General features: G+C 32.6%; 5 protein-coding genes across 5 annotated transcripts; 3 read left to right on the forward strand and 2 right to left on the reverse strand.

Annotated features, from left to right (window-relative positions):
- The first annotated feature begins 2,227 nt into the window (after positions 1-2,227).
- On the forward strand, positions 2,228-12,917 carry LOC127733517 (thrombospondin-1-like). The gene is made up of 8 exons (XM_052242870.1): positions 2,228-2,270; positions 6,677-6,736; positions 8,498-8,605; positions 9,719-9,769; positions 10,102-10,281; positions 11,086-11,282; positions 11,943-12,090; positions 12,649-12,917. The coding sequence occupies exons 1-8, from the start codon at positions 2,228-2,230 to the stop codon at positions 12,726-12,728; spliced, it is 867 nt and encodes a 288-aa protein (XP_052098830.1). The 3' UTR covers positions 12,729-12,917.
- A 9,713-nt stretch (positions 12,918-22,630) lies between these two features.
- LOC127733518 (uncharacterized) lies at positions 22,631-24,988 on the forward strand. The gene is made up of 3 exons (XM_052242871.1): positions 22,631-22,916; positions 24,525-24,578; positions 24,975-24,988. Exons 1-3 carry the CDS (start codon positions 22,631-22,633, stop codon positions 24,986-24,988), a joined length of 354 nt encoding a protein of 117 aa, XP_052098831.1.
- A 3,660-nt stretch (positions 24,989-28,648) lies between these two features.
- Positions 28,649-32,324, reverse strand: LOC127734793 (coadhesin-like). The gene is made up of 5 exons (XM_052244804.1): positions 32,276-32,324; positions 31,888-31,953; positions 30,198-30,394; positions 29,239-29,386; positions 28,649-28,835 (listed from the first exon to the last, which is right to left on the reverse strand). Exons 2-5 carry the CDS (start codon positions 31,949-31,951, stop codon positions 28,768-28,770), a joined length of 477 nt encoding a protein of 158 aa, XP_052100764.1. The 5' UTR covers positions 31,952-31,953; positions 32,276-32,324; the 3' UTR covers positions 28,649-28,767.
- Positions 32,325-40,128: 7,804 nt separating this feature from the next.
- Positions 40,129-49,406, forward strand: LOC127734788 (uncharacterized). The gene is made up of 3 exons (XM_052244797.1): positions 40,129-40,219; positions 45,480-45,873; positions 48,164-49,406. Exons 1-3 carry the CDS (start codon positions 40,202-40,204, stop codon positions 48,916-48,918), a joined length of 1,167 nt encoding a protein of 388 aa, XP_052100757.1. The 5' UTR covers positions 40,129-40,201; the 3' UTR covers positions 48,919-49,406.
- Positions 49,407-56,163: 6,757 nt separating this feature from the next.
- On the reverse strand, positions 56,164-67,737 carry LOC127734785 (neuronal acetylcholine receptor subunit alpha-10-like). The gene is made up of 6 exons (XM_052244792.1): positions 67,655-67,737; positions 66,865-67,001; positions 60,620-60,664; positions 59,839-59,948; positions 58,215-58,762; positions 56,164-57,028 (listed from the first exon to the last, which is right to left on the reverse strand). Exons 1-6 carry the CDS (start codon positions 67,719-67,721, stop codon positions 56,310-56,312), a joined length of 1,626 nt encoding a protein of 541 aa, XP_052100752.1. The 5' UTR covers positions 67,722-67,737; the 3' UTR covers positions 56,164-56,309.
- Between the last annotated feature and the right edge of the window lie 4,352 nt (positions 67,738-72,089).

Raw genomic sequence — 72,089 nt, forward strand, 5'->3', positions numbered from 1 at the left:
GAACCCTAAAATGACACTAAAATTATTCTTCTTTATTTTCACTTTAAAATTAGGAGATATGGCATGATTGCCAATGAGACAAATATCCACCAGGGACCAAATGAAGTAGATGTTAGCAACTATAGGTCATCGTACGGCATTCAACAATGAGCAAAAATCCATACCATAAAGCAAGCTATAAAAGGCCCCGACATGACAAACTGTTTGTTCTGGAGCAAACTACACACACATTTTTATCAGAACCAGAAGTGGTTAAGTACAAACATTATATATACATATATACATGTACCACTTAGTTCACAACTCCCCATTAACAAATAATTTCTTGAATTTCTATAGATTTTCTCAATATGAACAAAAGAAGATATGCGATTTCAGTTAATGAAGTTAACTGCAACCTAAATCAAATGACACTAGAAGGCAATAAATAGTCTTCAACAGTAGACATATGTAATCTATACAATATGGCTGGCTCTAAATCGTTCCGATTCTATAAAAGTGGATAAATTAAACAGAAACAATCAAAGATATAGGTATTTACTGAAGTATTTTTGTATTGGTTTTAAACCATGGTCAAAAGAAGCAAGTTATTTTACAGTCTCTACAAGGAACGAAGAGGTAGTGCCAACTTACCCTGAATTTATTTCAATGCAGGGTCATTTTCAAAATGTCTTTCAATCTTTGTCCAAATTCATAGTAAAACAGCTTTATGTGTGTTGTAAAAACACAATGGCTTATTTCTTAACAAATTGCTAAATTGTAAGTCCCGGAAGATAGCCCAAAACAGCTATTTAGACAGGTTTAAGCAAGTTTTTATTATTTATCTTTTTTTCTTTTAAACCAAGAGTTCCAAGTGGTGAAGTTGAAATCATCCTTTTGAAAATTTAACGGACGCCAACACAAGTTGGTTGACCGTTAGGAAATATCTGTTTCACAGGTGTCGACGAATATGATCTGGTTGTCGTAATCTTTTCCTCATGTGACATACCCAATTAGACTTGTCACCCGGTTTGTACTTACACAAGAAACACGACTGGTGCCACAAGTGGAGCAGGATCTGCTTAGCCTTCCGGTGCACATGAGATCACCCCCGGTTTTTTTATGGGGTTCGCGTTGCTCATTCTTTAGTTTTCTATGTTGTGTTTTATAGACTGTTGTTCTTTTTTTTTTTTGGTCAGTTTTACTTTTTTTCAAAGGGATTGTCAGTTCGTTTTCGATTTATGACTTTAATTACTAGTATTTCTTTAGTTTCTTTTGCCTTCTTTAAAACTTAATTCCGTCCAGATTAAATCCAATTATACCCAAAGCATTTTGGTCTAATTGTTGCAACTGTATTCGAATATGTAGATAAAATATGGGATAACTATTCAGATTATTTGAAAGATAGACTAGATAAACAAATAAAGTGGGAGGCAACGCATATAGTTACAGTTGCCACGAAGCTAACTAGTATGATTTTACTTGAACGGAATGTGGGCGGGAGACATTAAAGACACGTCGGCAAAAAACATTCACAAAACGGTTTATTGTTGTTTATCATTGTCGTTTATCCAGCCTATTTTTTAGATCTGTTCACCGATAAAAATACATAGTTCTCGAAATGCGAATAAGATGGCACAAACGACTTTTCACTTGAATAGCTTTATCTCATCTACCATAAAACTGGAGTATAATCTCTCGGACAATACCAAATACAATATTTATTTCAGTCTTATAAAAACATTAACGAAAAACAAATCTATTGTTCCATCATATAATTATATTGGTAGTAGGATTGGTCAGATTTTACATACGAAACTTTGCACTGAAAGTAGTTTTCTGAAAGATTATTTATTTAAAAAGAACCCGAAAGATATCCTTATATTGTCATTGTACAAAAGTGGAATCGTCGAAACAAATATCTTCTTGTTTATATGTCCATTGTACCCAAGGCTGCGAAATCAATTATTTGACAACCTTGTTCTGAACTAACATATAAATAGCTTGCTATTTGGTAATCCTTATATACCTCATAATGAAAATTGTAACAACTTTTTGATTGTACAAGACTTTATTGTCAAGTCGAAAAGATTTGTAAACTTAATTTAAAGAAACCAATTTGCTCGTGTGTTATGCATAGTATTGTGCTTTCTTTGTAATTTTTAATAAACAGTGTATTTCTAGGTCATCTCATTCGTTATGTCAGATTCCCACCAAGCCCTATAATGTAAAAACAAGTTGACGCGGTATGATTGCCAATGAGACAACTATCCATCAGAGTTTAAATACAAGTAAGTGGATATAAACAATACTATAGGTCACCGTGCGGCCTTCAACAATGAGAAAACCCAAACCGTACAGCGGCCATAAAAGGCCCAGATATGAAAAAAAAATGTGAAAAATTAACGGCCTAATTTATAACAAAAAAGTTACCGATGAAAATATAAGCTCTTTAAATTTTTTTTGTTTTTTTTTCATTTACTTTTCAAATATCAATCGTTTGTTGATTATTATTGTAAAATTAATTTGTAATGCGAAAGGAACTTCTATAAGTGGTTATCCATTTGTTTTCCAATCCCTTGAGTGAATTGTATTTTTTTCACATAAACAAGTATTTCTAAAAAACATTATTGTAAACACCAAATTAATAACCTTTCATAATAAGTTTATCCAAAGGATCAATAAGTATTCAAATTGTACGGGCTATATACTGTGGATTTATTTATTTTCGTGTGTACTAATTTTCGTGGATTGAGGAAAAGTTTTATTTTAGTGGATATTTGATTTCACATTGTTTTGCCAAAGTTTACCTACAAGCCTATAGAAAATTTGTACTTCGTTGAACATTTAAATTCAGGGATCACTTTTACCCACGAAATCTACAAAAATTGGTATTTTCCTATTAATAATGAGTCCACAGTACACATCATCACCGTAAAAATAAGGATATGATATCTTGATTTTAATAAAAAAAAAAAAAATGCAAATACAGACTAAATTCCATAATAAATCTGTGTATCTGTGAAAGAATTTAGATAAGGTTTTAAATAATAAATGTTAACGAAATAGCGGACTTTATTATTTATGATCAATGAAATAGATAAAAACGTGATCTCAGGTGCTCCGGAAAGGTAGACGCAGCTCCGCATGTGGCTTCCGTCGTGTTGCTCGTATTTTATAACAATACAGGACGAGCGGCTCTTTGTTCATATTCAATGCGAGAAAAGATTAATTTGGTATCAATAGGTATCTTTTTTTGCATCATACCGACCGTTATTTTAACGTGTTAACTTAGATGACAAGAAAACACTTTACTAGAAATCACCCTTCTCTTCATCGTTTGACCAGGCCGATCATTAATTTAAATCTGTCCAGGGTATGCGCAAGCCTGACTAGTTATGTTAAAAAAAAGAGAGTGACATTACGAGTCTGGCACAGCAAACAATTGTAAAAGCAGGGGGTTTCTATGGCAAGCCGTTCTCGTCAAAACTATGTTTAAACCCTTTTTTCGAGAAAAAAAATACACACTGAGAATTAAAAAAGCCACACTGAGATTTAAAACCCTAAATTAACACATTGAGAAATCGAAATTACACACTGAGATTTAAAAAAAAGAAAAAGACACACTGAGAATTTAAACTTACACACTGAGATTTTAAAAAGACACACTGAGATGAAATAAGTTGAAAAACACACACTGAGAATTGTTAATTACACACTGAGATTTCAAAAAAAACACACTGAGATTAATATGCACGTTACTAATGAATATTCAAGAGATGAATAATTCAACAGATTAATATCTTGGTCTCCCGAACTCTCGTCATTATTATGAAATGTGGTTCCTTCAACCAACATTCGTAATAAATTTCAAGACTTAACATTGTTTTTTGCTAACTCATATTCATAAGTTTGTTGCCTATAATTCAGATTATTACTAACAGTGTATCGGGATTTTTTGCTTAAACCTGTTTAAGCATGGGTCCCTTTTCAAAAATCTTACAACTGCTACTGTGATTTCGCAAGGTAATCTCTTATATTTTTGTTACGTTTATTTGCTATAACAGGCACTTGGGTAAAATTTCACTGCATTGTTTGTCTTTTTGCAGATTGTTCCAATGTTTTCTTATAATTTTAATAAAGTTTTTCACCATTTGGTTATATTTTGTAATGAGAGTAAGTGGGTATTTTTCTTGTTCTGTTGGTCTTTAATAACGTAGTTTTTCGAAACGTTGTATTTCTAATGTTTTTTATAAAATATTTGACGCCAAATTGAAGGACTCACGAGTTCTGTCCCCTAATTGTTTTAAGCTTGATTCAGATTAAGAAGTATGCTCATTAGATATGTGCGCATAAAAAGTGCGCACAAATCTCAGTGTGTAATTTTAAAATCTCAGTGTGTAATTTCAAATTTTCAGTGTGTGTTTTTCAGTTTATTTCATCTCAGTGTGTCTTTTTGAAATCTCCGTGTGTGATTTTCAATTCTCAGTGTGTATTTTTCATTTTATGTAATCTCAGTTGGTCTTTATGAAATCTTAGTGTGTAATTTTTAATTCTCAGTGTGTGTTTTTAGGTTATTTTATCTACGTGTGTTTTTTGTTGTTTTTTTTTTTAATTCTCAGTGTGTAAATTTTTCGAAAAATGGTTTACACATAGTTTTGACGAGAACGGCTTGCCATATGTTTCTCTTATTTTAAACAAGAGATTTATCGAATGCATGTGAGGAAACATTATTTGTAATAAAGGAATGAATCAAAATTGTGCATTGCTGGAATCCCTCTGGTGTCCCATATTTCCTTTTTGTTTACTTTCATGTTGACGTTCACAGAAAAGGTTTGAGTATTACCATGCTGAACATTGGCCATGGTCATTGCAGACTTTTATAACATGAATGTAAGCACGTGAAATAAATGCACTCTCCATAGAAATACTCACCATACTCCAGTAAATGAGGAATAAACTATAAAAGAATACCGAAAAAATAATTTAAAAGACCAGGATACTGTTACTCTAGTAGATAGCGATTGTTGTCAGCCTATCAAAATTACGGATTCTAATGAAACGTACATGTAATGTAATTATTTATAGATATAACTGTTTTTTCAAATGATATTGACACACAAATGCATATTTACTGTAAATACAAATTCTTCGGTTATTGGATATTATAATTCCGTTATTAAATTATTACTTTTAAATTAAATAAAATTCATAATGATCTGCGGTATTTTGATTATTTATTAAATATTCAAATATCATTTTTCGATTAGAATATTAAAGTTGCGTAAAAAAATATTTTGGTTTCGAATAATGTAATTATTTCATTAAAATACGATTAAACGTCCGAAGTATGTTAACTAATAAAGAAGATTACAACTTATGAACTAACTAAAACTCTCCGTCTTCCAGTCCAAGAACACAAGAGGTATGTATTATAAAGCTTATTTGTCTTTTTATTTCAAACATATTGAGGCAAACAGTTGATACAAAAGGACCATTGGTCCAAAGGAACAGAACGGTTGGTATACATTAATGTCATTAATTTTACACATTAAAACGAGGTACATGTACTGGTCAGTGGTTTTTCTAAAGTTCAAACCCAAGGAATTGAACAGTGAGTACAGGTTTACACTTAACTTTTCTTATTTGCATTGATATTTACTTTAACTTTAATGTTTTATTTAAATTGCGCTTCTATGTTTCGTTTTCACCTACTGCTATAATTGTATATCACTAAAGACTAACATCAGAAGAAACAGTTTTTCAACGTCAACATCAGCTAACAACATTTCACTACCTTTTAACAAATTTTCTTATACAAAGTCCAAACATTGGCCAATGTGACATCCAGATCTATTCATTATTCTTCCAGTGTATTATTTATACTTTGTCACAAGCTTCAGAAAAAGGACTAAACACGAGTCTCGTATAGTTACATGCTGTACCAATAAATCAAATATAAGCCGATGAAATACAATTTTTATTTTCATCTTGCAATTTAAAAAAAAAACTTTTAATATATTATAAGGTTTCTCCTCTTCAACTGCTTTATTTGGAAACAGAAGGCGATATTGCATATACATAGACCATGAAGAGGACTCGATGTATAATTTTATCTCTTTTGTTGATAGAAGCTTTTGTATTTGTTGATAATAGCTTTTGCATTTGTTGATAATTATAGTTTATGCATTTAATTATATTTATTTCTTTTGACTTAAGTGGGTTATATACTTGCTTATTATAGATTTAAAAGGAGAGCATGAGGACAGCTGTGGTTTTGGTGGCCTTCCTTGGCGTTTGTCTTGGACAAGGTTAGCTAATTAACGAATTAACGACGATTTAAGGAAAAATATATTGAAAGAGAGGCAAAAGATACATAAGAGACATTCAAACTCACAAGTCGAAAATAAACAACGCCATGGCACAAAAAAATAAAAAGATCACAAAGACAAACAACAGTATACAAAATACAAGATAGAAAACTAAAGACTGAGCAACACCAACCCCATCGAAAACCGGGGTGATCTAAGGTGCTACGGAAGGGTAAGCAAATCCTGCTCTACATGTATCAAGCTTTTGTAAAAGAATTATGTCAAATGCATTGTTTTTGACATTACTTATAGCGATGTGTCATGCTTAATATGCTAAACAAAAAATAAGACATTAACATGTTAAACTATCATAACTCTTTTCGTAGGTCGGGATAATCAAGGCACAGAATTCTTGTTTGGTTTTATGGATAATTTAATATTTAGTGGTAAGTAAATTGCACTTCTTACAAAATATAACACTGTAAAATTATATGATATAGTGAATATAGTTTAGAAAAATAAGAAAGGACAATTATGATACGTATGTATATTCTTGTAAAAAAAATCAGAAAGAATAAAAATAAATATTGTTGCTAAATAATATTCGTCACTTTTTCACTTTTTACAAAATGACATTTTAATTCAAATGCATCAAGTATTTTTATATTTTGAAAGGGACAAACGGAAATGACCTCGAGTTGTTTGTAACAACATCGTCAAACACACCTGTAGATGTAACTGTTACCGCACCTCTTTACTCACCCGGAACAACTCTTGGATCAACTTCTGTCAGCAGAGGAAATATACAAAAAATAAGTCTATCTTACAATCTGAGAGGATCTGGTGTAGAACTAAGCAACAAAGGGATTTTAATTGAGGCTACAGAAGAAATAACAGTTTTTGGAGTTAACAAAGAAACATACTCTACCGATGGTTTCGTTGCTTTTCCCACGGATACACTAGGAACAGAATACATACTGATCACATGGTCCTCTGATGGACAGTTTATGATCACTGGTGTAACAGATGGCACCACTGTAACTATTACACTTCCGACATTTATTTCTTCTACCTTATCGGTCACTTACAATGGGAACACATACTCCAACGGCGAATCGTTCACAGTTACCCTTGATCGCTACCAGACATTTCACTGCTACCAAAACGATGGTGACTTCACAGGAACAAGGATCGAATCTTCGAATCCTGTAACAGTTTTTAGTGGTGCAAAAAAAGTAGGAGTCACTGATACCATGACAGGTGCGAGTTCTGACCATCTTGTGGAACAGATGATGCCAGTGGATACTTGGGGCAAAGACTTCGTCACCATAAGTACACCAGATAGAACTGTAGGTGATTACTTCAGAATAGTGGCAAGTGAAGATTCCACTACTGTTTCATTGGCCGGTTCAACACATGGAACCATAAATGCATATGAATACATTGAACTGAATGTCGACACAGGGGATTATAAAACCATCACATCTGATAAAGCAGTGATGATTGTTATGTTCGGAAAAACCGTTAGTTCCCAGAATGGAGATGCACCAAATGGCGGTGATCCACAGATGACGGTAATACCACCTCTTCCTCAATTTCCGTCAGACTATACATTTAGCACGGTAGAAACTCCTACTGGCGATTTTACAAATTACGCCCTGGTTGTCATAGATACGTCAAAAACTTCAGATTTGATGGTAGATAATGTTGCGGCTAGTACGAGTTGGACTTCTATTTCCGGATCAGCAAATTTGGTAGCTGCAACGTTCGATATCACACCCGGTTCTCATTCAATCTTCAACAACGATCCAACTGCAACATTCATGTCCATAGCATTTGGCAATGCTCAGACTAACTCATATGCTTACGCATGTGGATTCAGACTTGCAACTATTAATGGGGTGAGATTTATCTATAAAATCAACTTTGTGACGTTGTTTAAATGACTAGTTAAATTATTGTTTGTTTTTCATTTTTATTAATTCCTCATATCATTTTGCATTTTAGAGCAATTCGGTTTGTATACTATTAAATAGCTCTTTATAACCTTAACAAGAACTAGCTACAATGAAGGTCATACTCATTTGTAATAGTGATCAAGTTGTATGTCTTACATATGCGTTACTTTTCTTTTGTGTACTGCTTACCTGATATGATATATGTTCTTGAGTTTTGTTTGTCTCTTCCAGTTTACATTTATTAAAAAGTAGTTTATTTTATAATTAAGCCATGTAGCACCACATCAACAGTGGCCGGTGATATAGTTGATAACGATTGTGATGGATGGCTTGACGAGGAAACTGACAACGGCATAGGTAAGTCATATATCTATTCAGATAATTAGGGTCGAGGAAACTAATAACGGCATAGGTAAGTCATATATCTATTCAGATAATTATGGTCGAGGAAACTAATTACGGCATAGGTTAGACATGAATTTAAACAGATGATTGGCGAGGAAACTGACCGCTGCATAAGAAGGTCATACATCTACACAGATAAGTATGCTAGATGGCTGTTACGTCCAGTGCCAATTATATGCATATTCAGAACGTGATTCGTCTAAACTCGGCCAATTTCGTTCCTCTATCTAACGGATAGAATGAGAGTAGCGGATTCACCCGAAGATTGCCGATTGATGAATTATATGGACCCTGCTTTGTACTGAACCGACATCAGGTGCGTCGGCAGGGTAAACGTCGATTGCTATACATACATCACACGTCATACTAAACAAATCATACATCTACATAAGTAATGATTGACGAGGAAACTAACGGTATAGATAAGTCATAAATCTACAAAGAAGCTAGCATAAAAAAGAACATTGTCAAGAGTTTACGAAAAAAGTGTGGATTAAGTAAAAATTTGACTGCAAATCTTAACTCAATGAGTGACCCAAAAGATCTATTTGTTCTCAACATCATAAAATTTGTAAAAAAATATAAGAATGCAGTATGATAGCAAAAAATGTGTAATATTTTCTATACTCGTATTTTCAAATTATTGTTTTGTAATGAATAACATTTTTATTGTATTTGATAAATATTTTGGGTTTTCTTTTGCTGGCAATTTACTTATTCTTATTGTATTGAGATGAAACAATTTTTGAGATTATTATTATGTCTTGAAAAGTAGGAAACGAAGGGATATGTATTTGCTGCAAACATGAGTATCCTTTTGACGTTTCGGTTTCCCTTTTTAAAATCGCGTATGTTTACTTGTGGTTTTCAAATGTCCTATTTTCAATTTTTTTTTTAATAATTTTTTATCTTTTGTTGTTGCTGAAATAACACTTAATGAAGGAACAGTAGACATTAATGATACATTTGCATTAACGTAAGCGTAACATAGAATTAATCAAATACAATCTAATATTGGTTCATGGTTAAAATATCTACATTAACATTGTATCATTTTAATTGCAGATGATGATGGTGATGGATTAATAGATGAAGATTTAGCAAATCCTCCACGAGGTAAAGACTTAATTTGATTTCAGAGCCGTGTAATAATAATAAAATTCAATGGCTGTCTTTTAATTAGTTCATGGGTTTTGGCTGGGTTCTTGTTGCTTAATGTGTTGTTGTTTTTGTTGTTTTTTGTTGTTGTTTATTTTTAGGGAACTATTACCTGTAGTACATACTGTGTCCAGATTTTATACACTTCTGTATCTATTCTTTTTCGAAATACATATGTATTCTGGTTGTGTCACGCTACAGTTGTCGTAGACTTTTATAAGATGATTTAATATACATTTTTTTAATAAAACATGTTATACAATTCAATAGATCATTATATTTTATTTAAGTTAATGGCGACTGGACAGATTGGGCTACTTGGGGCGCATGCTCATTGACATGTGATTCTGGTTCCGGAAGCCAATCTCGATCAAGAAATTGTACAAATCCCGCACCAGCTAATAATGGGTTAGATTGTTCCGGTGACTCAACAGAGACTCAGTCTTGTTCTTCAACAGTACCATGTCCAAGTAGGTATTCAATTTGTGTGAAAAGGAATTATGTCGACATTGAATAATGAATAAAAAAACGGAAAATCAACCAGAGAAACTAGCTCGTTCACTTATTTGCTTTTTCGTAAGCAGACTTTCCAAAGATAGCAGTCTATGACAACAAACATTTTTAATAGAAAAACAAAGGATATGGGATATCCATCCATGACACAAAATCAGTACATGCACAGCAAAACAAACCACACAGTAAGCAAAGGAAAAGCGCTTTTATTGCTGTTCTTCATCTCAAAGTCACAGTGAGACCTTCAACACGGAGCAACAAAAACTCTCACCTCACTGCAAGTTTAAGACGGCCCCTAGCACCGGCTTTAGCGGATTTTTTTTGCAAAAATAAATTTGGATAGACTTTGTAAGATGTAACACCAGCACATTAGTCAATAAATTCTACTTCCATTACACTTATTAACAGACTCTTCAACTTCATACCAAATTTTCATGGAATATATAATACACAAACACCATGCCAAGAACAAAGAATAAAACGTAGCGCTAGACCTAACGACGAGGGGACTGAAGGTTGAATTGAAAAGAAAAATGTACCAGAAAAATCTTTTCCAAATGCTTAAATGTAATGCATTTGTTGGACGGATAGTCAGAATTGTGCTTAATAAAGTCTAAATACAATCATATCTAAACATATACTCGGTAACATAAATAATCGGTTCCTGAATCTAACATACATTTGTATTTGATCATGACACTTTCTACGAATAACACACTTTGATTTTTTTAGATAGTATATTCCAATTATTATCATTACAGTTGATGGAAACTGGGGATCATGGAACGTTTGGACTGACTGTATGGTGTCCTGTGGGACTGGTGAAATCAACAGAACACGTGACTGTGACAATCCAGCTGCTCAATATGGTGGAGAAAACTGTACAGGTACTGCTGTAGAAACTGACAGCTGCTGGAATGGAACTTGTTATCCGTCTGTTATTGGAAATATTGATAGAGTATGTTATTATAAGTTATAATCATGACAAAATAACCAATATAGGATAATTTTATCAAAAGAGGGTAGATGTTGTATTTTCTTGTAAGTGACTCTAGTTTATGAAATAAAATTTGAGACTGCAACAAATAATAAAAAAATATAGAAAAAGCTTTATTTGTGCTTTAAATGTCCGTTTTTCTGAGTTTTTAGTTGTGCTTCAGTTTAATTTTGATAAATGCGCTGCCTAAATCCTTAATCTGCAAGCTTTTTGTTTTCATATTATGTATATGTTATCTGTATTCGGTAAAAAGCTCCCATGAGCTTATATTTTATATTGTTATATGAAAACCGATGAAAATAATACTGTAAAATTGGTACACTTGTGACAATGTACATTTGATGTTTTCTTGGCAGTCCGTTTCCAAGGAAAATTTATTTATTTGAATAAAAGAAGGATTTTTTTACCCCAAAAAAATTCAGCTATAAAATTAAGTTGCAAGATAAAAACAATATGTTGATATTGACGAAATATGGACACTTAATTTATACTCGCTGTGAGAGAGGAGAGCAGCTACAGTTTTCGTTGAAATATATATTTGTAACGATAGAAACCTAAAAAAAAAATTACTAGAATCAATTAAAACTGTGTTAATTAAACTTGAAATATATTCTATTTCAGAATTGTTCTTGGACATGGTTTGGATGTAAAGATGGTTCCATTACATGTATAGATTTCTCCTTCCGATGTGATGGTACTGAGGACTGCGATGATGGCAGCGATGAGTCAGCGGAAATTGCTGGATGTCCAACAGGGTGCAACGGAGCAGGTACGTGAATATAAAAGAGAGTATGACGAAAAGAGGGTATGCTTTCTCGAAGTCCGTCGTGTTTTGCAATGAAGGATCAGTCTGTCGATGAAGATAAAAAGGAGCATTTTCAAATGTTTTTTTTTTATGTAATATAGGCAACTTTTGTTTCTATATATAAAATTAAAAATCTTTGATTTAAAAAATGTTAAATTTTAACTTCACATCATTGAAGTTTAACTATTTCTAACTAGTGATATATATTTATAAATACATATATATATACAAAGAAAATGAAAAGGGAGTCCATACAAATATTTCGCTGTATTAAAGATAGTTTACACTATATCAACCGGTTTCAATTCTCATGCAAGATAGTCTTGGTTAAAATTCATGATATGAATATATCTAAATAGATAAATAAAAGTAGATGTGATGTTATACTTCCATGAGACAGCAAACCAGCAAACCAACAACCAAACATATGCTATTCCCACCATTTGCCATCAACACAAAATCCCCCAAAACGAATAAACATAAAGATATGACCTATAACAATTACTGTTATTTGTTTTCCAGGCTCCTTGAAGCTGTCAAGTGTGTTAATAGGTACAGCGTTAATGTTTCTGGTAACGCTTTGTCTCAACAGCAAAATGTAAAAACGCATCCGACGACGGCTACACACGACAGCCGAAGATGAATGATTTGAGGATGAAGATGAGTTTCAGCAGAAATTATTTCATTTTTAATATATTGTTATGTATACTAAAATGATTTTGGATTTTATTTTAATTTATTGTCAGTTTCAAATGAAATTAAGTTCATCCAATAAAACTTAGTTTATACTTTTATTTAGTCAGTCTGGTGAATAGTTGGCTCATTGGCAATCATACCACCTTCCGCTTCCTAAAGCGGGTGGTATATAGTGATGGGAGAGTCCGTCTTACATTTATTTAGTCATTGTTCGTCCGTTCGTTCGTCCTTCTGTCTCGCACTCGTATCAGAAACTGCTCTTGAATCGCCGGACATAATTTTCTAAAACTTTTATAGAATCTTATTACTTTGACTTTCGGATGAGGATGACTGGTTAATAGAAATATGGTCACATTGGTCTCCTTTCGACCGTCAGTAAAACCCTTGCTAAAGTGCGTCCGTTTTGCAGCCTATATAACTAAAAATCGGATGCCTCGTGTAGAAATAGTGCCACGCTCTCTGCACGAAAAGAACCCATGCAACACCTCATTGGGGGGTCCATGGGTAGCTTGTTTCCAGTGGCAGTCCAAATTTCCCCTACCTTCACCCCGGAAGCCATCTGTTACAGGACGTACCTATTGTATTTATTATTAACTTGTTCTCGTTCTGCCACTAGAAGTTAAGCAAACATCAACCAATCAAAACTTTTGGATGACATAACTTCGTCATATCTGTACATCGAAGTACACATTGTATCTGCTTCTAAAAAAAAATAATCAAATTAAACTTTCTCAGAATCTTTACCATATGACGTCATTGTGCACCTCCTATTTTTAGATTCATTTTTGCATGGTGCTTCCCTTAACAAAGGACTTTGCCATCGCTTTATTTGGTGGTATCTATTTTGTATCGGCAACTCCTACGAAACCCGTTACTACAATAAATCAAAACTTTCTCACAATCGTAATGACATCAACTGTACCAATTTTACTGCACCATTTCGACAATTAATGTCTCTTCAGTGATACTGGAGGCCAAACTACCAAGACTTACACGTTGTACAAAGATGGAGAGCTGATAACACCAAAAGTAAAGCAAAACTTGGTTAAGGAAGCAGAGCTGTACTTGGGGTGATATATTCCTTGATTTTAAACTATTTCCAAAATCTACAACTGCAAATTTCAAAAAACAATATTAGTATTATTATGCATGTGCCGAAGTATTAGCTACTTGGCTAGTGATACCCTTATCTAACTAATGCTATTGTATTTTTATTTGAAACATTTTTCGCGATTTGCAATACCATTGTGCCTCTCTTTATTTTTTTTTTACCCCTTACCAAAGCATTACCGTTGCAATAGGCATGGGTATTATTTTGTAAGCTTTGCTCGCAGTACCGCCCTCCAGAAGCTGAACGATTATAATAAAATTCTCATTGAAAAAAACATGTTTTATTAAATTATTTGTGAGGACATGTGCTTACGATGCTACACTGGTGCTACGCCAATAATCTGTGCTTTTTTTGTTGTTAAATAGGAGAATGTCATGTCATAGATAAATGAGAGCTTTAAGGGGTGAAAATGCTAGATATTGAAAAAAATATTACTATGCTGAAATAAACATTTATCAGACGGTTGTTAAAAACAAGCTAGTAGAAAATAAGTAAAATAAAATCGAGAGCCAATTACATCTAGATCCTGATTTTTTTAGGTTGGGAGTTCGAATCCTTACTTCTAAAATACTTTTCATTGATTCAGCATTCTGATGACTTGTTTTCAGTCGTCTGTGTCGATCTTGTCTAAATGATGTGACATTTGTGAAAAAGTTAAATACTAACACGAAAATCATAAGTTGAAGAGTTGATAAGGGACAAACATTACCGTGGTCATACCGTGGTCATACAAAAAAACATATTCACATGTTTACATGGGTGTGAACAATTTGGATCGATTCAAAAATACGTAAACCTGTGTGGGTTAAATACAGTGGACGTGCATTAGTGAACAGACTGTACTTGGGCGCAGACATGTTTACGTATGAAATGCACGATGCAATTTATGAAATATACGTGTTAAAACAGCATTGTCAAATTGGTTTAATGTATAAATATTGGTTTTGTGCTTTGAACAGTACTTTATTTGAACCTCTACGTTATTTTTTACACGTAAATGCACAAACATATTACTTTTTTTTTTAGGAATCAGTTTTTTTTTCACTCGATACAACACGGACGCAATCGATAAAACAGGGACTGCTCTCGAAAAAACACGGACAACTCTACAAAATAATGTCATTTTCAATGAAATAACAAGAATTTTTGTAAAGTGCCTGTATATCTAAGTATAATTATATAGATTCCATGAATGCATATCCTTTGACATTTGCATTGGTATGTGTATAAAAATGGTCTTAATCTATATTTTGGAATAAAGCATTGTTAGGCTAAATTAAAACGTTTTAAAAACCAAATAAAGTAGGATTGATAATGTCTTTTCATCACAAATACTTATTAACCTTGTATGGGATCTTGTATATTAGGTTCAAGCACACTTTTTACGTCTTACCAGAATAGATGTGTGTTCGTTTACATTTGTTTATCATATTCACTAAAAAAAACGTGGTCACACTAAAAAAAACCCGATAAAATCATTCGAAAACACATGTTCCCAGTCATACACTATACCTATAATGCAGTGGCGGATCCAGAAATTTTCATAAGTGGGGGCCCACTGACTGCCTAAGAGGGGGCCCGCTCCAGTCATGCTTCAGTGATTCCCTATATAATCAACCAAATTTTTGCCACAAAAGGGGGGGGGGGGGGCCGGCCCCCCTGAAAAACCCTCTAAATCCGCCTCTGTAATGTGAGTATGATGTTATTTGAACATGCATGAGTATACCTCCTTTTAATGGTTCTGTCAATAGCCAGTGCTATTATAGATATACATTTTGTCAAATGATGTCCAGTTCATAAATTGTATTGCACTTATACTGATACAGACACATCAATCTGCCTTCATGCTATATGTTAACAATATTCAAGAATAACTGTAGCTTTCTATACGGTGTGGGTATTGCTCATTGTTGAATGTCGGTCAGGTATCTTCCTGCTATTCCTACATTTCAAATATACATATTCCTTCTATTCCTACATTTCAAAAGTACATACTCCTTCTATTCCTACAAACAAAGTACAATAGCAATTGATGTACAGTTAAATAAGTGCTAAAAGTACACCCTTTTTACTCATCTATGAAGACTTAAGCTTATACAGATAAAAAAAGTGGATGCATTGTAGAGAATAGAATAGAAAATCAATTATAGAAATGTACTTTCAATTTATACAAAAGGAAATTCCGAATATTTTAAATATTTTAAATATGAAAAGTAATGAGGAAGAAAAGGCTTAATACAGAAATGAAAAATTCATCAAATTGAATTGTTACAGTACATATTACAAATATAGTTTAAAAATTGAGTCGTTATCTTGATAGAAAGCTTTGATGCTGATATAAATGCGACAAAAGTATAAGGTTGAATATGCAAAGCCAAATTTTTAAACTACACTTCATAATACTCTAATCAAGATAGTCCACAGTACCCAAATGCTGCATGCATCGCACCTAGGACCATAGATAGGACCAATTCACGTATTAGTCCTAGGTCCAATGTCTTTAGATAGACTGATTTTGTGATATATTTTGAAAAAAATGTCCAGCATTTTGTTAATTTTCTAATGGTTCATGTAACTCGTGTAGAACTTTTAAAATTCTTGCTTTATATGGACTGATTTATGATAAATTCTCATATCTTAACATATTATATTGCCAAGTAACTTTGTTTTCTGTCTCGTATAGGATAATATTTTTTTATTGTTTCACAGAATTACTAAAAGTATAATGTGGTGATTGAATTGACTGTGTACATCAATGTATTAGTTAACTATATTTTTTTTTGGGGGGTGGGGGGTGGGGAGGTTACCAATTTATTTCTGTTTATTTTTTATGGGTTCACTCGATGACAAAGACTTTACATAACACGAGGAAAAAAACACAACAGTTCTGAAAAACTAGAAGCTCTAAAGAGCCTGTGTCGCTCACCTTGGTCTATGTGCATATTCAACAAAGTACACTTTCCAACTTTGTAAACGAGAATAGAAATCATGACAAAAATCTCTGTTTTATTGATCTTGTATTGCTGATCATTTAGTCTGTTTAGTTTTTCTCTATCTTCTTTAGTTTTTGCTCAAAACACAAAAGAGGGTAAAAAAAATCCTCATTTAAGGGCAATCACTCCTATACAGAGTGACAGTCTACTAACTATATCGGCAAAATTTATCTTGTTAGTAGATCTTGCCTTGCTGATCATTTTTGTGATTTAAAGTGACTATTTATCTATTATAATTTTCATCATATAAGGATAAACGCAAAAAAATAGTAAAAATCGTCATTAATGGGCAATAACTCCAATAAGGAGTCGTTAGACGATTTCCTCTCTATTGTCTTAATTGTAGATCTTGTCTTGCTGATCATTTTGGCTTATTTAAGTTTGTATCTATCTATTATAACTTTTGAAATATAATTCAAAAACGCAAAAAATTGGTAAAAATCGTCATCAAAGGGCAATAACTCTAATAAGAAGTCGCCTGACGAATTCGACCATGTTAAACTTGTTTGTAGAACTTGTCTTACTGATCATTTTTGCAATTTGAAGTTTCTCTCTATCTATTATAGTTTTCAAGATGATAGGCAAAAAATGGTAAAATTTGTCATTTAAAGGCAATAACTCCTATAAGAAGTCGTTTGACAGTTTTGACGTATATAAACAATGGGTAGAGCTCATTATTCTGAACATTTTTGCCCCTGTCAGATTTTCTCTATTTATAACGGTTTTCAAAATGATAGACAAAACTTGCATTTTATGTTCTATTTTTAACCATGTCGGCTAATCTTGGTTGGCTGGCGGGGTCATCGGACAATTATTTTAAACTAGATACCCTAATGATAATTACGGCCAAGTTTGGTTAAATTTGTCCAAGCAGTTTGAGAGGAGAAGATTTTTGTAAGAGTTAACGAAAACGGACGACGACGAAAACGACGATGACGGACGATGGACGACAGACGCCAAATGATGAGAAAAGCTCACCTGGCCCGAAGGGGCCAGGTGAGCTTAAAAGAGAGAAAAATAAAATAAGACAGAATAAGAAAATTTCAATGAGACAAGAACATGCATTTGTCAGAACTTTTTTTAACAATTTCTACTATTAATATTTTTCAGTTGGACATTGATGAAAACTCAAGAGGTTTTATGGATATTTACCTGAAGTTAATTAGCTTTATGTTTTTTAAAACAACCTAATCTGATTTATTCCCTTGTTTATTTAACTATTCCTCCTATTCCTACATGGATTTCTTACAAATGACTTACCAGATTTTAAATTGTAGGAATAGGAGGAATAAACCGTCGGTCATTGCCCTATAGTGGTTTACACCCTTTTGCTTTGGTCTGACCTTTGATTGTGTAACCTATTCCAGAAGCACATGTCCTTCCAAAAAACATGAATTATATGTTTATATTATCATGATATAGGAAATGTAATGTTAAAATTTCTGAAAACATGCAAAAAAAAATGATAAATAAATCAGAAAGTTTAATATTTGTCAATTAAATAACCTCTCAAGCAGAAATAAATATTTGTAATGTGGTGCAAATGCATGTAAAACACGACATTAACAATTCCGAGTATTACTAATTGTTTAGGTGGCAGTTAGTGCCGAGAAATGATAATAGAAAACACGCACGCGCAATGATATAAAAATGCTGAACAAAGTTTCTGGTCACATTCTTCTAGCAGTTCCCCAGACATCGAAGGAAATACAGGTATGATGTTTTATTGTCAAAATATTTAGTAAATTTTAACTTAAATCCGACCTGAATATTGCATCTATTTCAATTATGTTAATAGAAATTTAGTGAAAAACATATTTTCAGTATTAAATCTTTAAATAAAGAAATGTACATAATGCTACAACTAAGTGTTGGTTTTTTTTTTGGTATTTCGTATCTGATTTTCTAAGTACTAATTTTTCTAATTTATATTTGTGAATGAACGACTTTATAATAAATCTTCGTGGTTATATAAGAAAGGCAAAGTTTTGACTTTTTAATGAAAAAAATAATATTTTGTAAAATAAAAAAGTTTTACCAAATTACTATGACATTAAAATAAAATTCTTCATTTATATGAAAAGTCTCACAAGTTTATTTCATTTCTTCTTCCAATTTGCTAATTCTAGTAAATATTTGAGCCGATCGTTTGCGGTCATTTTCGACCAGAGACAGGGAAATGCTCACATACGTCTTGAATCAGATCTTCTTTATTTCTCATATAGTTCTGCATCAAATCGACTGTAGAAGAGTGCTTTCAATTGTCATATAATTTGAAACACCTTAATGCGAAATGAGTTGAGATTTTAAATTGGATTACTTTTTATACGCCAATCGCTATTGAGGTATAAAGTGTATCTGAACCTCTATGAAGACTGTCGTGTATGCATATGTGGAAAACAGTGTACAGGTGCATTATTTCTTACGGAAAAAGAATATTGAAATATGATTGGTTATTTTCCCTAGTGTAAATAACACCCAATCTAATTTCACCAGGGAATAAAATTATGAAAAATTTTCCAAAAAAACCCAACTTTTGTCAATTTTTTTTTAAAAATCCAAAAATTACAATAAAGTAAAAATCAAAAATAAACAGAACAAAAAAAAATTTCCGAAATAAAAAAAGGTAATATTTCCAAGTACAAGTGTAGCGGAAGTTCTCCATATTAAGAATTTTTCAATTTTACACCCCGGTATAAAGATAAGTAAATGAACGCTTTATAAGAAATAAATTCGTTATCTTGCCGTAATCAGCATTTTACGGAATTTTCAACAGATATGTAAAATTCAGTACACCCCTGATTACACCAAGATACCTAATACTACCAGGAACATATATATTGACCGTTAGATATACTGTTCCCAGATACTACATACTACAATGATCCCAAAAAGAATGGCATTTACGGTAAAATTTCGACATTCCAAGAAATTTCGAAGTGTTGAAACTCTGCAATCTAGATAAAACACTGCAATATATCTTTCTTTATTTTAGACATGATGATGAATAGCTGCATAATATGTTTTGCTCTATTGTTTACAATTTCTCTTACTCATGCCAGTGGTATACTGGGAGGCGGTGGAGGAGGTTTGTGACACTTATTTCATAACTTGATACACCACAATGATTCTCTTAGATAATGAACCCTTGTAACAACTCTTTGAAGGGTCCGTAGGTGGCCTGTTGCAAGGCAAAATGTCTGTCCCTATCCTATTTACCCTCATTTTCCAGTGGCAGTCTAAATCTCTCGACTGTACGTCCCTGACAGACTCTATTACATAACCTACCGATTGTATTTATTGTAAATTTGTTCTCGTCCCTAACATGCATGAAATATTTGCCACTGGAATTTAAGCAACCAACAATCAATCAATCACTAATCTTAAATTAGAAGTCCGAGATATTACGTTAGAAATTAAACCGCTCATTTCTTTTTCTGAAGTATTAGTAAAAAGAGATATGAGTGACATTAACTCAACAACACAAAGCTACATGTTTGATCATTATTAATATACAGGAGTCTGTACCATACATATATGTCAAGCACTAAAACACTGTTGTTAAAATAGTGTTCACATATATTATTGCACTTCATATAGAAAAATCTGTAAATTCAAAATTTATTGCGAGGTTTTTATTGAAACAAATAATGCGTCTTGGTGAGTACCACAACAATAAGAAATCGCATTCGAATATCTGATACATATAACTATATGCAACTTTTTCGGAAATCGCAATAATTTATCTTGCATTTTTGTCCATTCTTTAAAAATCGCAATAATAAATGCACACAATAATTTCAGTTCTATTCTTTAAAAAAAACACCATAAATTGTATGTGTCCGAAACGCTTTTCTGAATAAATCTTCATCATGAACGTTCAAGGCGAAATATTTGAAAGCCACGTGAATAAGTAAATGACCTACAATTAAAAATCAAGTTCATCATAGGTCAACTTTGCCCGAGGGATTTGGGGCTTTACATTAATAATCTATAAATATTACAACGTACAATTTAAGAAAGGTATATTATAAATCATGTAATGGACCGAAACACTGACTGTTCAGCTGATGATATTATATAGAAGAATAATTTAATTTTGGATGTAACGCGTCTTCTGATTGGCTGACGTTGTTTTGTTTATCAGCTCATAGACATAATTTTGTCATGTGACCGTGACGTCATCAACGTTTTTTCTTGTTTTACTCCGGTTTAAAATGAAATTTAGAATTAAATTATAAGAAATGACTGTAATATTTTTTCTGTCTATTCGAAATAACATAAAAAATGTGGTGCACACTTTAAAATAGCCCGCTACGCGGGTTATTCAGTGTGCACCACATTTTTGATGTTATTATTTCATAGACAGAAAAAATATTACAGTCATTCCTTAACTAATACATAGATATAAGAAGATGTGGTATGAGTGCCAATGAGACAACTCTCCATCCAAGTCATAAAAAGTAAACAATTATAGGTCAAAGTACGGCCTTTAGTACGGAGCCTTGGCTCACACCGAACAGCAAGCTATAAAGGGCCCCAAAATGACTATTGTAAAACAATTCAAACAGGAAAACCAACGGTCTAATCTACATAAAAAACGAGAAACACTTAAGAACCACACCAACAAACGACAACCACTGAAACAGGTTCCTGACTTAGGACAGGTGCAAACAAATGCAGCGGGTTTAAACGTTTTAACAGGCGCCAACTTTCACCCAAACCTGAAATAGTAGTGTAACATTACAACATAGAAAGACAAACTATAAAATATCAATTGAAATGGCTTAACTCAATCAAAAAGACATATTAACAAAAGCAAGTAAACATACTCTGAACGAATAAATTTGATCTATGACATAATGTAAATACAATATTGAATAAAACAGGGGGGATGTAAAATTAAAATAATGTCAAAAAGACAACTATAACCTTGGACAAAATGGCGTTAAATAAAATAGTCCATCGCGAGCAATATCGACCCAGTTCTATAAAAAAAGGAAAATGACTCTTTTTATCCTGCAATCGACCTTTCTACTATATAAATACAAGTGTACAGATAACACGAAGCCATCAACGTATACTAGACGTTTGAAGTTTCCTGATATCCTGGTTCTGTTGCGAGTTTACTGTTATGTTCAAATTACTGTTTACATCACAGTTTAATTTGGGGTCCTCATTGCGGTCCGCGTTTAAGTCATGTCGATTTCATTCAAACACAAATTCAACGATTGGGACTAAAAAAAACTACGTTTAAGCTCAATTTTTAATTGCAGGATAAAAACAATATTCATACAGCGTAGGAAAATATAAAATGTATTTGTACTCGTTACGAAACAGGAGAAAAGCTTTTCGAGCCTCGCTTTTCTCTCTGTTTCTAAAGCTCGTGAAATAAATTTTATATTTCCCTACACTGTACTTATATTTTATATAATTTCTAGGAACTATATCTACAACTGCACCTTATATACATTTATAATTATTTAGTATAAAACATTTAGTCGATTTTTAAATATTTTCAAAGTATTTTACAGACTGAAATCTTATACTAGTATACTCAATAATTTATATTGCAGTCGCTAGTCTAGGCGCATCTGCAAGTGCTAACTTAGGTCTTGATCTTATCGCTGGTAGTGGAATATCTGTGATTGGAAATGGTGCCAGTCGATCAATCAGCATCACTATCAGTGCATACATCAGATTGATGTATTATGTATCCGCTCTTGAAAAAGTTTGTTACAATTATGGTATACCAGTAACAGGAGGTTGGTTGAATGGTGGATTAATCGGTGGTCTTGGTTCTGGATTTGGTGGTGGATTTGGTGGTGGATTTGGTGGTGGATTTGGCGGACAGTTTGGAAGGTTTGGAGGCCTTGGTATGTTAGGTAGTACTGGGGGATTTGCAGGAAGTTTGGGTGGAGGAATTGCTGGTGGGTTCGGCAGTGCATTTGCTGGAAGAGCTGGTGGATTTGGTAGTTCTAGTCTCTCAGGTAAATATAGAAAATAATTGTGGATAGTCAAAATATGTTATTAACATATCTATGATTTACGCATCTAGAAGTTAAACTCTAATTAAGAAAGTATGCGTACATGTATTGCAAGGATATACTGATAAGAAATCAAAAAAATTAAAAACAGGTCATAAATAAAATTTGTTGTAAAATGTCAGGATTTGCTCTTCTACGATGAATAATAATACAATGAAGCGAAGTATATCGACGAATAATGTTTTATGTTCCCCGAATTATAGCGCACATGAATTGGTTGTGAAAGCAACCATGGATGTCCCACCAAATATAACAAAAAATATGTCTATGACATATTAGTTTTCACGAAACGTTTGTGTTATCCTGCCTTTGAAATTCTTTACGGTGCGTTTCCTTTGAAATATCCGCTATATTTCATGGCGATTAACAGGAAAGAATTACAATGGCAGGATAAAAACTGTAAATAGATAAATAAATAAATAAATAAATAAGTACATATTTCACTCCTCCGAAACAAAACTTTTCTTATCATATTGTGACATCTAAATACTTTTATTAAGATTTACCTGATCTTCCCTGCAAAAGATATTTATCATTTGACATTTTGGTTGATATTAATATATCTTTTACGATACGATGGAAAAAAACATAAAGTACAAGGATAAAAATCGTCTTTCTGTTCTGATATATATAGATTCTACCACAGCATCGAGTGTGATACGATATTTATCCACTCTCGACAGTTAAATTTTCAAATTTAAAACGCGAGGCTCGCCGAGCGTTTTAAATATTTAAAATTTAACTGTCGAGAGTGGATAAATGTCGTATTACACGAGATTTGGTGGTGGAATCTGTTTCTCTAATGATTTTCAAACAATATGCAGGCAAACTTATTCCTTCTTTTTGAATGATCTGCAAAAAGATGTGTTCTTTCTATGTGACGTCATCAGGCATGGTCGCCTTTTTTCATGCCGTCACAATAGGAAATTCAGAGGAAAGCAAGAAAATTCGACGTCATAATCGGATTTTAACCAATGAAGAACTGAGATCAAACGAACCACACGTTGATTAAATTTTTTTTATACAATGGGTGCAGAAAGGGATAAATTGACGAAGAATTAGAGAAATAAATGTATCCATTTTAAAGATTGTAACTACTGTGGATTCATTATTATTCGTTGGATACCGATTTTCGTGGTTTTCAAGGGTACTGGTGAACCACGAATTTAAATGTTCAACGAATTACAAATTTTCTATCAGGTTGTATGCAGACTTTGGCAAAACAACGAAATCACATATCCACGAAAGGGCAAGTTTTTCGCATTCAACGCAAATTTGTACCCACGAAAATAAATGAATCCACAGTATGATGACATCTATGATATGGTTTTTCTCTTCATATCTGATTGTTGTTTAACGTGTTTTGTGTGGTTCTGTCCTTCTTCTTCTTGCCTTTATTGTGCTTTGACGAGTCGGTGTCTTATAAACGTATGCCAAACTCTCCTTTTCAACATTACAAAACGCATCTCTGTTAAACAAAATGTAATACTAGCATTATGGTACATGTTTAACCTTAATATAATTACGACTAAACGAGTGTGCCTTTTACAGGTTCCCTTCAAGGAGGTTTAAGTGCTGGATTAGTTGGTAGTACAATGGGAAAAGGTAAGAATATGTTACAAGTGATCATCAAATATTTAAACTTAACTTTTAAGTTGTAGAAAAATTACTTTTGGCATCAGTTTTATTGAACGGCTGCAATATAAACACATTAAGTGATAAAGAAAATAGATCAGATGGGAATTTTCTATTAGAAAGCTGCTATAACGGTCAACTCTTCACTTAGATAAGGTATTGATCATTTAGTCCATTGTACAAAGATTTAAAATGATTAAGTTGAATATGAACTTATCATACTATATTAAATCATTTCGAATATTTTTGGCGACATTGTAATTTTGAATAACATGTAACTCAAATTGGATCGTAACTTGGTATTTACTTTATATCTTTATATATGTGTTGTTTTTTCTGCTTAAGACTAATCATTTCTTTTTGCAGGTGCTGTTTATTGAATACATATTCACTAGACGCCTAAAGCTGTACATTGTACCCTCACATGTTTATCTTAGAGGTGATGGTTATACATCTGTATCTCATAAAATACAATACACAAAATATTTTTCTTTGAAGTCCCTTTTTTGCGTTCAGTATACTATTGAACGTTTGTTAAAAAATACTGGATTACACATGCACACACTCTATGAAAAATTATTGCAAGTAACTTGCAATCAATTTCAGTTGTAAGATCTTTTATCAAATTTGAGGGTTTCGTGTGAACTCAAATTAAACATCCATGTACAAAGATAAAGAGGTGTGACTATTTCAGTCGGATTAACATTAAGTAAAAATGAGTGAAATTCCTTGGTGTTTCAACTGCCATTCATGCTATCGAAAAGTCTAACACAGTGGTAAACGAAAATAACTCTTTATAAATATTTATATCCGACGGGCCTTTCTTTATATTAATTCACCAGGAACGCACAAAGCCATAAAATTGAAAGCCAGGTTTTTAGTAAGTACCGAAACTATTGAAGAGGTACAAAATGTATATGACCAAAATGAACTAAAATATGGTAAATGTTATATAGCCTAATACGCGAGACCGAAAATAATGTCGGTCGACGGTATTGAATTTATTGGATTCAGGACAGAATGAATATTTTGTCTTAAAGTATTTAGTAATTTTGGAAATGGATGTTTGATGGCGTTGGTATCTTCTGTTTAAATTATTCAGATCTTTCTTGTATCTTTCCTATATTTGTTGCTTCTTGACGTCTTTCTGTTATTTTAGTCGTTGGTTAGCTGTCTAATTTATGGTCATCCCACACCGTCTATCATTTGTATGTTGTTTAGAATATATTGACAAAGAAACTGTAAAAATGAATCAATTTGTGAAAGGAATAGCAGAAAAGTAAAATTAATACTTAATAAATGGGTTGCGTCGTAGGCGCTTTTCTAAAAGCATTGTCACCAATACGTTCAATTCAAAAGATTTGAAAGCCGTTAAAAACAGTTGCAGAACAATAATATATACAATCTAGACAATAAACAGGTAAAAAAGAAAAAAAAACATATTAAAACAAGAGTTGTTCACATTATTTTATAATAAAACTAACAATATGTGGACATTCACCCAAGTGCACCGAGGAAGTGCAGTGCATAAATATAGACGAAGGTTTAAAGAGTTAGTGCAGAGAAGTCTCAATAAGTAAGTAATAAAAACATATTTAACTATGACGTATACTGTAAGTCACATCGAAAATAATTGATATGTATATGTAATTGAACACATGAGGTGCTTTATGACCAGAAAGGACATAAAAATAGTGCAATCTATCCACGATCAACTTTGCCTTAGGGAGTTGAATCATCAGTTTCTTGAAAAACTCTAAATGTTTATACGGAGAATCTAGCAGATGTAGGTATGTTCCGTTGCTAACTACGTTAAATTCGGTGTATTTCTGTCAAAACAATACATGTACCTCAGCCTTTCGTGGGCTGAAAAAAATCAACATACCCTTAATTTCATACAAGAGAGCACTGGTTCCCAAAATCCTGAAAGTACAAAAAATTGGCAATTCTGATATGAGGAACAGGCGAGATACTTCCGTATTCAATTTCATTCAATTTTTTTAATATTCATATCAAAATTCACCGAAGGTTCAATAGAGTTCTCAGATCCATAAGCTTCATTTCACATTAAAATACCCAAATATTTTACATCTTTTGTTTAAAATATGTACTACTTTTGAAAATGTTCTTCCTGTCAGGGTCTGAATAAGTAGTTTTATACCTGAACAAACTGGGTTTATATCATGCAATGACAAAAGAAGAAAGATCTGTCGTTAATCCACCAAGAAAACAGTTCTTCAATACTGGTATAATGTAAACGATAGATGATTTACAAATGCCACTTTCTTTGTAAAACTGCTGATGGATTTTCAGTCCCCGAGGGTACAATCAGCTATAATGGCCGGTGCCTCCGTTCTTGCATAGACACCCTTTTCTAGACTGGGTTCGAATTAGACATTAACACAGTGTTTAATAGCCATTTATATATATTTTTGAAAACAACAAGGTGTTCACCTCTAGATGAAGTTATTTTTGTCTTCTGGTTACTGTCCAAATAACTTATACAACAATTATTTTTTCATGTTCAAGTTGGTCAATGTTTTAAGTACATAATCCGATGATTAAAGACTATTTAAGGTTACAAAATCGTCCACCAGAATTCTAAGAATTTCAATCTTTTTCCAAAGAAATTGTTAAGGAAAGAAATCGTCTATTGATTTGACTTCGAAAATACGTTCCATTTTATTTTTTTCCAACAGAAATTATATTGGCTTTGTTTCATTGATGGCATCTTTGACCTAGTTTTAGATATGTTTTTTTATTTAAGTGTAGCTATTTTTGGTCCAATTTTTGTTATTGAGATAATACTTTTTCCCAATCACTGGGACACAAATGAAATCTGACAAAATTGCCTACACTTGAATAGTAAGAATAGCTCTTGACATTTTACGGTCCAAATGATGCCTGAACAAAGATACATACAATATTGTGCAAATCTAAAAATTAAGATAAACAAGTTGGAAATGGTGTATTCTTTCTTTGTCCTCGTGTAAAAGTGCGAGAAGTTCGAAGGTAATTTTTTTCACTGTCAAATTATACTTTATGTGAGAACAATGCCAGTTAGAAACAAGACCAATACCGGGTCTGGATCTGCGTCACTGCATGCAATTGATTGAGGTAACATGTACTGGAGCATACCTGATCAATCCCTTTTTATTGGAAAGTTGACAAAAATTATCCTTGTACAAACTATCGGCAAATGGGAAGTGGCTACAGGGCGAATGTAAAAATTTATTACTCGTTACAACTCAACATTATCAAGCTGCATACCATATAAAACACCGTTCTCTTCAATATATGGAACAATAAAAGTTTGACGAAAATTTTCCTTGTAATATGAGTGTTGCAAAATTTCAAACTATCGGCAAAAGGGGAGTGGCTACACGGCAGATGTAAAAACTGCTTACTCACTACAGATCAACTTAATCAAGTTGCAGACCAAATGTAAAATCATTTCCTTCAATTTAAGCCAAGAAATCTTTGACGAAAATTTTCCTTGTGCAATGAGTGTCAATAAATTTAAAACTATCGGCAAACAGGAAGTGGCTGCACAGCGGCTGTAAAAATTGCTTATTCCCTACAACTCAGCATTATTAAGCTGTAGACAAAATATTAAATCATCATCTTTCATAGAAGCCAAGAAAACTTTGACGAAAGTTTTCTACCCAAGGTCTTTTGGACGAACGAATGGACGGACAGACGGACGGAACGGAGCGTTTACTAGACATGCTTCCGCAGTTGGTGACGTCGGTAAAAGAGTACAAGAAGAATAAATGTCCATCTGACATATGCCCCGCTTGCAAGAACACATTTTAATGTTCAATGAACCGCGCAATCTGCGTCAAAATTCTTCTATGACATATGATTTTTAAAGTTTATATAATTTACTGAAGTAGTCAAATCTTTACAAACAACCATTAAGCAAAAATGTACACTGATACGGGGCGGTCGGATGGACGAACAGACTAACGGACGGAGGAACATACCCAAAAACATAATGACCCCTAAGGTGGAACATACAAATAATAAAAGCAGGTAAATAATAGATTATCGATATATTTATTTTTCAATAAGCAAAGGAGTAAAAATATGTAGGTTAATGCAATATTACATAAATCTTAATTAGGTCCAGTTTATAGTGTCAATTTCATGGTGTCTTTTACTGCTTAAATATTTTCATAAATATCCACATGGATGCTACAAGCATAACTGACATCGTCATAGAATCTGAAATAAAAAAAAAACATAATCATTTCAAAACTTTACTTCTTAAGATTCTTTATTTAAAAGGAAAACATTGTGCTGCATATTTGCACATTGATATTAATTTAAAGGATGCGGATTAAACATAAATTCAAATAAGTAAAGTTTAAATACAGTCCAAGTTGTTTCTTATTGTGCAACCTTAAATAGTCAAACGTTTGATTCTTACAACAGTCTCAATTACTGAAAATGTTTTATACATCCTTTGTTTTCAAATCTTTGGTTTTGAGCGTTCTTATCAAGGTATTTTTCAGCAAGAAAAACGCTTCGGACGCACCAACATTATAAGGGGATATTTTCATGTTTTATGCATATTGTAACGTAACAGATTATATAAAGACATTTTATTAGGGAATAGGTTACTTACCTGCCCCTGAACATGTTGTTACACATCCAGCATGTGTTAGATCTTCGTCACTACCATCAGAACAATCAACTGTTCCATCACATCTTTTTGCACTGGTAACACAATTCACTAAACCGGATACGCATCCATAGTTATCAGCACCACAGTTCTATAAGAGTTCAAAAACATGATACACGAGTTTTTAAATTATTTTCTTTGAACTATACTAAGGGTAATGTCTAAAGGTGCTGAAAATAATCTTCATAAAATCAGGTGAAAAAGACCACATCATTTACACCATTTAACAACATCGGGTTTAAGAAAAAAACATTTTCAGCCTGTTTAGGACTCTTGGAGGTAAATTTCTACTTCGTCAAAATTGTCTCCCTATCATACGCATCGATTTTTTTTTCAATCATGCAAGTGGAAGCCGTTGTGGTGGTGACGCGCTATCATTTAGCTCGATCTTTGAAATCGATAAAATTCAAATTGTATTATAACGATTCTTACATGAAAGTTGTATTTAAAATTAAAATATTTACTTCTACCTAATAAGGATCAATTTAATACACTTCTGATTGGTTTTCATGGCGAATTTTCGAAATTCAATATAACACTAAAAAATCTACTAAAATATTTCGTTGGAAGATTTACAAGAATTTTAAGGAATTAAAAGATTAATAGGCGTTGATTAGGCAAAAAAGTGATTTTTTTTTAAGTTACGCAATTTCCCGATCAAAAAGTAAAGTCTGTCGGCAAGGGTTTAAGGTAGACATTTAAGGGGAAGTGAGTAAACGGCGTGCCCGACTTTGTTTAGTACATTTTCATGAATAAAATAATTAATAAATCTAATTTTACTTTGAAAATACTTTGATTTGTGCATACGATACAACGTAAGATTCTTCAAACAGAGATAATTTTACTTCCAATTCAAAATTTAGCTTATGGTCAGTTCAACGTGAGATTTTTAGAACAGTAACCTTATCTAAGTTTCCAAGTTGATTTGGATAACAAGTTGACGTCCAGCAACTGTTAGTTTCTGCATCGTCACCAGCACAGTCCGTTCCACCACCAGATGCCGCTGGGTTGTCACATTGTCTTGAACGGGTGTATTGCCCATTTCCACATGTCACTGAACATGATCCATAAGCAGACCACGATCCCCAGTTTCCATTCACTGAAATAATGTCATTGATTCTAAACATGAACAGTAATCAATGCTATTTTATTTCTTTTCAGTTATACTTTGGTTCGTACTAAGCAATAAATTCCCTGCAACTTCTCAAAAGCGGCATCGTATGTGCCATACCACCAATTCAAATTCCTATATTACCAACAGTTTTTATAATCTCCACAGGTCTCTAAATATTGTCCTTGAAGTTTCACGTCATGAGAGCCATGCATATCTTGAGTTATTTATGTATCACCTTTTTTATTACAATTTTCACTATCTAAGATGATAATCTTATTCGGAAAATAGCAGACTTGTTAAAAAAAACTTCATACCAGAAGAACATTTTGTATAATGTACATTAAAGTTTAAATAAACTGTCATTGGAGGGCAACACATGAATTAAGCATTTAAATACTAAGTGAAATATAAATAGAAGGAAAAAGAACAATAACATGCTTAACCCCGCAGCACTATGTAAGATGTGGTATAATTGCCAATGATACAACTCTTCATCAGAATCCAAATGACATAGAAGTTAACAAATATAAGTCACCGTATGACCTTCAACAATGAGCAAACCTCATACCGCATAGTACGCTATAAATATCTCCGAAATGATAATGGAAAACAATTAAAACGACAAAACTAACGGCCTGATTTATGTACAAAAAATAAACAAAATACAAATATGTTTCTCGTTTCTCGTTTTTTATATAGATTAGACCATTGGTTTTCCCGTTTGAATGGTTTTACACTAGTAATTTTTGGGGCCCTTTATAGCTTGCTGTTCGGTGTGAGCCAAGGCTCCGTGTTGAAGACCGTACTTTGACCTATAATGGTTTACTTTTATAAATTTTGACTTGGATGGAGAGTTGTCTCATTGGCACTCATACCACATCTTCTTATATCTATGATATACAGCAACAAACGACAAGCACTAAATTACAGACTCCTGACTTGGGATATGTACAAAATGTACCTGGGTTAAACATGATTGCTGGCGCCAAATCCTCCCTTTTAGCAGGGACAGTGGTGTAAAAGTACAACATGTTCCTTGTCTCAAGCCAGGAGCCTGTAATCACATCTTGTCACTTTTTTTAGTCATGTCGGGGCCTTTTATAGCTGACTATACGGTACCGTAATATAAACTATATTCGATTACATCCACGTCATTTCGACGCTTATAAATAGTTGTCACATTAGCAATCAAACCACATCGCCGTATTTCAATATTGTCATTAAAAAATAAGAAATGTCATTAATAAACAATACTGTAAATTCAGAAATTATTGTGTGCATTTATTATTGCGATTTTTGAAAAATTGACAAAAGTGCGAGATTAATTATTGCGATTTCAGGAAAAGCGTCATGCAGATGTATGTATCAGATATCAGAATGCGAGTTCTTATTATTGCGATGATCAACCAGTCGCATTATTCGCATTAATAAAAACCTTGCAATAATTTCTGAATTTACAGTAATTTGAGGCCACTTACCAACTTGTCCTTTTGCAAGTTCCACAAAAGCGAATACTGTCACAGCCAACAATAACCGACTCATATCTGAAAAGGTTAGAGATTAATTCCGTTATTGTATATTTTTTTATTGTAAATTTTCTGTTGCTTTCAAAAAGACGACAGGCACTTCGATATGTATTTATTTTTTTGCTACTTCATTTGGCATAATTTTGATTTGCCTTTACATCGTGTTGGTTTTTTCTTCAATGTATTGCTTTTGTTTTATATGTATATTTCCATTTTTAAAGCCTTAACGAATACGACAAGGATCTCAAAAAAGTTTAATGACAATAAAGTTATTAGTTGATTAAAATCATTGTACAGTTTCAAATTGATTTAAAAATAAATAACATTATAAAAGATATACCTGCAAAGTGTTTCGTGTCGATTTACGCCAACTGAAAACTTGAAATGTACTGTTCACTTCGGAATTTTTAATATAATATCTTATTTTAAAGAGTGGATCTCTATCCCAATATTTAATGTTTAGATAAATACCCAATATAATATTAAAACGCAAAAATGCATAAGTCAAATTATATTAACTCAAAAATAATATTTAAAATTGTTATAAATATTTAGGCCTGTATTAATATAATTTAGGTCTTACGCGGATTAGCACACCTGGTCTAGTTAAATGAAATTTAAAATGTCGGGATGAGTTTCAAACAATTCTTTTAATTATATCCTGTTTTTTCATGCCAAAACTGAATATTCTATGTATTGACTGGCTTTCTTTTTCGTCAAATTGAAACTCACTGTTGGCAAATGAAGTTATGCTTCTTTGGCGAACAAAGAACGAGCGCTCTATGTCAACACTGTATAACGTTAAGAAAAAAACAATACGCAAGCAAGGCTTCAAAAAGATAAATTTATAACATAAAAAATCAAGATTAAAAAGAGAGGCACTGAATATAGTTATTAAACAAACAAAAAATTACACAAAAATAAACTACGCAATGTCGTGTAAAGTGTATCTTAACTCGTTTGTAGACATTAACCAACACACTTTAAGGTATCGTCAACCAGAAAATGATTCGGCATACTGTAACCGCTTACAAAATACAACTCATCATAATTAATTTCAAACCAATATAATTCACTGTAAAGAACTGTATAATATGCAATTACAAATTTCAGGTTCAGTGCGTATAATGAAAATTCAAAGTATTGTCAAATAAGAAGTGACTGACGTGCAGATCTGAAAGCGCTTACATAGTACAACTCTTCAGCAAAACGTTACAGCCCAAATTTCAAATCATTCAATATAAGAGAATCGAAGTTAAATTTCTCGTTTCTCGTTTTTTATATAGATTAGACCGTTGGTTTTCCCGTTTGAATGGTTTTACACTAGTAATTTTTGGGGCCCTTTATAGCTTGCTGTTCGGTGTGAGCCAAGGCTCCGTGTTGAAGACCGTACTTTGACCTATAATGGTTTATTTTTATAAATTTTGACTTGGATGGAGAGTTGTCTCATTGGCACTCATGCCACATCTTCTTATATCTATTTCGAAGGGACGAATGCATCATACCCCAAGTCCGATAGTGTGAATAAATTTTCAATATTAAATTATCCCCTATGATGATTGTTTTGTTTAATCTCCTCTTCAAACGTGGCATCAAAAAACAACCGTAATACACGTACCAACAAAATCCAGAAAACTTCGGCGCACACTTACAAATTCAGAAATATACTAGCTAAATATTTCAGATTATACATGTAATGAATACTAAAAATATATGAGAAGAATAAGTCTAGATCTCAAAGGTGTTAATTGCAAAGAATATTATGTAAGCAGGCATGTTTTGTTTTAATTTCAAACGGTTTCCATGTAACAAGAGGTTAAATGATTAAACGTACTATTCTCAAAATACATTTATTTTCATTTAAAATACCAATTTCATTTGAGCATAAACATGAAAATTATAGAGACCTGCTGCAATAATTTTTTCAAAGTAATGTTGTTCTTGTATTTATAAGCTTCACTGGGTTTTGCAATACATGTAGTGGGTGATTCTTTTTTTTTTTATTTATTTCATATTTCATACAATCATGCATTAAAAATGCATATGTATAAATCTGAACATTTCAACCAAGAAATTTTATGTCGCAGGGCTAGGTCAAGATCCGAAGATTTAATTTATTAAGGCATCATGTAGATTAAATTTCTTTGTCTTTGTGGTAAAATTTTGAAAGTAACATACATTACAGAGTAGGTTAGTCATTATGATAAGGTTAGATATTACTCTTATTTTCTAACAGTGACCCAGTCACAGATATAATCCGCTTAACAGGTGATAAACATTTGTTGATTCACCTGGTTGTTTAATGTAGGATAGTTTAATAACTCATCAAATAATAATCCATGTATAACTTTTATCAATATTTAAATAGTACTTTAAATTAAAATGGAAAGAAATGGAATTAATATTTTACTGGCTTATCTTTTCAAATCCAAATGTAAATATACACTCCTTGTTTAAGGTCATGAACAATGATCTTACTTTGTAAACAAAAACACTGACTCCAACAAAAAATGCACCGAAGATGAATCAACATAATGCTGGACTTATTTGTTGAGTTTGATGGATTTGACAGAATAACGGACAATCGGTATTCCAATGGGTAGTAATTATACACCCACTACTGGCCGCCTTGTTTTTGTTCTCATGCGAGGCATAATTCATACATAACCTTTTCGGAGACAAAAAGAATAAGCATCTTGCAAAATTCTTTAATTTCACTTTCAGATATATTAATGATGCCCTGTCAGTGTGTCACTCATTAACCCACATTGCATCTCATATATCCATGTGAACTTTAGATTAAGGATACTACCGAAACTAGCAGGTCCTCTTCATATCTTAATCTTAATCTTTTCCTCTATGACAAAAGTGAAACTAGTGCGATGAACTAACAGCTCAACCATTTCTTTATAGAATTAACGGAACCCCACCCTTTCAACCGCCAAAGGATTTCACGTGCATATATTACCCATATATCTAAATCCAAAATAATAAAAACTGGTTTTATAACTGCTCTAACCAGTTTTGAACATATAAATCATATAACTATATTAAACATAGGGGACATCTCTAAATTCAAACGAAAAGAAATATATACAAATTCTCTCTCGCAATGCTTGTCTGAATTTAAAGTATGTCGTTACTAAATTCCTTATTATGAATTAGACAAAACTAATATAGATTTGGTTGCACGCAGTGACTTGTTCTTTTCTCCTGCAAACAATGTTTTACATGTACCATAATGATGATATTAAATTTGGTTTACAGAGATACATTTGTATGTTGAAAAGAAGAGTTTGGAATACGTTCATAAGACAACAACTCGTCAAAGCTCAATAAAGGCAACAACAAAAAGATGATAAAATCACACAAAACACGTTAAACAACAAATTAGATATGAAGAGAAAAACCATGACATAGATGTCATCAATCTTTTAGAATGGAAACATTTATATATCAAAATAGAAAGTTTCTCAGCTCAGGAGTATTATCCTTGTTGATTCTTTTGTTTTTGTTAGTGTACTATTAGATATATATCAATATCAACCAAAATGTTGAAGGATAAATATCTTTTGAGGGGACAATCATGAGAATCTTAATAAAATTATTTGTATTTGTCACAAACTTTTCGTGAAAATTAATATGTCATAAGCATATTTATTTGTTTAATTTGGTGGGACATCCATTGCTGCTTTTTCAAACAATTCATGTGCGCTATAATTCAAGGAAAATTAAACAGTATTCGTTGGTATCGTTTGTTTCATTTGTTTTAGATAAGATGAGGGAAATGAACGAATCGTTTGTATACTCGTAGACTCTTTTCAAAAACTTTGTATTATTGCTGTCTATCTGCCTACTTATAATCCTTCAGTAAATTTAGTTATTGAGTATATGGAATGTCTAGACATAAGTCACCATATAATGTCACTGTATAGTAATGTCAAGAAGTTATCATTTTTGGTGATCTCAATGGCACTTTGTAACATCAAAGGAAATACAACAAACATGATATAGCTATTCGTCAATTTACTCTTGAGCATAATTTACAGAAAATAAAATCAAACAAACATTTTTCATCTTTCAGGTGCCTTAACCTCTCAGATAGATTATATAATGAGCATTTTAACATTGTTTAAACCTGTTTAATTACTTTTGACCTTAATTATTTATCCCTTATAATTTTTATTAACTATGTATTTGCATTCAGGTATCACAGATCAAATTTATTCGTTCATTAATTGTGTGTTAATTTACGTTTTTTGATTGAGTTAAGCCTTCCAATTGATATTTTATAGTGTGTCTTTCTATGTTGTGATGTTATGCTATTGTTTCAGAAAAGGGAGAAGGTGTGGTACCATTAAAACGTTTAATCCCGCTGCAAATGTTTGCACCTGTCCTAAGTCAGGAAACTGATGTACAGTAGTTGTCGTCTGTTTATGTAGTTCATACGTGTTTCTCGTTTCTCGTTTTTATATAGATGAGACCGTTGGTTTTCCCGTTTGAATGGTTTTACACTAGTCATTTTTGGGGCCCTTTATAGCTTGCTGTTCGGTGTGAGCCAAGGCTCCGTGTTGAAGACCATACTTTGACCTATAATGGTTTATTTTTACAAATTGTGACTTGGATGGAGAGTTGTCTCATTGACACTCATACCACATCTTCTTATATCTTATTAATGACAAATTGATATTAGACTACACAATTTATGACCAATGCGGTATCAACACATATAGTCACACTCCTGTTTCTGCCATCTTAAACGTTCAGGTTAAGTCTAGCAAAGTGTCAAAGATAAAAGAATCGGACAGAAAAATTCAGTGGTCAAAATAAAATTTGGATTACTTTCAAGAAACGCTTCATAATGAGCTACAAATCCTTACAAAACAAGACCTAACAATCACAGACTGCTTTCAATCTCTAATGGCATTACTTCTCAAAGCCTCAAATGTCTCTACTACTGCAATAGTCATTCAGCTGAATTTAAGGGCCCTCGCTGGAAAACTTCTCCACAGTTACATCTTTTTTTGAGAAAAACCAGAGAAGAATTTAGAATTTTGGTATCAAATGGCAGTCCTGAAGAAACACTCCAATATAATAAAAGATTACAGCTCAAAGAGGTATATGACGTCAACTTTGTAAAGAAAGATATCTTGATCGAAAATCCCTCTATGAACAAATTATGGATAATCCAATCACAGATTTATTTTATCTGATCAGAAGAAAATCAGAGGAAATTCCTCGGCGAAACTCAGTTGCATCTCCGTGAAGGAGAATGATTTTTCCACAGATTTTGAAGAATAGAGGCTGTGTTTTTTTTGGGTTTTTTTTTTTTAACACTTCGAAGATTTTGTTGTCACAAAGGACAATAACAATAACGCTGACTTCCTTGATTTATGCAACTCTAGACACGAATTTATTTCAAATATCTATGCTGCAAACAAAAGTAAGTTTCAACCAGTGACTGCTCTAGGGGTAGAAAATGCAATTTCAAGTCTGAATACCGGTAAAGCCTGTGACGAATTCGGAATTTTAGCAGAACATTCGAAAGCTTCTGGTCATATACTTATACCGTATTTAACAACTCTGTTTACGAAATTTTGACGACAAGACAGGTTCCAGATATCTTAAAAGGAGCACTCTTATTTCCCGTCTAAAAGAAACAAAAAGATTCAAGAATAATGAACAATTACCGTGGTATAACAGTAACCCCAGTATTTACAAAACTGTTTGAATGAGTTTTACTTCCATAAATATCTTGTAACTTCATTCAATGTTTTCTATATTTTGGATTCACATCAGGGTTATCGATGTTTCTGGCCGCACTCCTTGTTTCAGAATAAAACGTGTCAAAGGCAGAATTAAAAATTATACCTTCATTTGGTCTATTTTTCGTCACATTAGATAGATATATATAGTCAGAAGGCATTTGACGTCGTCAATCGCATCATAATGTTGGACAAATTCTATGAAACAGGAATTCATCCCACTCTCTGGTCCGTAGTAAAAGATTTATACCATGGTATATATTCTAAAATAAAATTGGCAGGAGGGATAAGTGATCCGTTCCTAATAATACAAGGCGTCCGTCAGGTAGATCTTAACAGAGTGCTGCAGGATGATAAATTTGGACTTACACTAGGAAATATCTCCAGCAACACCGACGAGCTTCAATGCATGTTGACTACATTAAATCAACATACACTTCGAGATAGAGTCTCAATTCATCCTAAGAAAACAAATGCCGTCATATTAAAAAAAAACTCAAAGCTGTCAATTGTCGTACCTTATATGGACACTATAGGTGATGCACATATTTCTCCAACTAATCATACTGTGTATCTTGGGACTATTAGATCTGAAAGCAAAGAGAACGTTTTAATTAATATTGAAGACCTATTAGTCTGGCAAGACGTACAATGTATGCTCTTACATGTATAAACACTGCAATGCATGGCTCAAATAACCCCATCGTTGCTTACAAGATAAACCGTTCTTATGTTCTACCAAAATTGTTATATGGAATTGAAATGCTTCCTTTGAACAAAACAACTACAAACATTCTTGCTAAATTTCATAATGATGTTCTCCGGAAAATTCAAACATCTCAACAATGACTGCATTATAGGCTGTTTACCTTCTTCTAGGTGGCCTCCCAATAGGCTGAGATACATCGACGTCAGCTCTGTTTCTTATATCATAGTAAAGTCTGCATTAATAAAATTATTCAATATCTATTTCGAAGGCAACTTGTTATGAATTCAGATAACATGAATAGCTTAAAGCTTCTTTTGACAAGAAAATGACACTCTGAAATTTTATGATTTACCTACTATTGAAGAAATCAAACAGACTTTGAGTCTTAATTAGCTTGGAAATTCCATATAAAACAAACAGTCTATAATAAATTATCAGACTCACTCCTTGTATAGGCTTCAACCAAATCTTCCTTAATATATGTTTAGTTAAAAGAACTGAAAATTGGCCAGTCCCATCTTGTATGTAGATCTCTACAGTCCACATTGTCAGACGTCATTAAAGGTATTACAAAATGTAGATTGGTTACCAAAACATTTATTACCCAATCCGAAAAATCAAGATTCGGCAAAGAGGGAGCCAGTTCTATGTGTCAATTATGTCTTACTGAGGATGAAGGTATTGCTTATTTCTTATTAAGATGTTCAGCTTTACATGATATCCACAGGATGTACTATACAAAGTTTAAAGATCTGACTATCTCATATATGGGTCAAAGAAATTGGCAAACTCGTTTTGTGACAAAAGATTGATGAATATATTGTCAAATTAATAGTGGACTCAGTTTATAGAAATTTATTCAGTGATGAAAACCAAATTCTTGAAGTTACCAATCTCCAACTTCATGGTTAAAGACTAAAAACATGATTTCGTGTTTAAAGACTGTCTATACTAAAATCGCTCAATTGCGAATTAAATTATTTGCTGGTCAGCTGGGCTTCTCTACGCTAAACCAATAGCAATCGTATAAATAAATAAATAAGCTCTATTTAGAGTCGACATAGTATACAAACAAGGACATAACATAAGCTCTATTGGGCTTTTAACCGACATACAATTTTAGGTAAAACAATACAAAAACATAATAAGAATGTATAATAAGTATACATCTAATATTTATTATATGCTTCTTTCACCTATATATTCTCCTCTGTGTACGCTTATTCATATATGACATAAATGAAATGTGCTGTAGGCTTTATATAGCTAGTGACATGTAGATAATTGCTAAGCATTCTGAAAGATGAACTGTTGACGCCACTTTTAAGCGCCACTTTTGGGCTATTTCGTGGTGGAGGAAGCCGGAGTGCCCTGAGAAAACCACCGACCTTCGATACTGAGGAAAACTGACAATACTAGTCAATTAAGATTGGATTCTTGTGCACCCGCACGGGCGGGATTCGAACTGACAACCTCAGACTATTTTCGTTGCCACTTATGGTGTTTTAATTCATTGGATTTTATGAAATTATCATGATGATACCGAGAGGTATTTTTAACAATTTAGTGGACCACTATGTTAACTCTAATGTTTTTAACGAAAAGTTAAGCTTACTGAATTCTTGGTGTCCCATAGCTGGGAGTACAATACGAAGATAAGAAGAAGTAGTATCATTGCTTTCTCTCCCCTTACTTATATTTCCCCTGAGCCCGCCAAAACCCAGAAGCTGTCAGACAATTCAATTCTAAAGCCGACAAAAGGCATTATATTTATCCTTCCTGCACTGAAGGCATGGAAATAGAGGATTATGTAAGACTTAACATTATATTTTCTTGCAAGAAAAACTGATGTGACCATGACCCCAAAATTATTGATCATCGGCATCGAATGCCATTATTTATCCTGCACTCGTTCCATTTGTGCAGCTAAAATGCATTTTTAGGTCTAAAGGGCCAAGTGTGCTTTTCTCATCACTTGGCGTCTGTCGTCCGTCGTCTTTTAAATTTTTATTAAAACTTCTATGAAACTACCAGGCCAAGTTTGATTAAAAATCATACTTGGACACAATCATCATTGCATTGGGGTATCCCGCAATGGTGGTAAGTCGTGCACTTAAGGACATTTTTTATTTTATTTTTCTGTGGACTTAGCTTTGTTTTTTTATTAGTGTGTATTGTCAAGCTTGGTTACTCATAATTGTTTCTCAGTCACTGAATGTACGATGTTGTTCCATACTGGAGCAGCTGACCTGGTTTGTTTACATTCAAATTCTAATGGCTTCAAAACCACGTGACACATTGAATCGTGATGTCCAATCAAATTGCGCTATTGTCAATTAGGGGATTTTTTAGTCTACGGCAATTACATTATTTGTTTGTATGATATTGCTTTGAAATAGTTTGCAATAAATTGGGGGTTTATTCAATAGGAAACCTCATTATTAGCCATGAAATTTGACATCAATGGAATTTTATATGAATATTTACTTATGGTCAAAATATCGATTTCTTTATATTGAACCAAAATTTATTTTTATGAAAAACATATGAATATTTTTTTTTATTAACCTACTCTATATTCCTGAACAAAAATATGGCATGATTATCGTTTGTTTCCCAAAGTTTTTCTTTCAATTTGGATGGGTTTTTTTCGCGGGAAAATCGCGTAAGACGTAAGGTGCTTGCCATTTTGAAATTCTTAAAAATACGATTTGCTTGGCCTGTTCGGTCTGCAATTAGGATTGATGACGCTTAATGGAATGTAAACAAAGCAATGGGGGCCGGAAAAGGGATTTTCTGAAGTTCTAGAATGTTTTTAGGCATTCGGAAGTCAGGTTTGAAACGGCCATTAGAAAATTGGCATTTTTGTACAATACTTTAGAATAACAATGAAAACATATCTTTAGAAATGTTTTTTTATTTAGAAGAGTAGAAAAAATGTATTCTGCACTAATTGTGTACGCTGGTTATTAGCGTAGTGACGTCAATGTGGAGTTTTCCTGTGTGATAAGTACAATAACAAAATCCGAACAAACCAACATTATGACAGATTATAGACTACAGTAGGATATCTAGTTGAAAAAATGTGTTCTATGACCTGACCAGCCAACCAAGATGGCCCGCATGGCTAAAAATAGAACACAGGGGTAAAATGCAAGTTTTGCCTATTATTTTGAAAACAGCTATAAATAGAGAAAATCTGATAAGGGGCAAAACTGTTCGTATTTAAAACAAAAAAGGTATTGTGTTCTTTCATGTCAAAAACTGTTTGATGACTTCTTATAGGAGTTATTGCCCTTAAATGACAAATTTTTAAAAAAAAATTTAATTTTTGCCTTTTATCGTTTATCTGGAAAATTATAATAGATTGACAGAAAATTGAATTAGCAAAAATGATTTCCGTAATCGGCCTTGTATAATTCGCACTGGTTCATTGACCGCACCCCCCTTCTCGCCAGGAGAATTCAGGTAAAAAAACTTTTTGAAACTGTTTGAAACCGTCTAATGAAACTCCGATAATTTGAAATCGTGTGTGATCGTATGAGGTATTTTCATGGAAAAACCTGTTTTCCATCATCAAATAGAAGCTGAAAATGCTTGTACATGTAAATGATTCTAGAACACTTCATGAGTGTTAAAATAAGTCAAAATCACAAAAAAAAAAAATTTAGAAACTTGTATGTTTAAACTGGAAGTTCGAATAGCACGTGTAAATGAAAATAGATACGGTGAGAGTATAGGAAAAGCCGTACTTAATAGATATCACTAGAATTTCTACTTTGAAAGTAAAACAGTTCCATCCTTAAGTAAAATAATGTTTAACATATCTATCACATTAATGTTTGAAGGATCTTAAGCTAAAACAAAACACATGCGTCAGTATGAAACACCAAAACGGAACCAATAACCAATTACGTTTTGTAGTTTATACATCGTTACAGTATGCTTAAGCTGATTCCCGACTGACTTCTACACTTTTTTCATTCCGTTAAATTCAAGTATATTTCAGTTTATTTTATGCAATGCAGTGAAAAGAAACAAGAAATTTGTAGTGATTCTGAAGCATTTAATTTTGAAATTTATCAGTTTATTTTTGATATTGAATAAAATTACTTACATATTAATATGGATTAGGTAAAATTATTAGTTTTGAAAATGATGAATGCCCTCTACAATTTCAATAACAAACATGGCGGAATGTAATACAAACCTCGCGAAATCGAATTTTTCTCTTATTTTTTTCTTATCGTACTCTATAGTCCGCACCCCTGTCTGGCAGGTTCAATTTTGGAGAACTCGTTATTGCAGTTATTGCCCTTTAATGATCATTTTTGGGGCATTTTTTGCATATTATCTTAAAAATTATAATAGATAAATAGAAACTTTAAAAAGGAAAAATTATCAGCAGGATAATTTTTGCAAATATGTCGACATGACTGAAATTGTCTCTTAATAGAGTTATTCCCCTTTAATGATGAATTTTACTAAAAATGGCTATTGTTGAAGATGTAGGTAAGCGACACAGGCTCTGAAGAGCTTGTAGTTGTTATTGTAAAGGTGGATTATTATTATTCCCCTGGAATTAATGTTTTTGTTATCAACAGAAAGCACCAGGTGCTATCAGAGGGTACAAGACAACTTGTCCTTGTACCAACTCATACCTATACCAATTTGTTCCAATTTTAATGTATCATTTTATTAGATAATTCATAAATTTTGAATTTTATAATTGATCTTTCCAAGACATGTAGTATGCATTGTGTCTGATCTTAAAAAGCAGCAACTAAACTACGTTTTATGATTAATAAGTTTTTGGGATATATATAGACTTCTGATGGTAGTTTCTGAGGAATTTGGAACTTGACAAGGTACTTATATACTCCAATAACAAAATGAAATTTAAAAGGTGGTCAACTCAAGTGGGAGTTCCCCTAGATATCATACATAACTTGTCCTACACTTTTTCTAACTTTCATAAAGAATATAAGAGATTTAATGTGGAAGTATTTTTCATACTGCAGAAATTTAATGAAAATGCATTTAAAAGTATCATGCAGTACACTTAATTGAAGGACAAAGTATTTCAAGTCTTATTATTAAATAGTGAAAATTATGTGCAAGTTGTTTTTGAACTGATTTTTGTTGGCCATGGTGTGTGTTGGAAGTATTTTTTTTAGGTTATCATCATGATCATGTTTATATCAGAGGACTTCACACTATTATTTATATGAAAACATGCAATGCATTTTACTGACTTTGAAATGTAAAACTTTAAAGTCATATTTGTTCTTTTACTTAAATATGTGATTGGAAAATATAATAAACACCAATTTTCTCAGCTTGTAGGTTGACTGTATATATGATCACTAGTTATTATGTAATTATAATTTCAAATCAACTAATCTTTTTTTCTATGTTTATAAATTTTATATAATAGAAAATAACTTCTATATTATTTATATTGCATATGAATACAACAAAAATTGTGTTTGAGTTAGTAAAAGTACGAGTTAGTAAAAATTGGATACTAGTTGGTCAATAATTTAAGAGTTGTCAAAGTTTACATGTACATGGATCCCTGTCGGAAAGTTTTACAGACCGGTATCAGGTCCATTCGCCTTAATTACATGTTTGTCCGAGGTCCATTAGCCCAAGGTTTGTTCACCCTATTTCTTTTGGTATATAGGTTTTTGTCTCTCCTGCGACTAAAGTCTCAGAAAGTGAGATATAGGTGTTGCTTTTCAGGCGACGGCGGCAGAGGATGCATCAATAATTTTTAAGTTTTCTGCTAAAGTCAGTTCAACGGGAACAACTTGTGATAGACCAATGATATTTTCTATAAAGTTGCATTACTATCACATGTATCAGTACATATCAGTTTGACAACTATTTCAAGGCTCTACCCTCTAGGTCATGCATGATGGTCCAGTAACTTTCAATCAATTAACAAATTTCAATGATATGTTTTCTGATAAAGTTAGTTTGATAGGAACTACTTACAATAGACAATATTTTCTATAAAGTTACATTGCTATCTGTACATCTCAGTTTGTCAACCATTTCAGGCCCTACCCAAGAGTTGGTCCAGCGACTTTCAATTAATTAGCAATGTTGCTGTCCATCAGATTGTCTTTTTCTAAATTTTATGCCGACAGGCGAGACATATCTCTGTGTCAACAGTTTATTATATCAAATACTTTGTATTCCTGCACATGCTCAGTTGGACAGTGCATTTTTTTTTGCAAATCAAAGAAAAAAATATCTGGTAGCAATAATACAAAATAAATATTTCGAAATTTTCATCACACTATACAAATCTTTGATTATACCAGAGACATATATAATACAATTAGACCTGGATCCTAACGGAACACACTTTTAGATGCCTACTGGCTGGCTACCCTTTCTTTTAAAATTGTTAACGAAGTTTAAATAAAATTATTAAGCACTTTTGTTAACAATTTTATTGTAAGCAATATTATCATAAATAGGTAACATATATATACAAATATAGAGACAGCTATATACTTCACACTAATCTCAAGTAAATATTTATATTAATATATTCAACAACCCTGCATACCTAAAGTATCCTCTTCCTAGGATCAGTTACTGCAGTTAGACATGTTAGACGTAATCAATGTTGGTTCACCCTATCCTGCCTAATTTTAAAATAGTTTGATGTCTTTGAAATTGGAAGTTTTTGCCAGTTTTCTTGGACATTGTGTAGCATTATTTTTGAGATTTGAAAATTTTACATCTAAACAAAAGTTTTTCCATTTTGCAGTTGCAAGTCAACATAACATAGATTCAACTTAGCATATATTGTAACTTAAAGTAAACATTTTGAGGACTTGATTCATCATCATGCTGTCTTAACATTAAAAGCTTCAGCATTAGTATATGACAGCTGAGGCTATTCATACACATACATGCATGTGTATGCTACATGTTGGTTAGATTAAGCTGATTTATTTAAAGTGGATTGGTAAGCATGGTAAGTCCATTTGTTTTCTTGTTATGTGTTATATTTTACTTATATTAAATCACAACTGTTTTTTAATTTTTAGGCATGGATGGCAAATTACAATCAAAGAGCCTTGCTGGTCAGGGTTCTATGCAATTTAGAAGACACACAATGTTGCAGGTCACAGGACAATACAATTGAAAGTGTAAAATTTTTCACTAGAGAAAAGGATCAGTCTGAGACATCAGAAGTAGTGTATGATTGCCACGATTCCTTTGATCAAAGACCCTTGGATAATTTTTATGAGACAATAAACTCTTTTTTGGAACCATTTGAGCAATCTGATATTACATCAGAATACTGGAAGGATATATTCAGATGTCTAGAGCTATATGACTTTAAGTATGAAAAAGTTGACAAAGTAGAAATGTGGTTACCCAAAAAGAATCCAATGTCTGACAAGGACTTAGAAGAGGCATATGCAAAGATGTCAACAGGTAAAATATACAATGTTGCCATTGTGCAATCATATATGCATATTATGTATCTTCACATCCATACACATATAAAAATAACTTTTATAAGGAGTTGTTGTATGATTCCCAATTAGACAGCTATCTACCAAAGTTCAAATGAAGTGGATGTAAGCAATTATAGGCAACCATATGGTTTACGTCTGTGTGTCCGGTCCAAATCATCCTGATTTCCGCCTATTTTTTCTGCATTGAAAAGCCCAAATTTCGGCACCATTTTTCCATGATGAAAAATAAGTCCTAATCCCTGCACCTTTCTCATTACATAATGAAAAAGTCCTAATTTCTGCTCTAAAAAAAAACTGAAGTCAGAATTTTTGCACCATCTCCAACAAACAGCACAGAAAAAGTGTGAAACTCTACACTGACGGGGAAATCTCCTTTTACCTTTTATAAAAGGGGCAACAAAGGTTTAAAGCTGGATGTACATGATGTAGCAATAAACAGAGTCTGTAGATAATAATACAATATTGTTTATTATGTATAATTTTAATAAAATACGAATCTTTTTAAGTCATTTATTTAAGGTCATGAAGGTAAAAGTTGTTTTAGATACATGTACATATGACTTCCCATTCTCCTATAAAGAAGACCTGAAAGTCTGGTACAGTTTTGTTGCTTAATACAAGTATTTATTTAAGTACATATTGAATGTAAAAGTAAAGTATAAAACATAAAACTTCAAAACACTATCATTACTATATTACTGTGACTTGACTGTAAGTGTTGCTCTCCACCTATTGCAATTTATTCAAAATTCTGACCAAATTGCAATTTGTTTTATTAAACTGAACTATTCAACTGGTCAGATATTTTTACAAATTGCTGTAGAAATCCACAGTCACGTTGTGAAAGTGCAAGGTGATAAAATAAAGCATACTTTCAATCCTATAACATGTATAAGACTTTAATTCCACTTCAATGATATTATGAAAAATTTGTCTAACAATTTCTATACAACATTTATTGTAATTGTCATGCTAAAGGTGATAGGCAGTAATTTTGAATTGCTATAAAAATGTCCAAACTGAGCTTTCATACAATTTTTCTTTCAAAAAATCTTCTATATTCATAAGAATCAGACATCATTTGAATTAAAACATCTTATATACAGTAAATAAATGTGAAATTTCAATAAGTTGTTAGTAAATTTCCATGAAATTAATCATTTTTCTTTCAAAATGTCTTCTCTATTCATAAGAATAATGATTTTAGATTATCTCCCATGGAAACTTAACAGCGTATTTTAATTTAATAATTTCACATATATTTTACTGAATATAAATATAAATATAAATTTGACATTAAAACTTCTACATAGTTTACATGTTCAAGTTTGTGATTAGGTCAGTTTAAGGGGAACAACTAGCGGTAGGTTTCATTTTCATGGAGATTATACGGCCCCACCCCCTAATCATGGTTCATTGACTTTGAAACTTTCACATAGTTCACAAGTGAAAGTCTGTGTTTAGGTTAGTATAAAGGGAACCACTTATGATAAGTCAATGGTATTTGGTATGCAGTTTTATAAGCATTGGCATTTCACATTTCCATGGAGGTTATTTTGTCCGGCACCTTCAATCATGGTTCATTGACTTTGAATGATTTGCATAGTTTATTTATGTTTAAATATTGCCATTTTAATTTCTATATTTGCATTATACAATCAAAATTACAAAAAGTGTTACCCAGAGGCAACATACAAGATCATGTCTTGCATCGTTTGCAGCCAAATTGAGTTTTATAGCTCATCTAGACCGAAGGTCAATTTGAGCTGTTGGCATCACTTTGCATTCATCTGTTTGAAAAGTGTTCACATATCTTATTTTAAGAACCACAGTGCCAATTTTAACCAAACTTGGCAGGCATGATGACTGTTCAATGGTCTTTACATGATTGTGATTTTGGTGCCAATTAGAAATCAAACATGGCCGCCAGGGACAGATAGGCTGTGCTGATTGGTTAATCTTTTAAAATCATCTTTTGAATCAATAAGTGGTATGCATAAATCTATAGATGGTCCTCTACCTAAATTGAAATTTTAATTTTGATCAGAAATTCAAGATGGCTGCTATTGACGAACATTATAGTTTAACATAGGGAAAATTTTTGGAAATTCACTTTAAAATCTTATAATTTAACTATCTTGATCAGAAAAATTCCAATATCAATTGGTTACAGTGAAAGGTTCTAAATAGTAATAATAACATCATGCAGCTATTAGTCTATTACTACATGTTTTATATATTTTCAGAACAGAGACAATATGTTTCATCATTTAAGACAGCATTACAAACAGATATGAATAATGGTCGAGCTAAAAACTGGATTGAGGTATTGATGAAAATACTTCTGAGATGTCTTGGGAGTGATGATATGTGTGGCTCTGCCACAAATCGGCATGACAGCATCAACACTGCATTGGAGACGGTTTTTGGCGATCTTGATACCCCGTTCACACAGATGGAGTATAATGCACCTTACTCTAGTACACCCTCAAGTACCTCTTCATCTTTATCAAGCCAGTCTTCATTAAATCTGGAGTCATCAGAAACTGAATCTTCACCGGGTTGTATAGAGGAAGTCAAGGTTTCAAGACACACAATAGTTCCAGATTACTGTGTCGTGCTGCCTAATTTTCCTGGTATCTTTCCAATAGTTTTTGAACTGAAACGTGCACATCAGGAATCTCATGCAATCTTCCAAAATATACAACAAATGTTGTCTAAACTTTTCTACCAGGATGTTGTGTTTGGCATAGTTGTTTCACCCAGATTATTTCAACTATCAGTTATTATAAAACAGGGAAAAGATCTTCATTTTGCAAGTACAAACAATATTTACATTTACAAAAATAAGAATCAAGTTAAAACACTTGATTTGGGAGAATTGAATAAAATGTATACTTTTATTTATCGAGTGTTAAAGTGGGCAAGGAAAACTAAATGCTTGTTGAAAAGTCAGGACAGATGTGAGGGAAAAGAGGACAGCTGTAATGGAAAAGGATGAATTTAAAAAACCCTCAACAATATTTTTTTTTCAAGTCAGAAATTTCACAGTTAATAGATGTATAAGAGACTAAGTTTGATCAAGGATTTGTATATAGTGTTTGCAATTATCGGTTTATTACACTATTTGACACATCTAGTAACATCACATGACTCTTAAGGAATACTTTACAAGTCCAGAAGATGGCATTGAATGTAACATACAGGATTTCTTTCTTCATTAAATTTGAGCAAATTAGTGCGTAAAAATACATTAAAAGAAAAAAAATATATTACAATTTATAGATTGGGCACATTTTTAGGTCCATTAAAGCATTGAGACAAATATTTCCATGCAAAAACTACCATATTAATGAAATTAAAAGTTATGATTATCCAATTTCAAGTAAACTATATTATGGACTTTGATAAATAACCTGGTCACTGACTGATATTTTATATGCAAGAATTTGCATAACTTAAATGCAATATTAAAATTTACTATTAAAAGTTACTTATTCATTTTATTATCCCCTGCTTAGTGGAAGAGGGATATAGTAATAGGCTCTGTCTGTCTGTCACACTTTCTTGTTTACAGGATAACTTGAGTAGATCTTGTTTGATTTTAGAAAAAAATGTTCAGAAGGCTTGCAATTATCCTCATCTTGGATGTGTTCTTATATTGAAATATTTCAAGAACTCATTTTTGGGAACATCTTATTTTTTGGTTAAAAAATCACTGATTTTGAGAATTGAGTCTTGTTTACCTGATAGTGATAACTTGAGTAGATCTTGTTTGATTTGGAAAAAAATGTTTGCATGTGGCTTGCAATTATCATTGTCTTGGATGTGGTTTTTTTTTATGGAAATGTTTGAAGAACTGGTTTTGTGGAAAATCTTTGGGTTTTTGTTGTTGTTGAAAAATCACTGATTTTGAGAATTGAGTCTTATTTACGCAATAACTTCAACTTAAACTTGGAGTAGACCTCGTTTGATTTGAAAATTGGTCATATAGCTCTTCGAGTATTCAGGTTATTATTCATCATTGGTCTTTACATTATTGGGTTTGAGCGTTCCTGATGAAGGCACTCCAGAAAATGGCTTTGATTGCTCAAAATGTACAATTAAAAGTGTTATTTTCTTACAGGACAGTTAAAGTAGTAATATAAAAAGTTCATCTTTGTTATCAAGAGTTTCTTTAGTTTAAGGACACTAAAATTGTCACTAGCAACTATGAGGGTCTGGATGGGGGTTCCTTCATTTCTGTATATATATTCTTTAAATTTTTGGCCATTTTTCTCTATTCTTTAATTTTTTAACCTTTTTTCTCAATTCTTTATATTTAAGCACCCCATTATTCTCTATTCTTTTTTTTTTTTGGTCCAATTTTTCTCTAATCTTTACTTTTTAGCTCACCTGGCCTTTTCTCATCACTTGGCATCTGTCGTTAACTTTTACAAAAAATCTTCTCCTCTGCAACTATTGGGCCAAATTTAACCAATATTGGTCACAATCATTATTGGGGTATGTAATTTAAAAAATGTGTTCGATGACCCAGCCATTTAGGGGTAAAATGCAAGTTTTGCCTATTATTTTGAAAACTGCTATAAATAGAGAAAATCTGACATGAGCAAAAATGTTCAGACTATTGAACTCTACTGATTGTTTATTCACTTCAAAACTGTCAAATGAATTCTTACAGGAGTTTTTATTCACTTCAAAACTGTCAAACGACTTCTTATAGGAGTTATTGCCCTAAAAAGAGGAATTTTACCTTTTTAAAAAAATTTTGCCTATTATCTCGAAAATTATAATAGATAGACAAAAACTTTAAATAGCATAAATGACTACACCCAGACAACATCTACAAATAAGTCTCATGGCTGAAATTTTCAGTCGACTCCTTATTAGAGTTATTGCCCGATAATGACGATTTTTACTATTTTTTTTTTCATTTCAGTCTAATATCTTAAAAACTATATTAGATAGCTAGAAACTGTAAATAGCAAAAATGATCAGCAAGACAAGATCTATAAATAATACTAATGGCCTAAATCTTAAGTCAACTTGCTATTGGAGTTATTGCCCTTTAATGATAATTTTTCCCATTTTTGCCTAATATCTTGAAAACAGTAATAGGTAGATAGAAATTTTAAATAGCTCAAATGATTAGCAAGACAAGATCCACAAATATGCTTAAATGGCAGAAATCTGCAGTTGACTCGTTATTGGAGTTATTGCCCTTTGATGATAATTTTTAACATTTTTTTTTTTGCATTTTTTGCCTTTTATCTTGAAAACTATAATAGACAAATATAAACTTTAAAAAGGAAAATTATCGGCAGGATAAGATCTACAAATATGTCAACATGACTGAAATTGTCAGTTATCTCTTAAAAGAGTTATTTCCCTTTAATGATGATTTTTTACTCAAAATTGGCTATTGTTGAAGATACAGGTGAGCGACACAGGCTCTTTAGAGCCTCTAGTTTTATCTTTATTCTGTATTTTTTTGTCCATTATTCTCTATTCTGTAAACCCTATCCAGATCCAGGACCATGGCATTTAAGGAGAAATCTTATGATAAAGAAAATACAAATAATAATAAAAACAGAGAAGATAGATTACCGTTGATCAATCAGAAACCATAAGTCGAACAGTACCAAAACCTAAGAGAAAAACAACGAAATGGCAATACACAGAAAACTAACCATCAAGCAACATGAAACCCAAACTAAAAAATCGGGATTAAGATAGCCTACATAGAAATGGAAAGTTTAATAATTGAAATAATCTCACTTGTTGTAAAGTCTAGTTTTCAACCAATCCTCACCATCAATCTCTAGATGCAAGTTAAAGGGACATTTGCTACGAGATACCAAAAAAAAATCAGATTTTTTTTCGGTTCAATTATTAATCAAAGTGAAATAGTGAACTAATAATTCGCCTATAGGAGCCAGTTTGGTTCAATTTTGTCAAAATAAGCTAAGAAATATCGCTGATGAATTATTCACTTGCAAGTGAATAATTCTACCTCATTGAATCCGTATTCATGTGACCTTCAATTTAACCTCTTAGGTAGAGATTGATTATGCATAAGATAGGCGTGTTCAGTTGTTAAAAGCAAAAGAATGTCAACATTGAAAGTGAAACAAAGGTAAACAATTTGGTTGACTGATTCGATCTTCAAAAGCATTCTTATACAGGTAAAAACGATAATTAACATATTTTTTAACCTATAAATGAAATCAAACAGACCTAGAAAAATCCAATTGCACGTGTTCGCAATCTATTTATATTTATATATATGTTTATATCGGGTTATATAATCGTCGGCAGTCTTCGGAGGTCACCTCGATAGTTGATTAGATGGCGTCCAGACTAAAATACACACGAAATGTGGATACATATCATCAAGTCCATGCATCGTACATTGTTTATTTTAAGACTTTTTATAATTTGGATATGTACGTTTTAGTAGGTTATAAGTCAAATTGGTGATTATGAATTTGAAAGCTAATAGATATAAGAAGATGTGGTATGAGTGCCAATGAGACAACTCTCCATCCAAGTCACAATTTGTAAAAGTAAACCATTATAGGTCAAAGTACGGCCTTCAACACGGAGGCTTGGCTCACACCGAACAGCAAGCTATAAAGGGCCCCAAAAATGACTAGTGTAAAACCATTCAAACAGGGAAACCAACGGTCTAATCTATATAAAAAAAAACGAGAAACGAGAAACACTTATGAACCACATCAACAAACGACAACCACTGAACATCAGGTTTCTGACTTAGGACTGGTGCAAACAAATGCAGCGGGTTTAAACGTTTTAATAGGCGCCAACCTTCACCCTACCTGAAACAATAGTGTAACATCACAACATAGAAAGACACACTATAAAATATCAATTGAAATGGCTTAACTTAATCAAAAGACATATTAACAAAAACAAGTGAACATACACTGAACGAATAAATTTGCCCCTTTAAAGATTTTTTTATAAAGTTGATGCATCGGAAGCATTTTTCTGGATCTACCTTACCCTGGAACGCTCAAACTCAAGTATTAAGCATTGCTAACTGTATTTGTAATATCCTTTATTTCAAATTCAAATGGAAAGATGCGATTAACATAGTCACTTTAAATTACTCAGTGAGAGAACACCATTTTAAAGCGGAACTTGAAGTTAGAGAATACATACACTTGCTTATTTTCATTCTGTTAAGAAGCTCCTTATTGGGTCGGTCTTATACCATTAAACATCTAGAAAATGACCTTGACCATTCACCTTGATCTTAATTCCCGAATGGGCTTATTAACTTAAATTAAGAGACCCTTAACTAACACCCTAAAAAAATAAGATTTAGACGGATCATTCACTGACAAACTATGTGAAACCTGTGATTACTTTAACACATGTGTTATAGTAGTCTCAGGTCAAACACAGAAAGACAACATGGTTTTCGATCATCTCGCTCCTGTGAAACTCAGCTAATATCATTTATTCAAGATCTTGCAAATTCAAATAATAAAAACATTCAAACAGACATCATAATAATGGATTTTGCAAAAGCATTTGATAAAGTTTCACACCACCATCTCATGTATAAAATCGGTTTCTACGGTATAATTTGCAATGCATTACATTGGATTCAAGATTTTTTAACAAACAGAACACAAACAGTAGTCCTTGAAGGTGAAACATCAAATAAAATTCCTGTAACATCTGGGGTACCTCAAGGCACAGTGCTTGGTCCAATTTTATTCTTAATATTTATAAATGATTTGGCAGAATATATTGAACATAGTACATTAAGATTGTTCGCAGATGACAGTATCATTTATAGGGAAATTAAAAAACCAGATGACACATATAAATTACAGTCTGACTTGGAAGCGGCCGGCAGATGGGAGCAGGACTGGCTCATGCATTTTCACCCTGATAAGTGCAACATTCTCAGTGTAACTCAAAAACGCAAACCTTTAGACTTCACTTATAAATTACACAATCACTCTCTAGAAAAAGTTGACTCTACAAAATATTTAGGCCTAACTCTTCAATCAAATTTAAAATGGGACAAACATATCAATAACATGACATCAAAAGCAAATCAGTCTCTTGGATTTATTCGTAGAAACCTTAAAATAGCCTCACCTAAAGTTAAAGCACATGCATTTAAAGCTCTTGTCCGACCAAAACTAGAGTACTGCTCAACTATTTGGGATCCACATCAAAAACAGCAAATTTCACAAATTGAAAAAGTTCAGAGAAGAGCAGCGCGCTTCTCATGCAACCGCTTCCATAACACCAGCTCAGTTACTGAAATGATGACAGACTTAAATTGGTACCCACTTGAAATTAGGCGTTTACGATACAGACTTGTCTTCTTCTACAAAATTATACATGAAATTGTTGCAGTCCCTACATTTAACCTTTTGATCCCACTAGACAATAGAACTAGACATAGCAATCCACACTCATTTAGGCAAATACAAACATCTAAAGACAGTTATAAATATTCATTTTATCCACGAACAGTTATAGATTGGAATCTTCTGCCACAACAAATAGTATCATGCAGTACAGTACAGGGATTCAAGAGTATGATCTCAGAATCTGCTCTCATCCCCATTTTCTATCCCTAACTATTTTGTTATCAAATGTATATAGTTTTATCTAAATGAAATTTTACAAATGCACATACATTATTTTGATTTTTTGATTTTGTTTCTTTTTATTTTTCTTGCTACAATGTAAATTATAAAATTTTATAGTCGACGCCCGGCGAATAATCTTCAATAATTGAAGGATCGCTAGAAACTTAAAGAAGAAGAAGAAGAAGAAGATATAACTCAAATAAAAGTCACCTTCTTGAACTATCAGATTGTATCAAATTTACACCTTTAAGCTATTTTCGGTTCTAAAATATGGCTCTTGAAATTTTGATTTTTTTTATCTAAATAATAAATGTGGCTAGTATCATTTAATATTTCTGTAATTCCACACTTTATACATCTCATTTACGAAGTAAGACACTTTTTACTTTTTATTTTACTAGTACATGTAATTATTTCCAACCAAAGTAATTCAGAAAAGCTGTCTTTTCTTTGCATTATGTCTTACGAGTTCTTAAAGATCAGCCTCAATGCAACCGAAAGGTTCAAAAGAGGAATTAAAACTGTTAAAACACCTGTAACTTTGTTAGACTATATGACTAAATAGTTATGTAAAATGTACAATGATAGAAAACATTCAACAAAAGCAAGGAAAATGTGACCGGACGCGAACTAAATCAAGGACCTATAAAATTGCTTGTTAATGTATTAAATCATCATTGCTCGACATCTCCGTAAATTCGGCTTTTTTATGTTCGAGGTTGAAATGGGACCTAGCTATAGGTTCACATGCATAGATGAGGAATTGATGCTTCACAAAATTAAATTCGTGGTTTTATATGTATGTATGTATGAATGAAAGGAAATGTGGAGTATACTTTAATGAGACTTTAACCCATTGACCCCAAAAAAAACCAAACGACATGTAGAGGTCAACATACGGACAACAATGGTCGGGGTATATATACGCTATGTCAAGCTTTAAATCGCCCGTGTCTAAAAAAGATGTGAATAAGTTTTACAGAGACTATCAAGTATATATGCAATTAAAACCAACCTTCTAAAAGACGAAAGGGGCCTCGGTGGCCGAGTGGTCTAAGTAGTTACTACTGTAATCACTAGCCAGTCAACACTGAGGTTGTGAGTTCGAACCCCGCTCGTGCGGGTGCACTCTACTCCAATCTTAATTGACTAGGATTGTCAGTTTTCCTATCGAAGGTCGGTGGTTTTCTCCGGACACTCCGGCTTCCTCCACCAATAAAAACTGGCCGCCACGAAATAGCCCAAAAGCGGTGCTTAAAAGTGGCGTTAAAACACCAAAAATCAAAAAATCTTAATCTAAAAGACGAAAAATATGAAGATACCATAGAAAAGCACTGACTGTCTTAGTACAAGCTCATGAGCATATACACTGTTAGACCTCCACTATCTTATTAGGCATTTAACTCCATAATGACGGTATAATGGATAACAAAAGCTTAACTTTAAAAACATCGGTATTAACAATATCGTAGCAAATAATAATGGCTTCATTTTTGTCGTGACTCAATTGTGTTTCACTAATAAAGGTTATACTAAGCACAAACATAGAATGCATAAGGAGCATATGTTGATAAAAAAAGGAAAAGTTAAACTCGAGGTTATATTCTTATTAATCATATAATCTGCATAGATTTTTTTTTTCAATTAAAGTACAAAATTTAACAACTGTGATACATATAGCAATGGAATACACAATTTATTTTTCAACATTTGAGAACTATTTAAGAATTCGTGAACTGACCTTGTTGGATTATTTGGTATACAACGGTATAATGACTAGAATAGTCATTATAGTGATAAATGTAGCAATAACATATACTATAAAAGATGCCCGTTCTACTGTTTCCGCTATAAAATACCATTCCTGTTTCAATAACATGTTTTGCTGATGAATTTTCAATTCATTGTCAGTATCTTCGCTGTCATCGTAATCATTCTTTTCATCGTTATTTTCATTGTCTTCATCATGATGATGGCGTTCCGTTCGCACTAAACCTTTTCTTAGCGCAAGCTTGTAAGATCTCCGCAATTTTTGCCGATTCAGTCGAAATGGATCTTCGTGATTGCATGGTTTAAGATTACTCTCTGATGTACTGTTAGTTGGTACGTCAGGACAAAGAGGTTCTTTTTCGTTCAGCAAATCTGCAAGTTCCAGAATTTCGTCTTCAATTTCGGGTGTTTTCTTATCCGGAATTACCGGTTCAGTAAAATGCACTTTACCGCTATCATATTCCTTAGTACGTAAATTTAAATCTTGGTTTGATTTATCGGAACACAAGTAAAACTTGTCAACGCGAGACGAAAACTTTGAACAAGTAATTTTTCCTAAAAATCCTTGACATACTTTAGACAGTAAAGGAGGAACGTCTGGTATCGGATATCGTTTTCCCCTGTTTTTAATGTTCATGACCAACGTCGACATAATAAGGGACGTACAGTTGAAAGTCATAACTAAAAATGTTAGAATTCCTAGAAAAGAAGAAAAAAAACGGTCATTCAAAAATTTTCGTATAATCTGCATGCAGAAATAAACAAACAACAAAACAGCCAGGATAATTTCGCTGTTTTAAAATCTAACGAATGCTGGGTAATATATTGACAGTCGTACATCAAAACGTTGTGATTGGCTTACAACGTCCTAAACAATTGGAATTAAACCAATGACGTGCCGTTATTTTCGTTTTTGGGTACGAACAATGAAATTACCCACAAGTCTTTAGATTTAAAAATGTGTCTTTTAATGTGAAAAGGCAATATCCCTTTCTGTGGAGAAAAGGTACAATTTTTATGTGTTTTATTCATTTAGAAAGATAACTCGAGAATTGCAATTAAATCCTCTTTTTAGACATATTTTTTCGGATTTTATTTGTGTGTTTTACATGATAATAACAATAGTTTTCCTCTGTTTTAGCAGCAAACTGGCAGACGACTTGATAAGTTCGGGTCAAACTTACTTGTATTGTCATGCCGTATAAGGTGTTAAATTGTGGTATATTGTTCGTGGCCATCAAGTTATTTTAAAGTTTCAAGGAGATCGGAATAGCTCGCGCTTTGTCATTGGTATTGACATTCTCAAACATAAAAAGGAAACAGACGCCATTATTCTTTCCTGAGAAGCACAGGAAAGTCGTTTTTGGTGGTCCACTGAGCCTTTTTAATAATAAACATTATAATGGTTTACTTTTATAAATTTTGACTTGGATGGAAAGTTGTCTCATTGGCACTCATACCACATCTTCTTATATCTATTTACTTTATTCGTATCTTTTGTACAACAGCAAATTAAAACATATAACCCGAAATGATCTAATTATCAACATTGCAATAATTTCGAGTTTACTTTTAGCAAGTGCAAATAATGTTTGATACAGAGATGTACAGTGCGGGATTGTTTTTAGTTGCCTGAAATACGATAACATTTTTTAGGGGATTGAAAAAGTTGAAAAACTACAACCGAATAATTCTGAGTGCTCACTTTATATGTTTGTTGTTTTCAGCGTTTTAAGGGAGGGGTGTTAATTTCCCTCAGTTTTGCTTCTGTTCATTTGTTTTTGTTTTCTTTGTGGTATATATATATGCAAAATAAAAAAGAAATTCAAATATAATTTCAAGATAGCAAAGTGTTGTAAGAAGGTGTTTTAAAATCTGAATATACCTAGGATGGGCGTTGTATTGGTGTCCGGAACGTTGTCTGAAATTAACAGCTGCAGAACATACAGAGTAAGGAAGACGGTCAGTCCGATTGATATCTTATCCCCATGATGTGACGGTAGGCAAAACGAAAACAACGATAGAATACTCAGCAACATTGTTGGTGCTATCACAATATATTCATAGTATCTAGACTTCCTCTTCAAATTGATCGTTAATACGACCATTGGGTGATTACCGTTTCCAGGACAGCATTTTGAGTCGACAACTTCTCGCCTGAGGCTCGCATCTTTCAAATCAAATTCGCTATTAACCACATAGTCATCTAAACCTGGTTTTGTTTGGACGGGTTGAAGGTCTAACTGAGTTTCATCATAAATCCACGATCCAAAATGTATTTCACATATCTGTTCGTCGTACGGAAAGAATGTAGCATCCACACGACAGACGCTTTTGATCATTAAAGGTATGAGCCACGTGACGTGACCCTCGTTCTGAATCATCAATCTTCCGCCAGTTACATTAACAAAGTCATCGATTTTGTTGCCAGCACTGTTCACAAGAAAAAATGCATGTTTAAGAAATAAAATATATGAAAAGCAATGAAAGAATGGAAAATTGTTTAAAAATAGTGCTACTATCTCAGGTATAGAGACAAAATGGGAATGGAAACAATCAGAATACAATGAGCGCCAAACAGAGTGAGACGGGATTACCATATCCTGCTCTACATGTATCACCCGTTACACGATTCAAAAGTTGCATTTGTTTACTCCATTTCGTAAAAAACGTATGTTATGATCTCCAAGAGCACAACAAGTGTTTCTGAAATACGTTCGAGGTAAAAAAAATATCATCCAGTAGATAGTGTCAAATATGAAGTAAGTTTAAATTTCTCATATAGGTAATAGTAAGTCGGGCAAAAACAAGATATTTGGAGCGAAAACATTCGGAACCAAATGAACTCAAAAACGGAGTGAAACCCCTTACGTCGACATTGTAATCTCCAAACTCCTGCCATGTAACGCCATAAAGTTGAACATGACGAAAGCTGTAATGTTAGATGGACAAATATAGACCTGTTGAAGGCCGTATGGTTGCCTATAATTGCTTTCATCCACTTCATTTGAACTTTGGTGGATAGTTGTCTCATTGGATATCATATCGCATCTCCTATTTTTATACTGTAGAATCTATTTCAGAGGTAATTCATCAGATGCATTCATAAAATTCATGTTTCAAAATGTATCAACGCATTATTATGTCATATGCAACTATTTCAGTCATAATTATAAAGTTCGGTAACTCTGCATGATACTGGTTTGCAATAATGTATAATTCAGTGTGCAGTGTGATATTTGTTAAGGAAATAAATACTTTTCACCTTCAAAACATCCGTTCGAAGTTGTCTTATACTTAATTGAAATAAAAGCAAAATATGAGGACATTTTACTCATTGAATTACTAAGCCAAATTCATACTTTCCTGAATTCGTGTGTTAACGTTGAAAAGACTTTCATGTAACAGTACTTTGACAATGGCTAGTTATTCAAACGCGTGATTTTAATTCACTTTCTTGAAGTAATATGTGCATATAATTAACTTATGGCATTAATAGTATTACTCACGTATTGAAGATGAAAATATCAGGATTCCATAACTTTGATGATGGTACAATAAGAGTGTCCAGTCCGTCATACTCGGAAAGTGACCATACAAGTTCTTCGTCTTTCCAAGACTGAAAGAAATATTTCAACAGTACCAATGATCTTGCAAACTATAGATTACCCTTCCGGATTGTAGTATGTAAATTTACAATATAAATTTTGAAACCCATTGAAATATTTTCTTGAGAATTATTCGAAAAGACTTCCAAATTTTCATAAATTTGATGCAAAATGACGGTGGGCATGGATACCATAAACAAGCTCCATTGGAAGATGGTCATGATACTATTTGACTTCAATTTCTAAAACAGAATAATAAAGTACTAATACCACACATAACTGTTTTGTCCAGATTTTATTATGAAAAGTGGTAATTTTAGAAAAAAATTAGTATTGTCGCCTATGGAAGAATAAATACTACCGTTTTCCCATAACTTCTTAGTATGAATATTTGTGACGTCAAATAAATTCCAGAATATTTTACGGTATGGAAAATTTGTCATTCAAAGTGCACACAGAATTCATTTGCAAATAAACGCAAAAAATGTGTATATGCATATACGAGTAGATATGCAAATGCGATAACAGTCTGTACAACATAAACTGTATCTCTTTCAGTTTTAGTCACGCCGCTTTTTCCTGAATATTCGGCAAATTTGTTCATTTAGTATTAAAGAAAAAACAGTGATGCTATGGATTAAAGCATTGTAAAAGCCGATGCAATGACGGATGAACTACAAACCTCCGTTATCCAAACAGAAGAAGTCAGTATCTGTTTCTTCTCATCCTACAAAAATCAAGTTATCTGAATATATAGGATGACAAACGAAAGCGTATTAAATAGATGATAAATTAAATGTATCCACCTGAAATCTATCTTACTAAAGCAAACATTATTAAGCCTTTTTCAACTGATTTTTACATCGGATGTGACCTTAAGTGGTCATACCGGTGTTATGTTGCCGCAGAAATTTCCTTTGCGCTTTTGACTTATAACCGACCGTATTTCGTATAAATACGCGGATATTATCGAGTGCAAAATAGCATTCCTTATCGCTTGTTATAAATTCATTTTCTTCAATGAATACTCATGAAAGAACATAAATAAATAACATGAAAATGTTTTGTCTTGAAAAATATATATACATAAGTAAAAAAATCATTAATATCTATGCACACGTACCGAAAAATTGTGTTTGAGGATGAATATTTCTTATCGCTTGTAATAAATATTTATTAGCGGGAGAAATTTGAATGCCTACTCAAATCAAACCAATTAGAAAACGAATTATTACAGAAGAGTGTCCACCATGCACTTGCACTGCACTATCATTAGAATAGTAGAAGAGAATGATGGTATAAATGGATGAAAATTTGCCGGAAGAGTTATTAATATGATCTGCTATATATATATATATATATGTACAAATTTTTGCACCTCATGTTTGCGGTATATCATCTTTTCCGCAATTTTATTTTTTTCTGTTTGGTAATAAATTAATAATAAGATCTATTTTGTTACGCTTGTGATCCGTTTATTTGGCAATCGCCGGTGGCAGTCAGCAGGGTTTAATGCTGCGTTCACACGTAATTCGAATTCTATTCGCATTAACTAATTCGAATTAGTTTAATTCGCATTCGAAACGTTTTACGTCCAAACGTAAATTCTAATTCGAATTGCAATGTGTGTCAAATTCGCTTTACTGTCCTAACGACGTTAACTTTTAATTCGTATTAACAAAAACGCATTTCTAATGCGAATTGGATAATGCGATTTAGCCAATTCGAATCAATTCGAATTTAAAAAGAAGAGTGTGTGAACGCGATTAGCGAATTCGATTCGCATTCGATTCGAATTCAATTCGAATTAAATGTAAGTGTGAACGAGGCATAAGAACATCAGTTGTTCGACCTGCTAGTCAAATGCGTTTTGTTAAAATATACCTTTTCACTCATTTGGTCTTTTGGAAAATGTTGTTTGTGCTGTATTTAGACCCCTCTACCAAGACATTTGTTTTGCATGCGCAGGTATAAAAATTGCGGTTTTTATCCAACGCAATCATAGGTTTGAACGTTGCTTTCAATTTAGACTTGTTTATTTTTTTCGTTTGGGCTTGTATTATATTTGCCTTCGGGTTTATATGATCCGTTCATCCTATTTTGACTCTTTCAAAATTCAAGAGTCTATCCTAAATTGAGGTAAATTATATGGCCTTCCAAATACCGTTTCGATTCCTAACATCACTGAAGAGACATTAATTGTCGAAATCCGGATATGGTGTACAAATTTTTGCACCTCATGTTTGCGGTATACCATCTTTTCCGCAAGTTTATTTTTTCTGTTTGGTAATAAATTAATAATAAGATCTATTTTGTTACGCTTGTGATCCGTTTATTTGGCAATCGCCAATGGCAGTCAGCAGGGTTTAAGAACATCAGTTGTTCGACCTGCTAGTCAAATGCGTTTTGTTAAAATATACTTTTTCACTCATTTGGTCTTTTGGAAAATGTTGTTTGTGCTGTATTCAGACCCCTCTACCAAGACATTTGTTTTGCATGCACACGTATAAAAATTGCGGTTTTTATCCAACGCAATCATAGGTTTGAACGTTGTTTTCAATTTAGACTTGTATATATATATATATATATTTCTCTAATTCTTCGTCAATTTATCCCTTTCTGCACCCATTGTATAAAAAAAAATTAATCAACGTGTGGTTCGTTTGATCTCAGTTCTTCATTGGCTAAAATCCGATTATGACGTCGAATTTTCTTGCTTTCCTCTGAATTTCCTATTGTGACGGCATGAAAAAATGCGACCATGCCTGATGACGTCACATAGAAAGAACACATCTTTTTGCAGATCATTCGAAAAGAAGGAATAAATTTGCCTGCGTATTGTTTGAAAATCATTAGAGAAACAGATTCCACCACCAAATTTCGTGTAATACGATATTTATCCACTCTCGACAGTTAAATTTTAAATATTTAAAACGCTCGGCGAGCCTCGCGTTTTAAATTTGAAAATTTTACTGTCTCGAGTGGATAAATATCGTATCACACTCGATGCAGTGGTAGAATCTATCTATATATATATATATATATATATATATAATTGTTATACAAATATTAACATAATATATAACAACAAACCAGATTATACTGATAACAAATAATTGTCCCATGATTATATCACTACAATATAATAATTATTACGGTGAGGTTGAATTCCCTGTCATTTATAATTCATCATCCACACAGGAACTTAATTCAGAAAAAAAAAATATATCTACGTACCTTAACCTAACTTTCAGGTATAGAGATATGATTTTTTTTTTCTGAGATAAGTGCCTGTGACTATCCACCAGAACTTGCGGTCATCCGATGTTCAGTACTTCGGTACTTTGATTATAGTTTGTTCTTGTGTTGGGCTGTTACACCACTAACTCCAGGTTAGGGGGAGGGTTGAGCGCTTACAAACATGTTTAACCCCGCCACAGTCTTTATGTGTCTGTCCCAAGTTAGGAGCCTGTAGTTCAGTGGTTGTCGTTGGTTCATGTCTGTCATATTTGTTTTTCGTAAATTGTTTTGTTATAAATTAGGCCGTATGTTTTCTCATTTGAATTGTTTCATATTTTTCATGTCGGGGCCTTTTATAGCCGACTATACGGTATTGGTTTTTCTCATGGTTGATGGCCGTACGGTTGCCTATAATTGCTTACATCCGCTTTATTTGAACTTTGGTGGATAGTTGTCTCATTGGCAATCATACCTCATCTCCTTATTTTTATATTAATAGTGACCGATGACCTTTTTTGAAACCTTGATATTTGAATTTTACATGGTAATTTCTATACCAAAATTCATAATGAACAGGTTGACTTTCTTTTTCCGATTGTTAATTTTCTCTTCCTTAACATAATTAAAAGGTGATGAATCGTTTTCTCCTTCTTATTTGCTTATGGATTGTGTATTTTTCAGTTGGTTCGATATGCGCGTGTTTGAAGTAAAGTCTTGGATTTCAATTAAGAATTGAATGCTTCTTTTTGTAATTTTATCGGGATGTAAAAGCGTTGACCGAAGCACATTTTTTTCATTAAGCGCGGAAGCGCTTCGTATAAAAATGTGCGCACGATCAACGCTTCTTCAACCCTATAAAATTACGAAAAAAGCATTTAATTCTTATAAGTACATTTTCATGCTACAATCGTGAAACATTTTTCTTTTGTTTTCCTATGCATTGTTGTAACATTGTCACGAGAAGCACGTGTATGCTGTCATGACTGTCCAATTTTATTTGGAAATAATTACATTGGATGTATGTTTCATTATTATACGTTATTTTGATTGGCTAACAGCAATCTCGCGTTATTCTTCATTTCAAAATGAATTGCATGAATTGAAACATACATGATGACACACGTTTCCACAATAAAGTGCACAGGTAAATAAAAGAAAAACTTGATAGTAATCGTGTTTTCATGATCATAGCGAAAAAATGTAATTATAAGTATGGAATGCTTCTTTTAGTAATTTCATAGGGTTGTAAAAGCGTTCACCGCGCGTACATTTTTAGAATGAAGCGCTTCCGCGCTGCATACAAAATGTACTTCGGTCAACGCTTTTACACCCCAATGAATTTACAAAAAGAAGCATTCAATTCTTAAATAAAATCTAATTTTGGAAGGCCTATCAATTGTTGTCAGCCAATCGAAAGTACGGATTCTTATGAAACAAACATGTAACGTAATATTGATCGTTATATTTTCATAAGTAAAAAGCTTTTACATCATGAATATATATCGTCTTATATTGCTCTGACATCTGACGGCCTTTTGTAGAACTTTTTGGGGTCGTGGTATGTCATAGCACAGTCAATATTGAAAACATGGAATTTGCGACCTAGACTTGGGGCGGCAAGTTTCTGTTTCGAAATCATAAAGATTCCATTTTTATGTAGATAAATCATACATAGGGATATTTCGCATTTAGCTTTAAGGATGTACACCTCTGAGGAGCCAAAAATTTCTAGAATTAAACTTTTTTTCATAACCTGATTTTTGGGTTTATATGACTGTAAAAAAATAATTGGCGAAGAAAAAAATCATATGGTGGTGCACTTCTTTTTTTTGCTCATTTTTGGACCATTATCATGAAAAAAATCACAGTTTCACAATTAAACTTGTTTTCATACTATCAATACAGATGAAATGGACCAATCTGAATAAATTTAACTTGAAAAAACTATAGGTAGGTGTTAATATAAGAAAGTTTTATAAACTTTTGTTGCTTTTTCGTGTCAAATTTACCATCATGCTGTTAATTTTGTAAATTTGGGTTTTCTCTTTTTTTAGAACAAAAAGCATATTATGTCAAAAATATATATCTAAGAAATTTGAAAAGAAAAAATTGATATGGAATGTACATGTTTCTGGTAAAATCATTTCTTGTACCCCTCACCGAGACTGAAACGTCAGAAGAATACATCCTTAAACGGTAATATTGTTTATCAAGCTAGAAAATTTAGGAACTGTCCTTCGAATGTGTCAAAATGGCTTAATATACTTATTTAGGTGATAAAGACTGATAACGGTTATGATTGTTGTTCAATCAGTGAGGGACGTGAAGGGCATACGATACAGTTTTGATCCCACGGTGAATTTTTGACGAAAATTTGCATACAAGCTATTATTCACCTAGGAAATTCAAATATGTAATAAAAATATACCTTCCTGTGTTACTTTTAGAAATAAATGGGGTCAACATTTTAGACATATACTCAAAACTCGGTTTCTTGGACATTTCTATCCTTTGTACAGACATACCTAACTTTTTAGTTTCAAAAGATAAACACAAGCGCGTTTATGTTAAAACATTTGGAATATCTTATTTTCATAAGTATGCTTTAAAATTGTGTAACAATCATTTTTTTATTAAATGTTTATGATTTTAGGAAAAATATAAAAAAGAAGATGTGGTATGATTGCCGATGAGACAACTCTCCACAAGAGACCAAATGACACAGAAATTAACAACTATAGGTCACCGTACGGCCGTCAACAATGAGCAAAGCCCATACCGCACAGTCAGCTATAAAAGGCCCCGAAATGACAATGTAAAACAATTCAAACGAGAAAACTAACGGCCTTATTTATGTACAAAAAATGAACGAAAAACAAATATGTCACACATAAACAAACGACAACCACTGAATTACAGGCTCCTGACTTGGGACAGGTTTTTTCATGTATATTTATCTAATTTAAAAAAAGTTCATCGGTGATTTGCTCATAAAACTTTGTACAAATAATCCTCATACATAATCAAGCCAAATGTTATTTTCAAGAAGAGGGATTCATGTATTCGTATTCAAACTAAATAAATGATTAACATCAGTCAATAATGCATCTTTTCCTGATATGTCACAGTTTGGTGTCTCGAAAAAATACGTTTTACGTAAGCAACTTCATTAAATCCCCTGTTACTGTATCGAATGCCCTTTAAAAGCAATCAACAATCAAATCAAATTAATCCCTGCGTCTCATAATTTTTGACCTAAAAAAATAAAGAATAAAAAAATAATGGGGTGCTAAAATATACAACATGGACTTAAGCAATCGTATTTTTTCTTTTCTTTATCACTGAAATACTGAAAGATGCATGCAATATCTACCACTATAGACGTTATGAAAACTGAAAATCTTTAGAAACATGAAATACTTAGAACTGGACGTTTATAATTATCTAATCAATAGAGTATAATTAACTCTATAGTAATTCAAAGGGTCGGAAACGTGTGCAGTCTATCCCGGAAATGGCCTGATCTTGACAGCTAGAAAAGGGAAAACAGAATAGTGATCGGAAATTTTCCTTATAAGTCACTTATAGATCAATTCGAAGGCTTTTTGACTCTATCAAACAACGTTACTTATAAGCAAATTAATACATTATACTATTTAAAATCTTGAAATAGAAAATAGATCTCACCAAATCAAGAACTTGGTTTAACGCAACACCAAATTTCACCACAACTGGAATGTTGGCTGATTTTGTTGGTCTTGGTGAAGTGCTGTAATTCTGAAATAATTCTCTATACAGTGTTTTTTCTGTTCCATCTATTTTTTCTACAAGCAAAACATTATCTTGATAAGTTATATAAATAAGTAAACGTTTCTGAGGTCAGGTGTCTCTTAAATCCATACCAGCCCTGGTATGAGAATGCATATCAGAGCTCATTTAAAATGTGTTACAGTAGACAGCCGAGGTCTCTGTCCTAGGTTTATATGGTTTGAGGGATGATACGAAGGTCGAATTGGAAATTGTCACGTAAATGAAATAAAGCACACTAGCTATGTCGCGGCGAGAGCACTATTTCTAAAAATATCATATCCAAAATAAAACAGTGAAAAATACAGTTGTACAAAATAGATAAAAAAAATGTTGTTTAAAAACTAGCCAACAATGTTCTTCTCGACATTTATTATCACAAAATAAAATCGAAATTCGACCTTACTTAACTTAATTTGTTTAATTTTCTAACGAAATGATATTTTCAAAATTTTGCCGAGACCTAGTACATTGTATCTGTTCAAGCATTTTCTTTTGTATGCCAATACGATTTGTCTAGTAGATTCTATCATTCCTGGAAGTAAAATTGTTGCAAAACGATTGGGTTTCTTTGGTCTACAGTATATATAGACTTGCATTAGTTTTTTGCGAACCGCATCTTTATAATATATTCTTGTTTAAATTCTGTAAAAAATAGAATGACACTTACCAGAGTAGATCAGAGGAAAAAAGTTGATCACCAAGATTGTAAAAATAAAAATACGTGATTCCTCCATTTTGAAGAGATAAGAAATCAACAACATTCAGAAGTTAAATAATGTGTAGCAGATGATTGAAGGAAATGTTGATATCAGATTATTATATATCTTGTACGTAAAATTCTTCAACTAAGTTTGCAATTTATTGCTATGGATACCAATAACATGTGCTAATTCTATATTTACACCTGTAAATTAACTTTATTTCAAATCATGTTATTATATAAATAACGAAGAAGATGTGGTATGACTGCCAATGCGATAACTCTTCATTGACATAGAAGTAAGCACCTATATGTCAACGTACGGCTTTCGACAATGAGCAAAATGCATACCACACAGCAAGCCTTGAAGACAAATAGATAACATTTATATTATTGCTACACAGGCAATTTTCTTCGACGTGTGTTTAACTTTGTGCACATAACATTCTCACGTGATGATCACGTTTTTAACATTCACGTGGCTTTCATTTAAATCTAACATTAAAAAAACATCGAAAGTTTTATACGTGATTTGCATGTGTTTATATCGAGTTTATTTTTTTACGTTATTGTAACGTGTTGATGTTGTGTTAATTTCAAATTTATTAATTTTTTCAGGTGATTTCACGTGTCAATTTCATATCAATATCAGATGAATTGCATATGAAAGTTCAAGTTATTTTCTCTTTAAAATTATTTATAACGTGAATATCACCCGTTGTTACTTTTATATCACGCTGTGAGCCTAAATTGTATAGTATTTGTCTGCTTGGTTAAGGTGCTAAGAATATCACGTGACTCTTATGATGGAATCAGGTCGAAGAAAACTGCAAGTGTCCGACACATTATATTAGCATTTTATGGGTGACATATCCGTGTTATTATAAAAAATATCGTATTAGACAAACTTCAGATCTCTATACATGCTTTATAAGCCATTGAAAATATGTTAACCAGTTTAATTTGTCTCATTAGTGCTATCTTTATCAAACATGTACGATGACACCCGATGTATAAATATTTTCCCATTTCGCCTGAATGTAATTTTCGTATTAAACTTTTTGTCGAGTCACGGCTGGTAATCTACACACGCAGAACAATCGGTTCTGTAATGAAAACCGTGAGAGGATTTTCCGGTTATGCGTGAGTGGAGTAATTGTCACCGCTTCAAAAGGTATGTACATCTCTAAATTGCAATTTCCTAATTCAACTGATCAAAATATTGAAAATCGGAGAATGCTATGCTGTGGTGAATACTTTAACGAAGAGACACATGTATCATTTACTGTTGTGCATGGAGTAAAACTCCTACAAAATCAATCGTCCCACGGGTAATTGCCGAAAAAAGTGACATTTAAATTTTGAGATGGTTCTGTTATATAGATACAATGGATAAGCGTGGATTCTTGAAAAAGAAACCATGAGCCCGGAGGGCGAATGGTTTGTTTTTCATTAATCTACGCTTATCCATTGTATCTATAACTTAAACTATTGTGTTAATTTCTTTTCAAAATTAAAGCCTTTTCTTAATTAGAAGGTATTGTAAGTGAGTTTAAATAACCATGTTATCGTGTCCAACGATGCATTGATAAATCTCAGATCACAATTAATTGGTTAACAAAATACAAATATAACACTTCTACCTTTAAAGAATTTTATATTACCAGGCATATGAATATTATCTGTTTATACAAAATAAGACATATTCAAAATTATTTCTAATAAAATTGAAAATGGAAATGGGGAACGTGCCAAAGAGACAACAACCCGACCAAAAAGCATATATAAAGTATATATAATAAGTATGTTATCGAAATTTTTCTAGCACTCTAGGCACATCACGATTTTCTCGCATAGGAATTTGCGAACAAACCTTTGTAAAATTATGTAGTAAAACAAATGAAATCATGCTATATTTATAAAACAAAAATTGACAAATAGAATGTAATCATTTTTGGCTCAAACATGTGAAATAGCCAATAATAATAAAAATAAACCCGGTAAAACTCGCTATTATTACAAAAATATCCACTATAACTTGCAAAATTAGAAAAAAACTAGGATAACTTAAGAATTGGTACAACAAAGAGAGTACAGGGATTCGAACCTAAACCGACAAATCCCGATCTTTAACTCATTGATTTTAACCATGCTAACCTCGCGGCTACCAACTCATACTATACGACTGCCTATTGTGTCTATATAAAGGTACAAGCCCTGTGTGTCCGATGAACCGATGTATATCAGATGTTCATTTAAATATATATAAAAAACATCTATAGTGTAACCCATTGGTAGCCGAGAGGTTTCGTCGGTGTGCTGATGTCAGTCACACAAAACAGATTTCAAGGAAGGGTTCGATTCCCAGTGAAGGCATATAAAAATTACAAAAATTAAAGTTTTTAAATTAATTCCATTAGTGAACAGAAATCAGTAAATTAGCTTATTTAAACTTAATGAAATTAGGCACACAAAGGAAACAATTGAATATAATTTGGTGAGTCAATTTCAGCGGCAGATTTAGGAAGCGTTGATTCTAGAAAAAGAATCCACGGTAAATGAATAGGCTGACGTCACCACAATGGTTTAAATTAACAGACCTACAAGTTCAGATTTAGTTTTTTTTTCTGTCAACGGGATTGAATGTCGTTTTGGACGGCGTGTACGCTGTCCGAAGGTGATAGACGTCTTAATAAATCTAAAAACTGCCAATTTTCATTATTTCATGCGTGAGGGGATCGGTTCTGATTGAGGACATCGTGAATGCGTGAGGGGAAGTGCAATCATATCTTTATATCGAAAAATGCAACAATCACTTCAAAGAAAGGCAAGTAACTTGCATAGTTTTATTGAAGTTTATAACAAATATAAATTGACAATGGAAATGGAAATGGCTACGACGTCAATATAATTGGTTTAGATTTATAATTGACTATGTTTTTTTCTCGTGTGCATGTATTAAGACTTTAATCTATGTTTTAGATGGATAGAACACGCCACCATTGCCTGCATTGTGACAAGTCATATACTCACCGTCCAAAGCTGAACTTCAGTGTAAAGCTGGTACATGAAAACACATGAGTCGAGAAAAGTCACAAGGCCAAAGATTAAAAAAATGTTTGCACTTCCCCTCACGCATTCACGATGTCCTCAATCAGAACCGATCCCCTCACGCATGAAATAATGAAAATTGGCAGTTTTTAGATTTATTAAGACGTCTATCACCTTCGGACAGCGTACACGCCGCCCAAAACGACATTCAATCCCGTTGACAGAAAAAAAACTAAATCTGAACTTGTACATGTAGGTCTGTTAATAGAACCATCTCAAAATTTAAATGTCACTTTTTTCGGCAATTACTCGTGGGACGATTGATTTTGTAGGAGTTTTACTCAATGCACAATAGTAAATGATACATGTGTCTCTTTGTTAAAGTATTCACCACAGCATAGCATTCTCCGATTTTCAATATTTTGATCAGTTGAATTAGAAAATTGCGATTTAGAAATGTACATACCTTTTGAAGCGGTGACAGTTACTCCACTCAAGCATAACCGGAAAATCCTCTCACGGTTTTCATTGCAGAACCGATTGTTCTGCGTGTGTAGATTACCAGCCGTGCAAGTATGAATTTGTGGTGTAAACAACAATATTTCCAGTGAAAACAAAAACAAATACGTGCTGAAATTTCAATGTACCATGCGATTCTTATCAAAACAAACAGACTAATAGTCCCATTAAAACAAACGTGGCAACATCCAATACATGTATGCATGTACGTACAAATAACTAACTAAAATCAATTATTATATTTACTTACAAATACATTTTTTATTTGTTATCAACGGATTATTTGTTAAAAAAAACATGCGTAATAGATATCAATTTATATTTATAATTGAAATCTTTTATTTGCATAGTATTTTGTCTCGCCTGCGATAAAGTCGCAGAATGGGAGACATAGGTACATGTATTACAATCCGGTGGCAGTGGCGACGACGACGGCGGCGACGTCGTAAACTATTCGTTTAAGGGCATACGGTATAGTTTTGATCCAACGGTGATTTTTTTTTACGAAAATTTGCATACAAGGTATTTTCCAACTAGTCAATTCAAATATGTAATAAAAAATATACCTTCATGTGCTACTTTTAAAGATAAATGGGGTCGAAATTTTAGACGTTTACCCAAAATGTCGGTTTCTTGGACATTTCTATCCTTTGGATAGACATTCCTAACTTTTTTTGTTTTAAAAGATAAACACAAGGGGAATTTTGTAAAATCATTTGGAATATCTTCTCTATATCAGTATGATCTAAATTCAAGTAACAATTTTTTGGAAATGATTCATTCTTATTAAAATTTCATGATTTAGAAAAAAACCGGCATTTTTTGCTGTATA

Source organism: Mytilus californianus, unplaced genomic scaffold (assembly GCF_021869535.1).
Source record: "Mytilus californianus isolate M0D057914Y unplaced genomic scaffold, xbMytCali1.0.p SCAF_3, whole genome shotgun sequence".
In the NCBI taxonomy this organism is placed as follows: Eukaryota; Metazoa; Mollusca; class Bivalvia; order Mytilida; family Mytilidae; genus Mytilus; species Mytilus californianus.

What these genes read in the sequence shown, in the direction of transcription:
- LOC127733517 (XM_052242870.1), top strand. Translation starts at nt 2,228, where the DNA reads ATGATTGCCAATGAGACAACTATCCATCAGAGTTTAAATACAA. An exon ending in CCATCAGAGTTTAAATACAA is followed by an intron (nt 2,271 to 6,676) that starts GTAAGTGGATAT and finishes CTCTTTTCGTAG; the next exon opens with GTCGGGATAATCAAGGCACA. An exon ending in TTTAGCAAATCCTCCACGAG is followed by an intron (nt 9,770 to 10,101) that starts GTAAAGACTTAA and finishes ATTTTATTTAAG; the next exon opens with TTAATGGCGACTGGACAGAT.
- LOC127733518 (XM_052242871.1), top strand. Translation starts at nt 22,631, where the DNA reads ATGTATTATGTATCCGCTCTTGAAAAAGTTTGTTACAATTATGGTATA. An exon ending in TGGTAGTTCTAGTCTCTCAG is followed by an intron (nt 22,917 to 24,524) that starts GTAAATATAGAA and finishes TGCCTTTTACAG; the next exon opens with GTTCCCTTCAAGGAGGTTTA.
- LOC127734793 (XM_052244804.1), bottom strand. Translation starts at nt 31,951, where the DNA reads ATGAGTCGGTTATTGTTGGCTGTGACAGTATTCGCTTTTGTGGAACTT. An exon ending in AACTTGGAAACTTAGATAAG is followed by an intron (nt 29,387 to 30,197) that starts GTTACTGTTCTA and finishes GAACTCTTATAG; the next exon opens with AACTGTGGTGCTGATAACTA. An exon ending in AACAACATGTTCAGGGGCAG is followed by an intron (nt 28,836 to 29,238) that starts GTAAGTAACCTA and finishes TTTTTATTTCAG; the next exon opens with ATTCTATGACGATGTCAGTT.
- LOC127734788 (XM_052244797.1), top strand. An exon ending in ATATGCAAAGATGTCAACAG is followed by an intron (nt 45,874 to 48,163) that starts GTAAAATATACA and finishes ATATATTTTCAG; the next exon opens with AACAGAGACAATATGTTTCA.
- LOC127734785 (XM_052244792.1), bottom strand. Translation starts at nt 67,721, where the DNA reads ATGGAGGAATCACGTATTTTTATTTTTACAATCTTGGTGATCAACTTT. An exon ending in TTTTCCTCTGATCTACTCTG is followed by an intron (nt 67,002 to 67,654) that starts GTAAGTGTCATT and finishes TTTTGCTTGTAG; the next exon opens with AAAAAATAGATGGAACAGAA. An exon ending in CTTCTGTTTGGATAACGGAG is followed by an intron (nt 59,949 to 60,619) that starts GTTTGTAGTTCA and finishes TATTTCTTTCAG; the next exon opens with TCTTGGAAAGACGAAGAACT.